Raw genomic sequence first — 72,089 nt, 5'->3', positions numbered from 1 at the left:
ATAAAAAAATAATTTGACAGGAAAACACTGAATGCAAATATACGAAAACTTCCAAAAATTTCCAAATTAATTTTGTTGAACCCAATATTTTATTGACATGGAATATCCCTAAAACATTGCTGAATCAAAATTGCATTAATAAAGAAATTTCTATAGTCGGAAGTAACCTCATTAAAATCCTTAATTGTTCAATACAATTGGATGAATACACTCTTTCAAATTCAATGTTAGATTATACACAGAGTGTTTACACTAATTAATAATGTAACAAAATTAAAACCATTGTCTTATATTCAAACAAAAGAGATAATAGAATCACATACAAAATATTATAATGTATTTCAAACTATTACTTTAACAACCTTTGTAATCATTATTATAAGCATTTTATTGTATTTATGGTATAAATTTAAGAGCATACCAAGAAAACTTATTGTTTGTGCATAGCCGAAGTAGACACTTCCGAGTCACACCGCGGGACAAGGGGGTAATGAGCACTTGTCGCTGGCACGGGGACGCTATGATGGCAGGACGATCGCGTCGCGGCAATGGTAACGATGGTTACTGCGATGCCGGACCACAGGCGATGCTGAACTCCGCTGAGGGTGAGCTAACGTGGGTCAGCTGCTAGTGGAGATAGTGTATTACGAGCCCTATTCCCAGAGGTAGGAAGTAGAACCGCGGAGTTATGAGATGCGTTGATAACTGATTTATTCTTCATTTGGTACATGTTTATATACTACTTGGACCACGGAAGTTTAGTGTAATGATTAGTGAAGTAGGCTATATTCTAAAGTAGGTTAGGGAATTATGATTATGGTAGCAGTTTGCGTAGTTGACTTTGCGTAGTTGGCTGTCACTTCAAAATGTGCTGACTGCATTGGGGGGTCAGTGTGCCGTTGAGCCGGTGAGACAGTGAGTTAGTGAGACATATAATATGCTGATCAGCAATTCTCATATGCAGTGGGTGCTACTGAGCGCCTGGTACTATTCAAAACTTGGCTACTGCTTGATTTGTTGGGTGTGGTCATGTTGAGTACCTTTGGGTACGAACACTTATTGTAAAATATATAAAACCAAAGGAAGAAACACCAAAAAGTACAGAAATTGTAAACAACCTACCCAACCAAATTAACATAGAAGAAAATATTATGTTATACCCAAGATTATCGACCTGAGGCCAAATTCAACGGATGGGGGAGTGACATATCCATAGTACCACATACTCCTATGTCCTCCTATACTCCTACATGTCCACACACCCACACCTACATGCACACATTATGCAGTCACCCTAGAGATATGCAAGTAGCAAAGCGAGATTAAAATGCGCCACCTACCGGCGGTATACAGACTTAAGCGTTATGGGCGTTAGAGTGGGCGTGGCAAATTTTTTTTTGGACCAATCGATAGGTATTGACGAGACCAATACATTTAAGTTTTTTATCTAGCATAAAAATTGTGGGCGTCACAGGTTTTCACGGTTTGTGGGCGTTAGAGTGGGCGTGGCATATTCGCGTGACAAACTTGCGCTGCGTATAAGGCTACGGAATCTAAATCTGAAATCCCAATTCTCTATCTTTGATAGTTTCCGAGATATCCACGTTCATATCTACGACTTTTTTGTGGGCGGTTTATGGGCGTTAGGGTGGGCGTGGCAAACTTTTTTTGGGGTCAATCGATAGGTATTGATGAGGACATTACATTTCAGTTAAAATTTTTATTCTAGCATCAAAACTGTAGGAGCCACAGTTTTGGGCGGTTTGTGGGCGTTAGAGTGGGCGTGGCACTCTACTGAAACAAACGTGCGCTGCGTAAGAAGCTCAGGAATCTTCACGCCAAATCCCAATAGCCTAGCTCGAATAGTTTCCGAGATCTCAGCGTTCATCCGGACAGACAGACGGACAGACGGACAGACGGACATGGCTAGATCGACTCGGCTAGTGATCCTGATCAAGAATATATATACTTTATGGGGTCGGAAACGCTTCCTTCTGCCTGTTACATACTTTCCGACGAATCTAGTATACCCTTTTACTCTACGAGTAACGGGTATAATTACCGGCAAACCAGAGGAAATTTCCATGAAACAAAAAACCAAACTTTATAGACTAAACAATTAAATCGAGCCGCTGTTCAGACTATCGGCACGTTCCCACGAATCAGGATACTCAGATTTCGGGACCCAAGTCTGGAGTCCAAAGTCTAAATTTAAAGAATCACTCAATTGCAATAAGTCCCACTCACAGAAAGCTCTAAAGCTTAAAACCGAGGTATGGTCGTAAGTGAAGTAGGAGTTAGAGAATGAGTTCAGTTTGAGACTTATCAACAGTAGGTTCGGTTCTTCCAAAATATTGTAACCAGTGTAAAAGTAAAATTAAATAAAGATTTTTTTTTAATACACTTATGGTGCAGATCTTTAATTATATATATATTAAGTCCTTGTCCTTTGCCACGCTATTTATATTGTATTATTCTTCATTATAATTATTATTGTAACATGCATTGGTTACCAATGGTCATTTCCCCGCGTCTCCTGGTTGTCTGTCTCTTCGCATCTTCTGCATGTGACCTGCGTTGGTGATGCCGCCTTAGTCTTCGAGAACTTGTTCCCCTGTGCGAAAGCTTCCCATTCTTTTTCGGGTTCTTCGTACTCATCTACTAAGATCATTAGCTTATCCAGGTCCGACACATTGTAAGCTCTTAGGAAGATCCGAAGACTTAAGGTGCAGTTCTCTTTAATGATCCTTAATGTCTCTTTCGTAGAATAGCTAAGTGGCCTCACCATCGTCTGCATGTCGATCATGTAGTCCTTGAACGACTCGCTGAAGCCTGGTGAAGAAATCTCTCGGTGTTAAAGCTTACAATGAACTTCACCCAGGTTCTCCTTCGCTTGTTGTTGGCGATAAACCACTTCAAAGCTCTTCATTTAAGCAATTCCGGCATCGCTCGGAGGATCATATCTAAGTCCAAGCCGTACGTGTTGGCGGACCATTCTACCTGCTCCAGAAACTCAAATGGTTTTTCCGCCCCGTCGAACGTGAACGACCATTCGCGGAGCTGTTTAGCGACCTTTGGCTGGGTATCGAGGTCAGCGCTGCTGTTTTTTATCTTGGCTTGACTCTCTCCTGTGGGCCTCTTTTTTCAAGCTGTCAATGCTCAGGATTGCCACTATGTTGTCTCTTTTAGCGTTCTTTAACGTGATGCTTGGGCAGGCTCTGTCGTAATACGTTGCTTCCAGCTCGGCCCAGATGTCGACGAGTTGTGGGTCGTTCTTCGATTTTGAGTAGTATTCCGACAGTGCCTTCCTCATGTTGTCTAGCCTGCCCTCCAGGGCGACATTAAGCCCCTGTGCGACATGGGCGATGTCCTCCTTCTTAGGCTGTAAATCCACTTCTTTCCCATTTTAATTGTGTTGCTCTCACTGTTGGGATAATCACGTAGGGCGCCAGATGTAACGAACTAATTTTGTTGGTCTGTTCGCTAAGAGATTCGTGCGGCTAGCTCAGAAGATTGTGTGTTCGTCCCACCAAATTTATATGACGTGACTGCCCCGTAGATCAGTGAGAAAACACAGGGTTCGAATGGTAACAGTGGGTTTTATTCTCGTGTTATTAATAAAGCGGGTGTGTGGCTGGGCTCGCCTCGGTTCCACAGGCTGCTGATGTTCCTTGCTCCAGCCTTGCTCTTCAGGCAACGCCTTTCAATGCAATACCTGTCCCGTGCTCTGTCCCGGAAGGTCACGATATATTCTTGCGCAGATCGTGCTGACAATCAAGGCTAAAGGCAGGAAGCTACCTAGCCGTCCGCGACGTTCCTGCGCTCCGCAATAAGCTCCGCGCGGCGATGGTGACGTGTCTGCCGGTGATGTCTGCTGGCGTCGCTGCCGATGTGGTCTGCGCTGTTTCTTGCGGGTCCTTGGGCGACCACCGTTCCGGGACTTGCTGAACCGCTGGGCTTCTCCAGGACAAAGCCCCTTGAATGTATCAAAGGGTCGATCGCTCGCCCTTCCTGTCTGGAAGTTTGGCGTTCTGGCACTCGGGATTTTGGGCAGTTGCTGGTGGGGGGACTTCGCCGTTAATCGCAGGGCTCTCCAGGACAACGCCTCTTGAAAACGCAACTGGATCAACCGTTCGTTCTTCGCGCCAGGTCCTGCTTGGTCGGGCAAGGTACGCTGGGTCGTAGACAACTCTCCCCCACGAGCTCTCGGTTCCTCGTCGCAGGTCTCTTCCGCTTGACTCTGACAGACCAGCCGGGCTGTTCGCCAGGGTGTGGTCGTGACAAAGTTGGAAGCCAAACGCCTTGACTTAGCCGTGTGATGCTTTCCGGAGATTCCTGATGTCCCAATCCTAGTAGGCTTCCCACGGCGCTGCTTCTGACGACTTGCCTTGTTGTGGCTCCCTTGTAGTTTACTTTTTTGACTGACTGTTCACTTGATCACTGATCCAACTGCCAGCGCTCTGTGGGAATCTCTCCACTCGGGGTCCAAAGTCCGTGACTCGTTTGACCCACTTGTCATTTACGAACAGCTTCCAACCGAGGTTCTGCCCACTATTGCCGTCCCGCTGGTTCCCGTGATGCATGTGGCACGCCTGTGTGCCGCTCCGCTGCCGAGATGTGGTCCGGTGTCATTCCGTTATCCGTTATGCAAGCAGCAAAGCGAGATTAAAATAACGCCTACGGGCGTTAGAGTGGCCGTGGCAAATTTTTTTGGATCAATCAATAGGTATTGACAAGGCCAATACATTTCACTTAAAATTTTTTATCTCGCATAAAAATTGTGGGCGCCACAGGTTTGGACGTTTCGTGCGCGCTAGCGTTTGTTCGCGTGATAAACTTGCGCTGCGTACAAGGCTACGGAATCTAAATCTGAGATCCCAATTCTCTTTCTTTATAGTTTCCGAGATATCCGCTTTCATACTCACGATTTTTTGAAGTTTGTGGGCGGCTTGTGGACTTTAAAGTGGACGTGGCCAACTTTTGTTGATCAATCGATAGCTATTGATGAGAACAATACATTTCAGTTAGAATTGTTATTCTAGCATTAAAACTGTAGGAGCCTCAGATTTGATCGGCTTGTGGTCGTTAGAGTGGGCGTAACACTAGCGCTGCGCAGGAAGCTTACGAATCTGCATGCCAGGTTTCAATAGTCTAGCTCTTATAGTTTCCGAGATCTCAGCGTTCATACGGACAGACGGACATGGGTAGATCGACTCTACTAGCGATCCTGATCAAGAATGTATATACTTGATGGGGTCGGAAACGCTTCCTTCTGCCTGTCACATACTTTCCGACGACGGTGCAGACGGTGCACCGTACCCAGCTGGTCACACAAGGCAGAAACACGCATCGCACCAATAGTTAACAAGAAAAAAAGTCGGGCAATTCTGGAATGAAAGAGAAGTAAATGCCGTCTAAACCAAAAGTGCAACTCACCACGGGCGGAAAAGCCCTGTTGCAAACGAAGGCCAAACGCTATTAAGATTAAGGCAGGTAGGACCTCAGGAAAAAAAATAAAAAAGAAAGACAAATCAACCAAAACCTGTACAGGCAGATCCAATTTTTCCAATTCACCATTGCCTTGGGAAGGGGGCGCCTCGATTTGAAGGCGGTTGATTTTCACTGGACGGTAGTGGCGATCGATGGGCGCAAGAAATACTGGAAATATCGGCCAAAGGTGAAAATATCGCAACTAGCAGGTGTCAACGCTGCACCGTCGGTATCGACAGTCGATGAAGAAGCGAACGGAGGAACCATTGAAAGGAGTAGGACGAAGCAATGAGCAGCGAGCTGGGGATCGATAGCCGATGAGTATCGATGTCCCAGTAGAAACATGTGAAACATGCTACGAGGAGGACGACCAGCGCTGTAGAAACTCAATGGAGTTAAAAGCTTCGGGGAAGCATCGAGGGAGCAACGAGGGAGCGCCGGGGGAATCGGCAGGAGCATCGCAAGGACTCAAAGGCTAGGATATGCAAAAAAAAACCGGAGACTAGGAACGAGCTTTTAAATGTTATGAGTTAAATATCTCCCCACAATTCTAATCAGCAGCAGCAACAGATGGACGGCCGCTTACGCTTCGCGTAGTAACGGCGCGGCGAGGAAGACAAGAAACAGAGCAGAGGACATCGGCAGCGACGCCAGCAGACATCACCGGCAGCTACATCACCATCGCCGCGCGGAGCTTATTGGGGAGCGCAGGAACGTCGTGGACGCCAAGCATTGGGGTGAGGCCGGGTGGAACGTTCGTCTCCTGGTGTTAGGCTTGACTGTCAGCGCGATCTGAGCAAGAACATAGCGGGACCGTCCGGGTCAGAGCAAGTGACAGGTATTGCCTCGAAAGGCGTTGCCTGGAGAGCAAGGCTTTTTCACCCTAGTTTGAGAACGCTGTACCTAAGCCCGCAAGACAGAACTGACAGCCAGTCCAGGGGGCAGCGCGTCGGCAAGCGAGGAGTGGCGGGTCCCTACGAGCATCCCGTGACTTAGGAGCAAGCGGTCGTCAAGTCAACTCGTCGACAACCCAGGATGAGGAACATCAGCAGCCTGTGGAACCAGCGCGAGGAGATACCGAGGCGAGCCCAGCCACACACCCACTGTTACCATTCGAACCCTGTGTTTTCTCACGTCGTATAAATTTGGTGGGTCGAACACACAATCTTCTGAGCTAGCCGCACAAATCTCGTAGCGAGCAGACCAACAAACCCCATAAAGTATATACATTCTTGATCAGCATCACTAGCCGAGTCGACTTAGCCATGTCCGTCTGTCCGTATGAACGCTGAGATCTCGGAGAGAGCTAGGCTAATAGGATTTGGCATGCAGATTCCTGAGCTTCTTGCGCTGCGCAAGTTTTTTTCAGGGAGGTGCCACGCCCACTCTGACGCCCACTCTGACGCCCACATACCTCCCAAAGTTGGGGCTCCTACCGTTTTGATGCTAGAATAAAAATTACTTAAATTACTTCCTAAAGTTCCCCTCAAGCCAGTTAGGAATGCAGTTAAAATGGATTGAGATGCGACCCTCTTCCTTACTCTTACTGCGATCTGCTCATCAACATCACTTCCTCAACGCCATTACAAAATTCGTGTATAATATATGGTTCCCCGTCATAATAAGGCATAAAACGTCTAACGTCAGGGATTCTCATAGAATTGAATAATTCCGTGGGGCTAGTAATAAAATTAGGGACAGGTGTAGGGAAGCTATTGCTTGAATTCATACTTGTAGAGGGTGTTACTATCGATCGTACTAATTATGAACTATAAGGCCGTCACTGATCGTTGTTAACGGGTGTTTTATTGCTACTTCTAGTCCGAACTCTGCTACTAGGTATGTGTAAATGTTAAGGTACTTAGTAAAGAACGATTATGTGTACTTCTTAGTTTTCGAATTGTTTTTGTGATGTGTTGTTACGTACGCCCTCCACATAAAATGATTAACATAGAGAAACAACGACGAATCTTTAGCCAGGGGGAGGGGTGCATGTGACTAACCAGACTCATACTGGTAAAGGCAGAAGAAAAAGCAATTCGGCAATTCACGGGTGTCGCGTGGCCAGAACAACGGCCAGTATCGACTTATTGGTAACCATACTCCGGTAGCTGGCAAAGGGCAACAGCCGGCCAAGATAGCAGATATCAAGAAACAGTAATTCTAGGTGGGAACACCTAGTTTATCCGATCCATACCCGCAGCCAAGTAAAAGCTCTAGTCTGGTATTAAAGACCTTAGACAAATAGAGAAAGGGAGAGAATCCATTTGGGTGTCTTGCTGACGGAAGCCGGCAGCTTCGAGGGAAGGCGACTTTCCCTGGGGCAGTCGTCCGTGGAGTCTTCTGCCACCAGGACCAGCCACCATATCCAACAGTCTTTGAGGAGAACACAATTGCAGCTCGAAATAATCTTGTGTCGAACCAGCGCCGCTATTGTCATCAAAGAACGTGGAGAAGATCAACAATAAGGACGACATCCGACATACTGCGATGTTTTTGGACGCAGTATCCGTGATCTCCATGCTCCTGAAATTTGTTCAGCTGTAGGAACCATCCGTTCAGAGCGTAGCGACCAATAGCATACGTCGGAGAAAGTAGTGATGCAATATAAATGTGTTAATCGAGCCAACCAAAGCTAAAGTGAACTCATGCATAATCAAGGACCAATATGCTCAAATAATACAATTGGAATACAAGTGAAAATCAAGCATTCAAACATGCATTGAAATATATTTAAACCAACCGAATCAATAGACAAAGTGCGAATCATGATAAACAATTAGAGAGGACGAATCTCTCCACTAGCCGTTGAAGAAGTCGCATGCCTCTGGCATAATATATATATATTTTGTGTTTAAGTGAATTGGTATACTTAAGAACAGCCGTATTTTGGTGCACGTATATTTATAAATATATATCCAATATAATATTTTCCCAAAGCACAGGATCCGGAGCGTCGATATCTCATCGCCCAGGATTTAAAGTGTGGGTAAGTTTTTCGGGACACGGTTCCTTTCTTATAAACATACATATATAAATATTCGTGCAGTATCCTACAGTTTTATAGACTACTATAAACTTTTTCAGCGGCGAGTTGTTATATGAATATTTGCAAGAGCCCTCTGAGCGACGTTTGTAGTCGTGAATAGTCAGTATTTTGCTGATGTGTGCACCTTCATAGGTGATAAATTCGATACTCTTTAATTGTCAATTAAATTAGATTAATCAACAGACGCAGATATATATTACCTAATAAATTTATAATGTGAAAAAGAATTGGAAACCATGGTGTGCTAGAGCTCTAACAAAGGGGGTGTGGTGACGCGAGGAGTGGAGTAGGTCAAGAACAATGATATAACTTTCGACGGACAACCTTGACAATAGGGGATCGTATTGCGAGGCCCGCGACGATCCATTGGCACACGAATGTGTGAAGGGGAGGGAATATGGCCAAAACACAGCCCGATCGTATTACGATCAAGCGACAGCTAAGCTTGTGGGGCAGTGTGGACTGACGACTGACGAACTTTATGACTAATATTATTTTCCAGGCACTTTTAATATTTATTCTCCTTATGTTGGAGAGGAGAGAGGCTTACCAAGATCCCACGACCCGAATACGACGTAGCTTATGCCGGCAAATGGTGCCAGAATATCGGACACCTCTCCCTCGGCCCAAGTCCCTGTCAGGACTCGGGCACTAATATGCCCACGTAACAAAGTCTTGCTTAAAATTTGTATACTTATGTGATTTTTAGATTTTTGTGTGTGCATTTTTCGGCGGAGTGTATAATATGTAATATACGTCTTGGGGCGTTGGTTTAATTTTTCTCACTAGTGACTTTCCCCAGGTATCTCAACATGCGGTTGTTTATAACCTGTGGAGCTAAAATGTTTAGTATATTCAACTCAGAAAAATAAATGGATAAGTACTGCTTGCACAACATTTAGTAAGCAACAGTATTTATAAAGTTGTAAATCCGACATTTGCCATGAATTTTCGGTAGCTGATCAGAAAAACATGACATGGGATTTCATGATCACTTCCTTACAGTGAAATTAATGGCAAAAATATTAAATTTCATTGTTCTGAAATTATTAATATTTCCTTCTTTTCATTTTTTTAAAATATTACTTTTATTAATAACTCGGAAAAGCACGCCATGGGATTTTAGAATTTATCTCACTTGCAACACAGGCCTATTACTTTTAATTTCCCTTTTACATTTTTTTTCCTTTCTTTCTTTTTCTTGTGTATGATAACTGGGGTTAAATGTTTTGCAATGAGTTCTGAAAAACGCGCCATAGGATTTCAGAATTATTCTACTTTTACACAGTCATTTTTTTTTAATAATTTATTGCTATTTTATTTATTTTTTTACAAACAAAATTTGTTAATGGAACTGGCGGCTCAAACTCTCGCAAAACTTGAATACCGTTTTCTAAAAAAAACACGTCATGGGATTTCAAAATTTCATTTACTACTCGCAAAGTTTAAGTTCGCTTTACTTTTTTATTTCAAGAAAGGAAAGCATTTCGCTTTCAAAGTTATATACACTAGAAAAATATAATAAAAATTATACACCTGTGTTGATGTGTTGTGTATTGTGTCGGTGTTTCAGAAATGTGTACTGAGCTTAACATCTTTTGACAAGTTTTCGACAGAACGTCATAAGGAAGGGGCCAAACGACATTGATGCAATCTTTAACGAGTTTCCAATATTGAAGCAGTCTCTCGCGCACACTTTTGTAAGCAAATATGATGGTTTGGGCGTATTTCGCGATGTCCTAGTAAATGCTTGTAATGTCTTTTGGAAATGTTTGTGATGTTCGCAGAAGAATTGTGCTGTTCTATTTAATTGTATATATAAGACTTTAACATTTAATTTGAATATTGAAGATTAACCTAGATGTCAAATCGATTCACCAAGATAAAGCTTTCAAACTTACATGTTTATGGGAACAATCCTTTGTTAGGCCTAATGCCTACTACGATATAGTAGTGAAAGACAGCTTCTTCGGAGTTGCACCGCATCGTTGAAAGAAAGTAAGTAAACGAAAAGTTAAATATTTCATAAAAAGCTAATATTTTGTATCTTATCTTTAAGATTCGAAACACTGCATACTGTTTATGTTGCTGCACTACTCCATTAAACCCACAGGATGGAGCGTATTGATAGAAAACAATAAGAAATTCCCATGACGGCATACCATCCAAGACCATGTAAGCAGTAGTGTTCTCCATATTAAAACAAGGAAGAACGCTATAGTCGAGTACCTCGACTATCAGATATCCGTTACTCAGCTAAAGGGACCAAAGGGAAATGGAGATATGAAAGCAGCAAAGCGAGATTGAAATGGGCCACCTACCGGTGGTAGACAGATTTAAGCGTTATGGGCGTTAGAGTGGGCATGTCAACACATTTCAATTAAAATTTTGTATCTAGCATGAAAATTGTGGGCGCCACAGGATTGGGCGGTTTGTGGGCGCTAGAACAGGCGTTGCATATTCGCGTAAGAAACTTGCGCTGCGTACAAGGCTACGGAATCTAAATCAATTCTCCATTTTTGGTAGTTTCCGAGATATCCGCGTTCATATGAACGATTTTTTTGAAGTTTGTGGGCGTTAAAGTGGGCATGGAAAACTTTTTTATGGGTCAATCGATATTTATTGATAAGAATATATATATATTGATAAGAACAATTAATTTCAGTTAAAATTTTTACTCTAGCATCAAAGCTTTAGGAGCCACTGTTTTGGGCGGTTTGTGGGCGTTAGAGTAGGCGTGGCACGCTGCTGAAATAAACTGGCGCTGCCTAAGAAGTTTAGGAATCTGCACGCCAAATCTCAATAGCCTAGCTCTAGCTCTTATAGTTTCAGAGATTTCAGAGTTCATTCCGACAGTCAGACAGACTCGACTCGGATAATGATTCTTATCAAGAATATTGGACGTTGATGCACTATGGTCAGTACAAACAAGTGGCCCTACGACACCAAGCAAAGCTTGTTACGCGCGGAGCCCATCACCGTTTTGGGCGAGTAAACATAATCGCGGACAAAGAAAAAGACAATGTAACAATAGACAATTAAAAATACAGGTCAATATACGAATAGACAAAATACATCAAGTAAAACTAATTAGTTACTAGGGAGGATAGTATTATTGATTTAAAGATAGGAAGTGAGTCAGTAGTAGATATTAGATGATATAGTCTATTATAATCATTGCAAAGTACTCTAAAAGGTTCATGCATTGCGTAATTAGAGATACAGTGATTTAATACTAAAGGAATATAGTTTCTAGTGAATCTATTTGGCACATTAAAATGCAGGCGACCCAGTAACTCGGGACTCTCTACATCACCATGAATAAGATTTCTAATAAACGTAATACCAAGCATAGTTCTACGGTTAGCTAACGATGGTAAGTTAATTAGAAGTAGTCTACTAGAGTAGGATGGTAGTATTAGGCTTGTATCCCAGTTAAGTCTCCGTAAGGCAAATATTAAGAAGTTTTTTTGCACAGACTCAATCCGGTCTATATGCACCCCATATTGGGGACTCCAAACAGGAGCGCAGTACTCAAGAATTGGTCGGACTAATGAAATAAACAAGGTCTTTGTGACATAGGGATCATCGAATTCCTTCGACCACCTTTTGATAAATGCAAGCACGCCCCTGGCTTTATTTACCATAGTAGTAATGTGATCGGAAAATTTAAGTCTAGGATCCATGTAGACTCCAAGGTCGTCGGCATGCGTTATCCTATCTAACGCACAACCACTCAAAGTATACGTTGAGTAGTGGGGGCTGACACGAAAAAAGGTCATTAGTTTACACTTAGAACCATTTAAATTCAATTCATTATCCATGCACCATGTTTGAAATGCATTTAGATCCGATTGTAAAGCTAAACTTTGTGCGGGGTCATTATATTGCAGGCACAACTTAACGTCATCTGCGTACATAAGAACCCGTGACTTCGTTAAGACTAATGGAAGGTCATTTATAAATAATGTAAACAGGAGCGGACCGAGATGACTTCCTTGTGGTACACCGGAAGTAACTGGGATTAGGGATGACAAAGAGTTTTTAAAAATGACCCTTTGAGTCCTATCATTCAAATAACTTAAAATCCACCTAAGAAGATCACCTGAAAACCCTAAAAGGTCCAATTTCCGGACTAAAATCGGGTGACTTACAGAATCAAACGCCTTACTAAAATCAGTGTAGACCACATCAGTCTGACAATTCTTTCTAAAACCTCCTATAACAAATGAAGTAAACTCCAAAAGGTTGGTTGTCGTTGACCTACGTTTTATAAATCCGTGTTGACAAGAGGAAATAAGGGACCTACAACTGTGTTGTAAATGAGGCGTAATAATGTTCTCAAAGAGCTTCGGTATAGCTGATAGCTTTGAAATACCTCTGTAATTACATGCGTTCAATTTACTCCCTTTTTTATGAAGCGGGATAACAAACGATTCCTTCCATCTGTGTGGGAAATCGGATGTTTCTAAAGACAAAGTAAACAGTTTGTGCAATGGTCTACACAAAGTCTCAGCGCAATACCTAAGCACACATCCAGGGACTCCGTCAGGACCCAGAGAGTAGACTGGTTTGACCCTTTGCAATTCTAAAAGAAGTGAGCTTTTACTTATAACAGGACAACAAATAAAGTTTGATTTAGGAATGACATATGGGTAAGACTGATCTGGAGGACTTGATGTTGAATAGGTGGTTTGAAAAAACTGTGCAAAAAGATCGGCTATGGCTTGATCAGTGCTAGCAGCCGAATTTTCAAATTTAAGTGATGATGGGTAACTAGAAGATTTACGCTTTGTGTTAACAAAATTATAAAACTGTTTTGGATCCAGTGTAAACTGGGTCTTGCAACGAGCTAAATAGTTTTTATAACACTGGGCGTTAAGCACGGTGAAATCAGTCCGAGCACTTAAGTATCGGGAAAAGGCAGCTTGTGAACCTGAAGCTCTAAACTTTTTGTAGAGTCTAGACTTTACATTTTTAAGTCGTGCCAGCTCTTTGTTAAACCACGGAGGTTGGTTTGAAATTTTAGGATAATACGTAGGAACGCATGTATCAAAAACTTCGTTTAATATGTTATAAAATATAATACCCGCTTCATTTATATTAGTACTTAAGTACAGATTGGACTAATCCGAGCAAGCTATAAGGCTATTAATGAGTGCAAAGTTCGCTTTACGAAAGCAGGGGATGCGTTTAGCTATTTTTTCAGATACTTCATACACTTTTGTACCCGTGTCAATAGTCAGCTCTAGCGTTGGGTGATAAGGGTCTTCTGGTAAAGTAATTGCAGAGGTTCTAGCTATGCAGACACAATCTGGACTGGAAACAAAGCATAGATCCAGTAATCGTCCTAAGAAATTTAATACATGATTTACTTGAGACAATGAAATATCAAGCAAACCGTCAAGAAAATCATGCTGCGTTGAAGGTAACAATATATTTGAGGTTTCGACGGTGGACCATGTCGCCCTAGGTATATTAAAGTCACCTAAAACTATTAACTGATCCCTATCTGATAGTTTACTTGAAATAAAATGGATAGCGGACAGATGATTCGCATATGTCGGGAATTCCGATGATGGCGGAATATATGAACATGTTATGTATATAGAAATACCCGGAAGGGATAGTTTTATACACAGAAATTCAATGTCATTTATTTCGTCGGACGTTATTACTTCAGACGTTAATTCTGAGTCAACTGCAATTAAAACTCCACCTCCACGTCGGGACGGACGATCAAGCCTGTAAGTTGTGTACTTACTTGGAAAAACTTCGGAACTTAGAACTTCCGGTTTTAACCAGGTTTCAGTAAAAACAATAACATGGGAAGACAAGGAATAACTATCAGTATACAATTTGGTCAACTTACTTTGTAAACCTCTTGTATTCTGATAATAAAGCTGAAGAAAAGAATCTAGTTCTTTGAGATAGATGAGGATGTAGATGTGGATGGCTCTTTAAAGGGATTTCCAACTTCCTTTGAACGAATTTTCTTTTTTTTAGCTTCGTACTCTTTAACAAAAATGCCAACAGGCCAAAAATTGGCTGAGCACATAGTTGCAAAATGAGCACAGGGAACACCGATCTTAAAAGATGATACTTCCCTAGCATATGGAAAATTAAATCGTTCAACCTTTAGATCATCAATCTGAACTTTGTTACGGATATAGGCCGTAATGTCCAGCGATGAAAGGTCAGGATTTAGCCTAGAAACAAAAATTTGTTTCCGCTGCGGTACACAGGTGACTGTTTTAGGTACCACGCATGTGACAGGTTTAGGTACTACGGCATTTACGGCTGCACTACCAGTTTCATTCGGTACTCCGGACGTTAAGTCAACATGCGGCGTTGGAATTATTAAAGTACTGTTTATAGCAGATTTTTCGGGCGTCTCATGCGGCAAAATCTCGCGTCCTTTGCATTCGGAAACCGAATCTTTTTTAGCTTTCGACCTCAGTACCATTTGTGCGGCGGCTGAGATCGACTGCTGTGTTGCAGACCCCGGATCGCCAGAGAGAGTTACACTAGCGGCTACCGTGGGTTGTCTATCGACCGCGATCTTTTTACGCTTAGGTGAATCGGGCTCAGATAGCATACGGCTAGTGAGCTGCGACTCAAGCGCCACAAGCAGATCCGTATTTTTACGGCTGTTCCGGATTAATTCCGTAACAGTGCTTTTTGTAAGCCGCCTTATAGAGAGTGCCTGGGTTTCATAGGCAATGCATTCATCACAATAGTAGCGCAAGCCACTTCTCATGTCGATTGCATCGCGTACCAGGCCCGAATAGCCAAGGCATTTTGCATGAAAAATATTCTCACACGAATGGCACGGAATGCTCTGTTGTCCAGCCGAAATTAACGACTTGCATTTCTTTAAATTGCAGACAGCCATTATCGCGATATTCCGAACCACAGTGCCAAGAGAATAAAGCTACGCAAGTAAAAGAGAGAGTTAGAGAGCGGGAGAGAATAAGCGGGAGTAAGTAAGCTGGGGGAGCGTAAGTTTTAGATGTTCCAAAAACAAAGTTATAAGCGGGAGTGCGGGAGAGAGGGTAACTACCTTTTAGACACTTACCGCTCCAGACAGCGTTTGGAAGAAAAGAAGAAGGCAATTAGAAAAAAACTATAACAACAAACACTGCACAGAGATTAGACGTGCAAACAAATTTTGTTAATTTAAACACAAAACAATCACTATGCACTCGCGAAGCGAACGGATGTTGTTAGGGACATAAAAAGTTATATAGACGTATGAAAATATGAGTTAAACCCCGATGGTTTATGGACAAAAAGAACAAAAATTCGGAGCGCAAGACAAAAACACGACCGTTCACTGAAAGTTCTCTAAAGAATATATATACTTTATGAGGTCGAAAACGCTTCCTTCTTTCTTAACGATACCAACAGTTCACAAGCTCTTCTAATTTCAAAAGACATGTTACGCGACATAAATTCATACAATTCTCTAAACCAAAACTGAAAATATAAAATATATATCAGTTATTCAATGAAGAGGACAAAATTTTCGAGGCAGTTTCGTCTTCGTTACATAACTTACGACACCCGTCAAGGGAACAATGAAGTAGCTTTTCAGATCTTGAGAGAAGGCTAATATCAATATTTCAAAATATAATGTTAGAGTTCCACAGACTCACCTGCTTCCGCACATGAATGCACCCCCCGGGAACTCCAGAAGGCATCTTGGCTGACATCGAGATTTCTCGAGAACCAAGCGGCCCCAAGAAACACTCTCTTGAGTGTTTCTAGATGGCGGGTAAATATTGTTGTTGCATTCCCCACGCTTTGTGCCGCATTACGCTCAGCTGGCCTGAGCAGTGTTGCACAACGTCAACATATCCAGCTGATCAATGGGCAAGCTGGCAAAAGCTCCCTGCCATGATAGGCCGAGACCCTACATATAGATGTCGTGTTGGTGCGGCACCCAGAGTAGGAATGTACTGCCTACATTTGTGCGTTGCTGCTAGCTGACGACTGCTACCTGCTACGGGATACCTGCACTTGTCGATCGGCGCTCAGCAGAAGCATACATCTAAGGGCTGCAACTCGAACTCCTTGGCAAGGATTTCGGGACGGAACGAGTGACATCACTTCTGCGCGGCAGAGGTCTTCCTGGTGCAAAGGTCAAGGAGCAGACTGATTGCCAACGCGAAACACCGTGAAACGGGGTTCTGGCGACCGAGTAGAGGCGGTCTAACCTCCGTCGGAAAGTCGTGGGGAAATCCGCGACCACCGCGGTGGCAGTCACGACATCTGGCAGCAGGTATAAAATGCAAGCAACCTGGCAGTAGGTTTAAAATGCAAACAACCTGGCAGTAGGTATAAAATGCAATAAATGAAAGGAATGTCGACAAAAAACGAAACTACTCCAGGAGGCAACCACATAAGTGAAAATCCACCCGTGGGAACCCCCACGGCCAGAGAACGGACTCTGGAGGCTCTAAATCTCATTCCCAACAACAAACCTGGCGATACGGTGGCGAACTTGGCCGTCTCGATAGTGAATACAGGTGAGTTCCAAAGTAAACAGGACTTTTTTAATCTAGCGCCCTCTAGTGGCGCCATCTATATGTCAACTGGTGCGTTAGAATCTGCTATCGTTTATCGACTTCCAGTAAAAATTTCATGACATTTCATCTATTGGAAGTGAGGTTATTGCGTTTTAAGTGTCAGTATGTTTTTGTCATCGGTGCGAAAATGAGCTTCGAACAAAGAGCGAACATTAAATTTTTTTTAAAATTGGAAAACTTTTACCGAAACGTTTCAATTGATGCCTATCCCGTAGCAGAGTGCACGAGTGGTTTTAACGTTTTCAAAGTGGTCGTGAGGACATAAATGACGATGAAATGGTGGGCCAACCAAAATCCGTGATCACCGAAAATTCCATCGAAACTGTGCGTGAATTCATAAAAAATCAGCCAACGACAATGCTGATATATTTTTATGATTCCAAGGGTATTGTCCACAAAGAATATGTTCCACCCAGCCAAAACGTTAATGCGGTATTCTACCTTTGAAGCGTTTGGTGCGCCGTATTCTACGTGTTCGGCCCGAATATCGCGAAGATGGAAGTTTGCGTTTGTTGCACGATAATGCGCCGTCTCATCGATCGACGCTTGTGTCCGACTATTTGAACAAAAATCACACCGTGCGACTTCATCCTTTTTGGAAAAATGCATTTGCCGATGAAAGGAAAGCGTTTTGCCGACGTAGAGGCCATTCAAAAGGCTTGCACCGGCATACCGGCGGCCATACCGGGCAACGAGCTAAGTCACTCGTTCAACATGCTTTTGTACCGTGCAAAACGCTGTATTAAAGCAGAAGGAGACTATTTTGAATAAAATAGATTGATTTTGCCGAAAAAACTATTTGTTCTGTCTCTTTTTTAAAAGTCCTGTTTACTTTGCAACTCACCTTGTATTATTAAAAACAAGATGTTCATTTATATTTTACATACATATAGTAAGAAAATAACTTTATAGAGTTACGTTATTTTTCAAAAGGAGGGAGATGAAGTATGCATGTATCAGTGTAGCGAGTACCTACTGTACCGACACCAACATTGTGTTACAGTGTACTTAAACAAATTCAAAGTGCCGTCCGCTAAACTTTTACGGCCAGCGAAAATATGAATTCGCCTCTGAGCCCAACTTATGGGAAGTGCTGGTGTCAGCATATTCCCATGGCCTGAGTGCAGACACATACAATGCATGCATATACAAGTTTCTCTCTCTCGCGCTCTCCATGCTACCAGCATATACTTCGATATATACATGACGGCCGCTGCCAATGTTTGCAGGCAGCGCAACCGCAAATCATCGCAACCGCAAATCATCGCAACCTTTAAAAGGAAAAGGCTGAACCGCAGCTGAAGGAGCTAGGACAAGCCGTACAGGCTGTTAGGCGCACAGCAAAGTGGGAACTCCTAATCCTTCTAAAAAAGGTCTCTGACCCTTAATCCGCGGAGCTCCAGACCACAAAGAAGGCTGTCCTGGGCAGTAATTTTGAGATCAGAGCGCTGAGACAATGCTGATCAAGGTAAAAGACATCGACGAGATCACCGATAAAACGGACATTCTATGTGCGGTTCAGTCACAGTTCGATGTGGAACTGCCAGAATCCGCGGTGGTAAGTCTAAGGGCGGCATACTGAGTCACCCAAAACGTCGTACCCGATATAATGAGACGGTTCATGGAGAAGGGTAAGATTAGGCTGTAATGGACTTGGTGTAGAGTCCGCACAAAGATAACACCTATGGAGTTTAACCTGTCACAGGGCAAGACGCGCATACCAACGCTCAAGAGGAAGGCCCGAATTTGAGGCACTTCTGATATATTTAAGGGAAAGAAGGCGAGCCCTGGAAAAACTAAAAGAGAGCCAACGCAGGTGCTTCAACAATATATGCGAAAAAATAGGCTCCAACCCATGGGGCTTCGCTTATAAACTCGTCGCAAAACGGCTTCGGGTATTTAGTAGGCCATCACCGACATGCCCAGTTAGCCTAAAAAGGATAGTGTAAACACTATTTCCAGATCAAAAGAGTATGGCGCGAACCTCACAGACCGTGGACACAGCGAACATAAAGCTCACAAGTGCCGAAGGAGTCCTCCGGGTACTGAAGACAATACTGGACGACAAGGCACCGGGACAGTTGGTATCCCGAATATAGTTCTTAAAATTGCCATAAATGCAAACACAAAAGAATAAGTTGACATGTATAACGCATGCTTACTAGAAGGTGTGTTCCCTAGTCGCTGGAAAACACAGCGGCTGGTACTCATACCAAAGGGGGAAAAGCCGACGGAAGAGCCGGTTGCAGGGGCTATCTACCATCGACGCCGTCGGTAAACTGTGCGAAATCGCAGACAAAGCCATTGAGGGGAATGGGCGGTTGTACAGCACTACGCAGTAGCAGAGCTACTTCGAAAGCCGCCTGATCCCGTACGAAATTGATTCCCGTGTAGTATGCCTTATATTGAATATCTACTGTACCAAGAGTACTTGAATTAAACACACTGTACAGTGTGAAAGTGCAAGTATCAGCATTCTGTTGCACACGCCGGCCGCTCAGCCAAAGTCAAGTACATACATATACCTCCGCGCTCCAGACAAACTGAGCAATGCTATATACTTAAGAATGTATAGGCCGTCTCTCCGCTGCCGCTGTTGGCAGCGCCGCTATGAGACTTAGACCTCCTTAGCTCCTAAGTAAATTAAGTTTGTGAAGAAACTCTTTTGAGCTCAGAGCGGCAACTACGGCTGCTCTGCTCCGAATACAATACAAATAAAAATCATCCAAATGGGTATCTAACCTAAATGAATTGGACTTATATTATTTGGGCTTTATGGAAAATCCTACACGTTTAAACATATTACATGGCGACCGTGACGATGGTCCTGGAGGACCTAGGACAGCAAAACTGCAGGAGAGGAACTTAAAGACGATTTCATTTCACCGTGACGCTGGTCCTGGAGGACCTAGAAAGGAAGAACTGGAGGACAGAAATTGATGAATTTCATTAGCAGCAGACAAAAAAAATAATATCGCAGTGAGTAGAGTGTGATGTGTGCAAAACGCAGTGGTGTGGTAAAGAGACTAAAAGCCAGAAGGGCTGAATTACTGAAGATACTAAATAGCGGAAGTAAATTAAATTGAAACGATTCGGTCAAATTACATGCCGAACTCGAAAATATAAAAACTTTAATAAGTGAAAGAAAAAATCAAGCCACAGCCACAAACACGCACACCTACTCTGCAATTAAAAGTCTTGCTAAAAGTAATGTAAAACAAGGAAGAACGCTATAGTCGAGTACCTTGACTATCAGTTACCCGTTAATCAGCTAAATAGAGATATGCAAGTAGCAAATCGAGATTAAAATGCGCCACCTACCGGCGGTATACAGATTTAAGCGTTATGGGCGTTAGAGTGGGCGTGGCAAATTTTTGGACCAATCGATAGGTATTGTGGAGACCAATACATTTCAGTTAGAATTTTTTATCTAGCATAAAATTTGTGGGCGTACAGGTTTTCGCGGTTTGTGGGCGTTAGAGTAAGAAACTTGCGCTGCGTATAAGGCTACGGAATCTAAATCTGAAATCCCAATTCTCTATCTTTGATAGTTTCCGAGATATCCACGTTCATATCTACGACTTTTTTGTGGGCGGTTTATGGGCGTTAGGGTGGGCGTGGCAAACTTTTTTTGGGGTCAATCGATAGGTATTGATGAGGACATTACATTTCAGTTAAAATTTTTATTCTAGCATCAAAACTGTAGGAGCCACAGTTTTGGGCAGTTTGTGGGCGTTAGAGTGGGCGTGGCACTCTACTGAAACAAACTTGCGCTGCGTAAGAAGCTCAGGAATCTGCACGCCAAATCTCAATAGCCTAGCTCCCATAGTTTCCGAGATCTCAGCGTTCATCCGGACGGGCAGACAGACGGACAGACGGACATGGCTAGATCGACTCGGCTAGTGATCCTGATCAAGAATATATATACTTTATGGGGTCGGAAACGCTTCCTTCTGCCTGTTACATACTTTCCGACGAATCTAGTATACCCTTTTACTCTACGAGTAACGGGTATAACAACGTCAAAGGCGAACCTGTACAAGTGTTGTCAGCAAAACTGATGAGCCTACAACAACGCAATAAAACTGCCAACCAGTACACACAAGAACTTGAGCAGATGACGAAATCTTTAGAAGGTGCATTTATAACAGATGGGTTATCCCTAGAGTTAGCCAAAAGTTATTCCACTCGGCATGCAGTGAAAGCAATGACTAAAAATTGCACAATCGATAAGGTAAAAACTATCATGCAAGCTGGTACCTTCAATACAATGAATGAGGCCATATCAAAATTTGAAAACAGTTGCACTGAAGCAACCGGACAGCCAAACACTGTCCTGTATTACAAAGATTTACCGCAGCGCGGTGGAAATCGCGGACGAAATAATAATAGAGGTAATAATCGAGGTAATTATAACAATACCAGATATTATCAGAATAACGGATATAATCAAAACAATGGTTATAACAGAAATAACAATAACCAAAATAACAATTATTACAGAAACAACAACCGTGGTGGAAACACCAGCGGCGGAAAAAGCCGTGAGGGAAACAACAACAACCACGATAACAATGTTAGAGTAGCACAAACAAATTCGGGAAACTCCCAACCACCTTTAGATACACGACAGTAAACAACATCAAAATTCACACTCTAAATCTCAGTCAAAATACATTTGTCACTTTCATGAACGTAGCAACAGGAAAAGAATTAGTTCTCTTACTAGTCACAGGTGCGAAAATATACTTATTGAAGGAAAATTCCGATAATTTTCAAAACATTCAAGATAATTACATCATAAACATACAGGGTATAAGTCACGAAGTTACCAAATCAAAAGGCTTAACTTCTATTGAAATTCAAACTTTTAAGTACATAATTCAACATGACTTCCATATCGTAAATATGCAATTCGCTATTCCATGTGATGGAATACTAGAATTCGATTTTATCAAAAGATACAACTGACAATTAGACTTCAAGCCGTCTGAAGACTGGCTTATAATAAGACCAAATAATAGTCGGTCCGCCAAAAACGAAAAGGTCCTCTTCTCCATACGAAAGCTCTCTTTGAAGAACTCGTCGTTGTTTTCCGGTATATCCTTGTCCCAAAATATCCCGTATCGCATCTGTTTAATATAAATCGCATTCCTTAATAGTATTTTAATACAATTTAAGAGCACGTACCAGCATCCACACACCTCGTGTCATTTGCTCTTTTGCAGAAAAAATGCTTTCGTACAGATCCAATTCGTCGTCATTCCACTCCTCTGAATTGGCTGCCAACCTAAGATTTTGCTGTTGTAAAACAGCCAAAATAGTTGGTAAATGTTTCATTTTGGTCTGGCTAAATCCACTTTCACAATTTTTGCTTGTGTTTTTATTAGCCACAGCTGATTTGACTGTTGTTGTCGGATGGTAGATGGTAGATTTGCCCTGTGGGAATCGGAGTTTCACATTTGTCAAAAATCCGAACCGTTTCGAACGGGTGGACTCTATGGGAAGGGTGTATCAGACCATATATTTATGGTAGACACTTCACTGTCAAAACAGACCTCAGAGCACTTACCTACTTAATTTCAATGGTAAATCACAGTTCCAAACTAACACGAATGAGACTTGAATTGGGGGAATATAATTTTACGGTAGAGTATCTAAAGGGTAAAGATAACTATGTAGCCGATGCGCTCTCTAGAATAACCATCACAGACTTAAAAAATATACAAACAAGCAACACAATTCTGAAAGTCACTACCAGAAACCAAAGTAGACAAAAATCCTTCGCAAGAAAAGATCAAATAGATGTGCATAGGCAATCTATAGAAAAAGCTTCAAAGCCCAACGTATATGAAGTCATTAACAATGATGAAGTACGTAAAGTAGTGACCTTGCTTGTAAATAATAAAATGTGTTTATTTAAGCACAGAAAGAAAATTACAGCAAGATATGATTTGTATACTAATGGAACCATTGACTTAGGTCAATTCTTTCAAAGGCTTGAAAAGCAGGCCGGTATTCACAAAGTCAGCCAACTCAAAGTGGCACCGTGGGAAAATATCTTTGAACATGTTTCAATTGATAATTTTAAAATTATGGGCAATAATATATTGAAATCATTGAGAGCAGCGCTACTCAACCCGGTGACCGTAATCAAAAGTTATAAAGAAAAAGAAGCTATATTGTCTACATTCCATGTTGATCCAATACAAGGTGGTCATACAGGCATTACAAAAACCTTGGCTAAGGTCCAGAGACACTACTACTTGAAAAATATGTCAAAAGACATAAAAGAGTACATAAAAAAATGTCCTAAATGGCCATACATAATTTAAGAGCATATAAAATAACCATATCTAAAAAAATTATACACAAAAAAAAAATAGAAAAACAAATTAAAAACAAAAAAAAAATTTAATCTTATTGCTATAAATAATATAATTTTCTCAAAATTTGCTCAAAGAAAATAACTCCATTATAATACGTTATTTTTCAAAAGGAGGGAGATGTAGTATGCACTTATATTGAATATCTACTGTACCAAGAGTACTTGAATCAAACACACTGTAACACTTTGTTACAGTGTTTACATAAACAAAGGCTCGGTCAAAAACCTAAGTGGCCGAAACATGAGTCGATCGGCGGCGACACAGAAAGTGCAAGTCTCAGCATTCTGTTGCACACGCCGGCCGCTCAGCCAAAGTCAAGTACATACATATACCTCCGCGCTCCAGACAAACTGAGCAATGCTATATACTTAAGAATGTATAGGCCGTCTCTCCGCTGCCGCTGTTGGCAGCGCCGCTATGAGACTTAGACCTCCTTAGCTCCTAAGTAAATTAAGTTTGTGAAGAAACTCTTTTGAGCTCAGAGCGGCAACTACGGCTGCTCTGCTCCGAATACAATACAAATAAAAATCATCCAAATGGATATCTAACCTAAATGAATTGGACTTACATTATTTGGGCTTTATGGAAAATCCTACACGTTTAAACATATTACACCCGGCAATCGACCCACAGGGTCAGCGGAGTCCGCCAAGGATCATTCATAGGCCTAGGTGGATTTTCATTTAAGATGGGATCCTTAGGATCACGAAGACCGAGGGGGCACGACTCATTGGCTTCGCGGATGACGTAGCCTTAGTAGTTACGGCCAAGAAACTCCCAGATGCTGAAAGAATTTGAAACTCGACTCCAAGGGACTCGCCTTGGCAGCGCACAAGACTGAGCCTAAAATAGGCAAGGCAGGTAGGACCACGGCCGCAATTTCGCGAATTATGGCAAGCACTCGGGGCCGAGGCAACCAGTACGTAGATTACTGGTTAGCGTTGTCACATCGACGCTGATGTACGCTGCTCCTATATGGGCTCGAGCCAGAAAATATGAAAGTTATATGTAAGATGGCGGATCCGTACAGAGATTGTGTGCCCTTCGGGTATGCTGTGCGTTCCGCACGGTATCCCATGACGCAGCGTTGCTAATGTAGGGAGTCATACCGATTGACCTGCTAGCAGTGGAATTAGCTGATATCCGCGCAGGCAGCACAGGGATCGCAACTGCTGAATCCCTACGGAAAAGGTGCAGAGAACTTACCATTGCTAAGTGGAAAGAGAAATGGGTAAGTAGTAGCAAAGGACGATGGACGTATAAGCTTATCCCAGAACTGCAGAGATGGCTGGGACGGTAGAATGGACATGTGACTTTTACTTAAAGCAACTGCTGACAGGACATGGATACTTTAAATACTACCTGAATAGGTTTAACCATGAACGTTTTCCGCACTGCCCACTCAGCGAGTCGGATAATAAACACGCAGAACACATGTTTTGTTTGTCCGAGATTCGAAAATGAACGAAGAGATCTGAGCATAAGGGTTGGGAGGACGCCAGCCGCTTGTAACCTGGTGGACATTATGCTTGAATCAGAAGTAAATTGGTCTGCGAAGTTGGTTTCGAAAAAGACTGCGAAATTCCAATTGGATAGAATCCTAGAGAGCCCTAATGGCCTATTGGGGGGAGGAAGACGGTGATGAAGGCAGTAATCAAATGTATAAGATGCTTTCGAATGAAGCCTTGAGTAGTGGAGCTTATAGTGACGGATTTTGCAAAGGAACGTCTTGATGGATCTCTTGCATTCGAAGTCACAGGCATTGAATTTTGTGGGCCATTTCTATACAAGTCAGAGGGGCAAGCCTGTAAAATTCTTTGGGAACCGGCTGTGAAGATCGCTAAGCATCATTTCTACCGCGCTGTTGGCACTGCTGTATTAGCCTTTGAGGACATTTCAGCGGTTGATAATTCTCGACCATTAGTCTCGACTTCAGAAAACCCCGCTGATCTGGATGTATTAACCCCAGCACATTTTTTGAATGGTGGTCCGTTTCACTCTTTCGTCGAGCCGGATGTGACCAGTCTTAACTACAATCGCTTGGATGGAGGCAGCAGCGCTCCAAGAGGCGCACCCCAAAAGCTGGCCTGGTTGTCGATGACTTAGTCTGGACAACGACGAAACTTGGCTCCCATAAAGTGGCTCCCCGCCAGAGTGATTGCGCTTCTGTTCGGTGGAGATGGCATTGCTCGAGTTGCCGTTCTAAAGACAGCATCAGGAGTGACAAAGCGAGCAGTAAACAAGTTGCTTTCGTTACCCCTTAAGGATGATGTTGAAACACAGGCTTTCAACGGGCGGAGTATGTCGGGTCACGCAGCCGCAGCAGCTAATTAACTTCTGAATAAAGTATCTTATATTAATTGCATCGCGAAAGGCATCACTCTCTACCTAGCTCTCTCATTTTTGTGAACATGCATTCTTGGGCCCAGCTGGCTGACCCTTTGTAAAATGAGTACGAGTTTTGATCTCGACATTAAACGCACTCTCGCCTCGCCTGCTATACTCTTTCGCTAATAAATTGTTAGCAAGCATAAATCAACCCGAAATAAAAAAAAATAAAAAAGCTTAAAAGTTCAACAGACTTCAAAAATCTTAATTTTGAACGCTGACATCTCGGAAACTATCAAAGATACAGAATTGGGACTTCAGATTTGGATTCCTTAGCTTTGTACGCAGCTTATTACGCCAACACGTCCTTCCCACACTGACCCCCACGAACAGTGCCCCCTTTTTTTAAGCTTTAAAAAAGTTGTAACTGTTATGTATTACACTCGTCAATACCTAACGATTAATAAAAAAAAAATTTGCCACGACTACTTTAGTACCCACAAACCACCCAAAACTGAAATGTATTTGTCACGCAATACCTATGGATTGACCCAAAAAAAGTTTTTCACGCCCACTCTGACGCCCGCAAACCGCCTAGCACTGTGTCACAGTTTTCATGCTTGAATAAAAATTTTACTAAAATGTATCGATTGACCTACAAAAAGTTTCCACACGTCAACGACCATAACGGTTATATATGTCTTTCCCCGACATAACCATATATGGAGATCGCGGGTAGGCGCATTAATCCACTATCTCGGAAACTATACAAGATAGAGTTAGGATACAGATTTAGATTCCTTAGTTTTGTACCCAGCGCAATTTCTAACAAACTACAAATACTTCAAAAACCGTAATTTGAAACGCTGATATCTAGGAAACTGTCACTGTGGACGGCAGTTCACTTAGTGACTTAGCGCACCTGGAGAATGTGTGGGGGCGATACTATATAGGCAAAGAATATAAAGTGTGCAGTGATGTTCCGATCATAATGAGTTATACACCAATCGAAAGGTAATGCAAAAGGCGGTGATTGCTTTCATTTAGTTTTATTTTATGTTGTTTGTTTTCAAATTTACCTCCAAATTTTAATAGTATAGATAAAATAAAACCGCTATATAATGTAGATGACTACGCTAAAGAATCTAAGTTTAGACTAGAACAGATTTTGGATTTAGATTTTGGTTTAAAAATAGGAGATCAGGTTTTATTGAAAAATGAAACAGGGCATAGGCTAGACTTCAAATATACTGTACCTTATAATACTGTACCTTAAGATTCAACTTAAGATTTTTCTGTTGTAAAACAGCCAAAATAGTTGGTAAATGTTTAATTTTGGTCTGGCTAAATCCACTTTCACAATTTTTGCTTGTGTTTTTATTAGCCACAGCTGATTTGACAGCTGTTGTCGGATGGTAGATGGTAGATGTGCCCTGTGGGAATCGGAGTTTCACATTTGTCAAAAATCCCAACCGTTTCGAACGGGTGGACTCTATGGGAAGGGTGTATCAGACCATATATTTATGGTAGACACTTCACTGTCAAAACAGACCACAGAGCACTTACCTACTTAATTTCAGTGGTAAATCCCAGTTCCAAACTAACACGAATGAGACTTGAATTGGAGGAATATAATTTTACGGTAGAGTATCTAAAAGGTAAAGATAACTATGTAGCCGATGCGCTCTCTAGAATAACCATCACAGACTTAAAAAATATACAAACAAGGAACACAATTCTGAAAGTCACTACCAGAAACCAAAGTAGACAAAAATCCTGCGGAAGAAAAGATCAAATAGAAGTGCATAGGCAATCTAAAGAAAAAGCTTCAAAGCCTAACGTATATGAAGTCATTAATAATGATGAAGTACGTAAAGTAGTGACCTTGCTTGTAAATAATAAAATGTGTTTATTTATGCACGGAAAGAAAATTACAGCAAGATATGATTTGTATACTAATGGAACCATTGACTTAGGTCAATTTTTTCAAAGGCTTGAAAAGCAGGCCGGAATTCACAAAGTCAGCCAACTCAAAGTGGCACCGTGGGAAAATATCTTTGAACATGTTTCAATTGATAATTTTAAAATGATGCGCAATAATATATTGAAATCATTGAGAGCAGCGCTACTCAACCCGGTGACCGTAATCAAAAGTTATAAAGAAAAAGAAGCTATATTGTCTACATTCCATGTTGATACAATACAAGGTGGTCATACAGGCATTACAAAAACCTTGGCTAAGGTCCAGAGACACTACTACTTGAAAAATATGTCAAAAGACATAAAAGAGTACATAAAAAAATGTCCTAAATGGCCATACATAATTTAAGAGCATATAAAATAACCATATCTAAAAAAATTATACACAAAAAAAAATAGAAAAACAAATTAAAAACAAAAAAAAATTTAATCTTATTGCTATAAATAATATAATTTTCTCACAAATTTGCTCAAAGAAAATAACTCCATTATATTACGTTATTTTTGAAAAGGAGGGAGATGTAGTATGCACTTATATTGAATATCTACTGTACCAAGAGTACTTGAATCAAACACACTGTAACACTTTGTTACAGTGTTTACATAAACAAAGGCTCGGTCAAAAACCTAAGTGGCCGAAACATGAGTCGATCGGCGGCGTACACAGAAAGTGCAAGTCTCAGCTTTCTGTTGCACACGCCGGCCGCTCAGCCAAAGTCAAGTACATACATATACCTCCGCGCTCCAGACAAAGTGAGCAATGCTATATACTTAAGAATATATAGGCCGTCTCTCCGCTGCCGCTGTTGGCAGCGCCGCTATGAGACTTAGACCTCCTTAGCTCCTAAGTAAATTAAGTTTGTGAAGAAACTCTTTTGAGCTCAGAGCGGCAACAACGGCTGCTCTGCTCCGAATACAATACAAATAAAAATCATCCAAATGGATATCTAACCTAAATGAATTGGACTTACATTATTTGGGCTTTATGGAAAATTCTACACGTTTAAACATATTACGACCCACAGGGTCAGCGGAGTCCGCCAAGGATCATTCATAGGCCTAGGTGGATTTTCATTTAAGATGTGATCCTTAGGATCACGAAGACCGAGGGGGCACGACTCATTGGCTTCGCGGATGACGTAGCCGTAGTAGTTACGGCCAAGAAACTCCCAGATGCTGAAAGAATTTGAAACTCGACTCCAAGGGTTGGGAGGACGCCAGCCGCTTGTAACCTGGTGGACATTATGCTTGAATCAGAAGTAAATTGGTCTGCGATATGCAACATGGCCACGACAGTACTGAATAATTTGGTTTCGAAAAAGACTGCGAAATTCCAATTGGATAGAATCCTAGAGAGCCCTAATGGCCTATTGGGGGGAGGAAGACGGTGATGAAGGCAGTAATCAAATGTATAAGATGCTTTCGAATGAAGCCTTGAGTAGTGGAGCTTATAATGACGGATTTTGCAAAGGAACGTCTTGATGGATCTCTTGCATTCGAAGTACAGGCATTGAATTTTGTGGGCCATTTCTATACAAGTCAGAGGGGCAAGCCTGTAAAATTCTACGTTTGTGTCTTCATTTGTTTCATTTGGAGTTGATCAAGGATCTCTTTACGGTCGCCACACAGCTACCATCACAAGTTCGCCTTCCATTAGTGTGAGTGTAACAAACACGAAGGATGGGCAGAACACTTCCCTATGCTCACTTAATAGGCCGCTGCCGACCGGCATGTCATGGACTTTTGCCAAGCGGAGACTATTAGTGTTTCATTCCTCCTAGGTCGACACACTTTGCCGATCTTTGGGAACCGGCTGTGAAGATCGCTAAGCATCATTTCTACCGCGCTGTTGGCACTGCTGTATTAGTCTTTGAGGACATTTCAGCGGTTGATAATTCTCGACCATTAGTCTCGACTTCAGAAAACCCCGCTGATCTGGATGTATTAACCCCAGCACATTTTTTGAATGGTGGTCCGTTTCACTCTTTCGTCGAGCCGGATGTGACCAGTCTTAACTACAATCGCTTGGATGGAGGCAGCAGCGCTCCAAGAGGCGCACCCCAAAAGCTGACCTGGTTGTCGATGACTTAGTCTGGACAACGACGAAACTTGGCTCCCATAAAGTGGCTCCCCGCCAGAGTGATTGCGCTTCTGTTCGGTGGAGATGGCATTGCTCGAGTTGCCGTTCTAAAGACAGCATCAGGAGTGACAAAGCGAGCAGTAAACAAGTTGCTTTTGTTACCCCTTAAGAATGATGTTGAAACACAGGCTTTCAACGGGCGGAGTATGTCGGGTCACGCAGCCGCAGCAGCTAATTAACTTCTGAATAAGGTATCTTATATTAATTGCATCGCGAAAGGCATCTCTCTCTACCTAGCTCTCATTTTTGTGAACATGCATTCTTGGGCCCAGCTGGCTGACCCTTTGTAAAATGAGTACGAATTTTGATCTCGACATTAAACGCACTCTCGCCTCGCCTGCTATACTCTTTCGGTAATAAATTGTTAGCAAGCATGAATCAACCCGAAATAAAAAAAATAAAAAAGCTTAAAAGTTCAACAGACTTCATAAAATCTTAATTTTGAACGCTGACATCTCGGAAACTATCAAAGATACAGAATTGGGACATCAGATTTGGATTCCTTAGCTTTGTACGCAGCTTATTACGCCAACACGTCCTTCCCACACTGACCCCCACGAACAGTGCCCCCTTTTTTTAAGCTTTAAAAAAGTTGTAACTGTTATGTATTACACTCGTCAATACCTATCGATTAATAAAAAAAAAATTTGCCACTACTACTTTAGTACCCACAAACCACCCAAAACTGAAATGTATTTGTCACGCAATACCTATGGATTGACCCAAAAAAGTTTTTCACGCCCACTCTGACGCCCGCAAACCGCCTAGCACTGTGTCACAGTTTTCATGATTGAATAAAAATTTTACTAAAATGTATCGATTGACCTACAAAAAGTTTCCACACGTCAACGACCATAACGGTTATATATGTCTTCCCCCGACATAACCATATATGGAGATCGCGGGTAGGCGCATTAATCCACTATCTCGGAAACTATACAAGATAGAGTTAGGATACAGATTTAGATTCCTTAGTTTTGTACCCAGCGCAATTTCTAACAAACTACAAATACTTCAACAACCGTAATTTGAAACGCTGATATCTAGGAAACTGTCACTGTGGACGGCAGTTCACTTAGTGACTTAGCGCACCAGGAGAATGTGTGAGGGCGATATTATATAGGCAAAGAATATAAAGTGTGCAGTGATGTTCCGATCATAATGAGTTATACACCAATCAAAAGGTAATGCAAAAACCAAAAATGTTGTTTACCAAGACTTTACATTCCTTCCACACTACTTATCCTGTTCTAGTCCTTGGACTATGGTTTTAGGCGGCGCCGGTGGTGGTCCCCGCACAGGCGGTGATTGCTTTCATTTAGTTTTATTTTATGTTGTTTGTTTTCAAATTTACCTCAACATTTTAATAGTATAGATAAAATAAAACCGCTATATAATGTAGATGACTAAGCTAAAGAATCTAAGTTTAGACTAGAACAAGCATTTAAGAGAACTATATTAAAGTTAGAATCTCCCAAAAAAAAAAACAAAAAATTAGATATGACAAAAATACGTTAGATTTTGGTTTAAAAATAGGAGATCAGGTTTTATTTAAAAATGAAACAGGGCATAGGCTAGACTTCAAATATACTGTACCTTATAATACTGTACCTTAAGATTCAACTTAAGATTTTTCTGTTGTAAAACATCCAAAATAGTTGGTAAATGTTTAATTTTGGTCTGGCTAAATCCACTTTCACAATTTTTGCTTGTGTTTTTATTAGCCACAGGGAAGGGTGTATCAGACCATATATTTATGGTAGACACTTCACTGTCAAAACAAACCACAGAGCACTTACCTACTTAATTTCAATGGTAAATCCCAGTTCCAAAACTAACACGAATGAGACTTGAATTGGAGGAATATAATTTTACGGTAGAGTATCTAAAGGGTAAAGATAACTATGTAGCCAATGCGCTCTCTAGAATAACCATCACAGACTTAAAAAATATACAAACAAGCAACACAATTCTGAAAGTCACTACCAGAAACCAAAGGCAATCTATCGAAAAAGCTTCAAAGACCAACGTATATGAAGTCATTAATAATGATGAAGAACGTAAAGTAGTGACCTTGCATGTAAATAATAAAATGTGTTTATTTAAGCACGGAAAGAAAATTACAGGAAGATATGATGTTAGCGATTTGTATACTAATGGAACCATTGACTTAGGTCAATTCTTTCAAAGGAGTAGCCATTAAAAGCGGTTGCGGAGGTTTTTTAGGCGATTTTAAATGTATTTTGTATGAGTTGTTTTTAATTGCAAGCGTATGTGTGTGTTTGGTATTCCACGGAACCCTCCCGTTTTAATGCATTTCAAATATTGTGACCCCTCGTTATCTTCTGAGAATGAGCAGGAGAAAGTGAACGTGCGTACCCACGAACCCGAATCTCACCCCCTACCCTCGAGTCCTTGCTCATGACTGCTTGTGCGCGAAGGTGTGAAATTTTAATTTTGTGAGTTTTGTTCAAAATGTGCAGTTTTTTATTCCCACCACTCGACTGAAAAAGGCAAAAAACGACGATGACCTCCGTTACCGTAAATAGTATACCCCCTCACTAAAAAAAAAAAAAAAATTGGTATCATTGGAAAGCATTTTTCAAGCCCTTTCCAATGGTATAATTTTCTCTGTTCTAAAATAAAAACTGCACATTTTGAACAAAACTCACAAAATTAAAATTTCACACCTTCGCCCACAAGCAGTCATGAGCAAGGACAAGGACAAACTTGCGCTGCGTAAGAAGCAATAGAATAAGTTAGCCGCGCACTTTGCTCTCTCTGAGCGCCGGCAGTGCTTTTTTCTTTGCCGCTAAGTTCGGCCGGCAACTACCCTGCAGTACCATTCAGCGCTTATTGAGCACTCAATCACTGCAAATAGCTCATCACTCAGCGCTCAATGAGCGCACAATTTGTATGGAGCTATGTGCTGAAATTAACATAGGCATGTCCTAGGGTTCATCAGTGCTCAAAAAATAGCACTCATTGAGCGCTTTTTTGAGCACCCTCCTGAGCGCTCGATTGAGCAGCTGAAAAAGCACACGTTCAGCACATGTTGAGCGCTCGATTGAGCAGCTGAAAAAGCGCACGTTCAGCACATGTTGAGCGCTCGATTGAGCAGCGATAAAAGCACACATTCAGCACACGTTGAGCGCTCATTCAAGCAGCGAAAAAGCGCACTTTCAGCGCACGTTGAGCGCTTAGCAGCAAAAAAAATTTCAGTTGTAATTTTTATTTTTATTTGTTTATTTTAAAAATTGAGCTCGGGGGTTTCCGGTGTTATCGGGGTCGCTGGCACCTCCTCCTCAGCATCTGGTTTTTAACGCACCGCATTGCCTTCTGCAGCGCCTTTTCGGGAGGCTCCGAGGGATCGACCAGGGCGATTGCATCTAGTATTAGAAAAAAATTAGTTTTAAAAATAAAACAAGACGAGAATAAAAACGAGTGACCGAAAGTAATCGTTATTTGTAAGATTTATTTATAATAAAAGAAATGTTATCTTTGGCATTCAATGTAAAAATCCCAGAAGTCTTTTAAAAATTAAAGTTACAAACAATAGTTACTTTCAGCCTCAATAAAAACTTACTTAATAAGTAAGTTGTGGGACAGAACAAGTTCCTCGGATAATATGCTTAAGATGGAACGATTTAGCCTTCCATTTTTTTTATAGATTTACCTTCAGCCTTGTCTAAAAATATAAGAAAATGCAAAAAATATCGAGAAGAAATTAGCAAACTTTTGTTTTCGGTCACTTGATTTATTTTATTTTGTTGTAAAAAATTATTACGAAAAATAAACCACACATTATTTATGTATTTTATATTATTTATTAAAACATTTATTTATTTTGCAGTTGCGGAAAAAAAATAACACTTTTCCAGGAACTGAAAATTGGAGATGTTTGAGATTTTTATTTAAATACGTACACAAAAGTAAGAATTATTGTTAAATGTTATTAATATTCATTTTTATCGAATTTTAACCACAAATATAAGTTTTAAAAACAAACATCTCTTATTTTTTGTCCCTAGAAACTTTGCACTCAATAAGATTTTTAAATTCTTTCACAGATTTGTTTATTATATGCACCATTTGTTGCTTTTCACGTCAAAAATTAATATTTTTCACAGCTATTTTTTTTCCGCCACGTGTTATTTTGGGAATCTTGTATTTCCCTTATTTTTAATATAGATTATCTTGTTTTTTACTCTCACTGTTTTCAATATTATTAGTCTGCGACAGACTTACCTGGGAATCGTTTCTTTTTCACTTTTAAGGCACTAATTTAATTTAATTTAGTAAATTGCTGGTATGTTTGCTTCAACTTCTAACTCCTTCACTAAAGTAAACGCAAGTGAAAAGACGAAAAAAGGCGCGTGCCTTCCAGAAAAACAACAAGCAACAACAACAACGGTTCCGCTAAGCCGTTGTTGTTTTTTTTGCATGTCCCGTTTGGTCTATGCATCTTGCACATAAAAGCAGGGTATTTATAGACATATTCGACTATGCAAATCGGTTTATAAAAATATATTTTTAAAACTTTACATATTATTAAATTATATTAATAAATATATAAATTTGTTTAAGAAATACAAATATTTTAAAACAGAAACCTATTATTTTAAATCGTTATTTTAACATTTACGAACAAATGTCGCATTATTCAAAAGGCAAGGGTGCACAAAGGTCTATATATTTTAGTTGCTGGGCCTCCTTCCCTTCACGCGCACTTTTTCGTCTGAGACTTGACGAGAGAGGGAGAGCCCAAAATTACTTTTTTGTGCGTTCTCTTTGCGGACCCGACTGAGAGCGCGTCGCTTTGCCGCCGTTGCGCTCAGCTCTGCCGGCATCGCTGGCTTCTCTGCCGACGTCGCAGTCGGCTTCGTGATGATTGGGCGCTTAACTCAATTTTGGAACTGCAGGGTTGATTTAGCATTTTTAGTTTCTCACACGCACATTCATTCTTACGGCAATGAAAAGTACGTGCATCTGTCCATACATACATAAGTGTGTATGAGAAGCGACTTTGCAGGACGGCGTAGAAATAAAAATTAATTTTTAAATGCAATTATGTTATGTTACTTGTTAAATTTGTTTTCACGCCGGCGCAGCCTCTACAGATACGCACGCTTACATACGTACGTATGTATGTATGTACACACATAGTTGCACGTGTTTTTCTTGTCGTAGGGCAGTCGTATAGTAAAAGCCACTCAGAAAACCGCACACGATTTTATTTTTTTCCACTTATTATGTTCTTATAACACTTTATACGTATACACATTATATATGAAGTTTACTTATTTGTTTTTTTTCAACTTGGAGAAACACTACACTGACCATGCACGTCCGACCTGCATCAAAATAAAATTCAAGTGGCAAAAAATCCACTAAAACGCATCCTAGTGCAAGCGAGACAACATGTTCGAATTAGCCCAATTCGAATTTCGAATATATCCTTTTCGCTTCCACTCACGTGATTGATGTCGCCATATTGCTACATCCTCTCTTTTTCGATGTCAAGAAATTTCCGAAAAGAGAGAAATCGACAATTTGACATTTTTTGGTATCAATTTGACATTATTTGATGGTAAAAATGATATGTGTCTAAAAAACACAAATTTACCATGCGCATATCAAATTGATCCTGGCTCGGTTTATTTTCTGTGTACTTCGGTTTGCGGTTCTTGCAAAAAAAAATCGACCCGGGAAAGACATAATATGGGTGCAGTGTGATAATTGCAAAACCTGGTACCATTTCTCTTGTGTGCGTAAAGAAAGCGCAAATAACCTTAAAGGCTGGGCCTGCCCTCCATGCGGTGATACCGACATCGTGAAGACCATCCCGCCTTGCAAGGATTGCAAAAAGAGCCGAAAATGAGCCCCAGCAGCGCTCAATAATTAGCTCGACAAATACTACCAGCTGAGTGGCCCACCCTTATAAGCGCCTTTGAAAACAGAACTTCTGCTGCCGGCTTTTCAAATGTCGAAAACATGCTTAGACTTCAAAAATGTCTTAAGGGAAAAGCGTACGATCTAGTCCGAGACAAGCTTTTGATGCCAACCATGGTCGTTCAGATCAAATTCTGGATCGCCTAATTGAGAAAGCTAAACGAATTTCGGAAAACAAGGACAGGCTGGATTCACTTATCGACTACGCCCTTACTGTTCGCAACATTTGTACTACCATGGAGGTGTAGTATGTTCACATATTGAATGCACACTGTACTCAGTGTTTCGCATTAATATTATTACATATACATTGTAGCACTTGGCCACAATAAGTAAGCCAAAAATACAAGTACCGAACAGTTCTTCAAGTGCCGGTAATATGATCGCCGTTTAGTGCACTGGGACTGGGCTGGGACTGGACAGTGCTGAGTCTGCATATTTGACATGCACGACCGCTCTGTCACCAAGTGAAAATAAGACCTCCCCTCCGCCGCGGCGACTCTTCGCCAGCGGCTACTAATACATACATCTATACATAAGCATTGAACGCTGATTTGCCGGCGTCTCTGGTGACTAGAGATGGAGTTATGGCTAAACGCGGGGGCGTGAAGCATAAAATAAACAAAAGAATAGCGCACGTAAAGTGACTATTATTTAAGAAACAGCCACCACCACCTGGGCAACTGCCCAAAAACTACAAGATGATCTTGATTTTTTAAAATCAAGTATCAATGATTTTAAAAAATCAAGTATCGAGCAAAAAAAAGCTACTTTCACTCAGCCATAAAAGTTATAAATTCAAAAATAACACCTCCTCTCCCGAAGCCTCTCCCCAAAAGAGAGAAAACGTGCCCGAAGGACTGCCCTGGACCGCTGAAAAGCCCCCACTGCGAAATGACCTGCGGAGAAAAACCGAAACAAAAAACATGTGCGACGACCGGCACCGGTACCGCCTGAGCCCAGAGGCCCCGGACAGCAGCAGCGGAAACTACAAGTGTGGGGGTCAAGCCAAAACCCCTACGCCATCGATGGAACATCAGCGTGCCAACCCCGGCGACGCCCAGCTGATGCAATAGAGGGTCTGAAGAAAAGCGGATTTAAATAAAACTAATGATCAAAACAAATTTAAGTTAATATATGTCATTATAATTCAATTTTGTAAAATGTATCGGAACCCTTTCTGCCCAATAGCAGTATAGCACGCAAATCTTTACAAACAAATAGGCAGATAACTGTAGTTTTTTTTTTTTCAATAAAAAAAAAAAATAAAAATAAAACTAAAAAAAATTAAACAAAAAAAAGAAAGACCTAAAAATAGGTAAAAAAAAAAAGTAAATTAGACACAAGTAATGAAATTAGTTATGTGAACACAATGGGTATGATCGATACGAAAACAGTGGACTCCACTGCAAACGTGATTAATAAAATAGAATCGACAAATATCGATCCCCATTTAACAAATATATTATTATTGATAATTGTCATAATTTTGTGCGTGTTGAACTAATAAGCTTTTTTATTAGTTGTTGCTAAATTAAAATACGAATTTCAGGTTGCTTTAGGCTTGTTAACAATTTATTAGCGAGAGAGAGTACAGCAGGCGAGACGAGAATGCGTTTTATGTCGAGATCAGAATTCGTACTGATTTACAAAGGGACAGCCAGCCGAAAGCTGGGCCGAAAAATGCAAGTACACAAAAGACGAGAGAGCTAGATAAAGAGAGCTACCTTTCGCGATGCCATTAATATAAGAGATCGAATTAAGAAGTTAGTTGGCTGCTGCGGCTGCGTGACCCGACATACTCCCCCCGTTGGAAGCCTGGGCTTCAACATTATCCTTAAGGGGTAGCAGACACAGCTTGTTTACTGCTCGCTTTGTCACTCCTGATGCTGTCTTCAGAACGGCAACTCGAGCAACCCCATCTCCACCGAAGAGAAGCTCGATCACTCTGGCGAGGGGCCACTTCATGGGAGGCAAGTTTTCGTCCTTAACCAGAACTAAGTCATCGACAACCAGGCCAGGTTTTGGGGTGCGCCACTTGGAGCGCTGTTGTAGCAGTGTTAGGTATTCTTCCTTCCATCGGGACCAAAAGATCTGCTGCAAGTAAGCCACGCGTTGCCATCCATCCAAGCGATTGAAGTTAAGACTGGTCACATCCGGCTCGACGAAAGAAGAAGGCGGACCACCATTCAAAAAATGTGCTGGGGTTAATACATCCAGATCAGCTGGGTTTTCTGAAATCGAGACTAATGGTCGAGAATTAACAACCGCCGAAATGTGACACACCAGGTTCCGCAACTCCTCAAAGGCTAAAACAGCAGTGCCAACAGCGCGGTAGAAATGATGCTTAGCGATCTTTACAGCCGCTTCCCAAAGACCGCCAAAGTGAGGCGACCTAGGAGGAATGAAACACCAATCAATAGCCTCAGCTAGGCAAAAGTCCAATGTAGCTCTCTGATGATCACTGCTGAGGAAAAGACGCCTTAGTTCGAGCAGCTCATTGCGAGCTCCAACAAAGTTGGTTGCATTATCAGACCAAATCTGCCGCGGCCTTCTTCTAGTGCATATAAATCGTTTGAGGCCATGTAGAAACGATACCGTAGAGAGATCCTTGACCAACTCCAGATGAATAGCCTTCGTGGCGAAGCAAATGAAGACACAAACGTAGCATTTTACTGGAGGCTTGCTTCGCACCTCTGACTTGTAGAGAAATGGCCCGCAAAAGTCAATGCCAGTGACTTCGAATGCATGAGATCCATCAAGTCGTTCCTTTGGAAGATCCGCCATTATATGCTCCACTACTCGAGGCTTCATTCGAAAGCATCTAATGCACTTGTTTACCGCCTTCATTACCGTCTTTCTCCCCCCAATAGGCCAATATTGGGATCGAATTATGCCAAGTAATGCCCGTGGCCCAGTGTGCAGATTGCGTTCATGAAAGTGAGTAATAATGGCAATAGTGACCGAATGACTCCGTGGTAATATAATTGGATGACGCCCATTAAAATCCAGAGAAGAATTCTTCAGCCGGCCATCCACTCTAAGAAGCCCAAATTGGTCAATGAATGGCGAAAGAGATGCGAGCGAGCTGGAGGAGTGCACCATTCCCTTTGACTGCAATGATTTGATGTCATCCCATAAATGTGAGCGCTGGACAAGACGAAGCAACAGCAACAGAACAACAACTCCATCCAAAACAGCCGACACATTGGAGCACCACTTTCTAAGCTTAAATTTTCCCTTGGCTAGAAGTTTTGATGCCTGATCCATAATGATGACTGCCTCTTCCTTGGACTTGGCTCCAGATATCAAATCATCCACATAAAAATCGCGACGAATGACCTCAGCCCCAAGCGGAAACGCTGTATGCTCGTCTGCTGCCAACTGATGCATAGCTCGCACAGCCAGAAATGATGCTGGCTTCATGCCATAAGTAACGGTGTCTAGCTTAAACACCCGCAATTGATCCTGGGGGGAGTCCCTCCACAAAATGCATTGCAAATGGCTGTCCTCAGGCTGAACCCTAACACAACGGTACATTTTGCAAATGTCTCCTGTGATTGCTACTGGGTGTGAACGAAACCGTAGAAGAATCTGGAACAGCTTAGGCTGAATAACAGGGCCTGCCATAAGAACATCGTTGAGAGAATAGCCTGAGGAACTGGCCGCCGATCCATCAAAAACTACGCGAAGCTTTGTAGTGGAGCTATCTTTCTTTATGACGCAATGATGAGACAAGAAATATCGGCACAACCCGATGTCAGCGGCAGAAACTGATGACATATGTCCTAGATCGAGATATTCTTTTATGAATGCTGCATATTGAGCCTTCAAAGATGGCTGACGATTCAACTTTCTCTCTAGGGACAATAATCTTCGATAAGCTTGCTGGTAGGACTCTCCCAAAAGATCTAGATTAAACTTGGCAGGCAGCCGAACAGAATAATCACCAGCTGGCAAACGATTGACGTGTCTTACGAAATGTGCTTCACAGTCCAATTCTTCCTTAGTAGCGCGTATAATTGGCTCGGCGCAGCTTTCCACTTCCCAAAATCGTCGAAGAAGATCATCTAACCGATCGAAACTATTCTCTCTACTAGCGAGAAGTTCATCTTGAGACGACATTAAAACCGAGCCATTGGAAAGGCCATAGCCTCCAGAAACAACCCAACCCAGACGCGTCTTTTGAATTAGGGGTAATCCAGGTGGGAGCTTGATTTGGCCAACGCACAACATCTCGAAAAAGAGGCTGGCTCCGATGAAAAGATCCACCCGCTGGGGAGCATAAAACCTTGGGTCAGCTAACTGTATATTTTTGGGTATGTTCCAGCTGCCAATGTCGACGTTGAAGCTAGGCTGTCGCTCTGTTATGTTCGGAGCAATCACCGCGGTAATGTTGGCCGAGTATTCGGAAGTTCGGGAGTGAATCGTAATATTGACCGAGTGACCGTCCGTCACAAAACTGGAATCTCCAACTCCAGTTACAGATGCTGAGGATTTTACTTTCTTTACTTGAAGCTGATTTGCGAATCGGGACGTTATTAGATGCAGTTGAGAGCCCGAATCGAGTAGAGCTCGACAGGGAACGAAAACCCCAGAACGGTTTTTTACTAAAATGCTAGCCGTTGCTAAGAGCACAATATCATTACTAAATTCCTGTGCAATAAGAGCAGTCGAAGTGGAAGGCAGTGCAGAGGGTGAAGCAGAAGGAAGTGCTTCTTGAAGCTGTGCTCCTTCTTGTGAAGGAAAAGAAGGTGAGTTTCCCAGATGAAGCAGGGTGTGGTGCTTAGATCCGCATGAACGACAACTACTAGAGTTGCATTGCCGAACTTGATGACCAACCTTAAGACAATTTATGCAAAGACCGAGCCGCTTCGCTTCTTGAAACCTATTCGCAGGAGACAGGATTTTAAAATTCTGACAATAAGAAATGGAATGCCCTGTATCATTACAGAATATACAAATCCAGGGGTTAGCGTTCGAGGCAACAAATGCTGATCTACGCGCATTGGGTATTCTGTTACTTCCCACCTGATTGCCCGGCGTATAGTTTGCCATGGCGAAATCCATAGTCTCCAACGTCCTGCATCGCTGCTCCAGAAATGATACCATTGACTCCCACGTAGGAATTAAATTGACGAAGGCAGGGTCCTCTAATCGCTCTTCCCACTTTGCCTGACTTGCCGGATCCAACCTTTGGAACAGAACTTGGACGATGATGCATCCTGCGATTTGTTCTGTCGTGCCCAGTCCCTTGAGAGCACGAATATGAGCATTGAATTTATCGGACAGATCCCGAAGTGTCGAGACGGAAACACTCTGCACCGCCTTTAGTCCCAGGATCTCAATAATGTGTGCCTGAAAAACCAAACGTCGATTATCAAATCTATTTTTCAGCAAATCTAAAGCAATTGCGTAGTTGCCATCCGAAATTTCCAATGAGCGAATAGTTTCCAACGCTGCGTCCCTCAGGCATGATCGTAGATGCTGCAGCTTTTCTACGTTGGTGAGGTCCGGATGACTATCTATGATCGTGGTAAACATAGAATAAAAGTCAGACCAATTTGCATAACCTCCAGCGAATTTTGGAAGCTCCAGTGGGGGCAGCAATGCTGCCCTATTTCGAGGCTGACGCTGCTGGGGGCCGAAAACTCCCGGAGTGATGCCGTCAGCAAAAGTTGAATGCGAAAGAAGCTGTGAGGTGCGCTTTGAAATTTCGGATCGAACCGATGACTTCAGAGTTACGAGAATGTCATCAAATTTCTCACTTAAATCACTTTCAATTTCCTCTAAATCCAACTCTTCGAGCTCACCGAGCACCTTTTTAAATGACTCTTGAAGCTCATCAATCAACTCTAACCTCACATGAAGACCGGATTCGTCGCATGAAGTTAACGCCGCACTTGATAGGGAATCCACTAAGCGCTCCACTCTATTAAATAAAGCCGTTGCCTTGCGCTTTAAAAATATTGCCCTGTTTGCATCAGCGGTAACATCTCCAAAAGCTCCCGTAGGCATGGCTACAACAACAACAGAAGACGAAATGCCCGAAATTCGGCTCCAGCGGGAAGATGAGCGCAAAGCAAACGAGGGAATAACAGCCCGTTACTTGGCTATGTACGCTTCTATGTATAGCTGATTTTGCGCCTTATGTGTAAATTTCCGCAATCACCAACTGCTATTTATTTATAGCGCTCACTGCATTTAAGGCCTTATGATTGTTGCTACGCCAATGCACCGCAGAAACAAGAATGAAAAAAGTCAATAAATAGACTTATATGATTTGCACTTAGTATTATTTATGCACAAATCACGTCGGGGTCACCAATGTTGAACTAATAAGCTTTTTTATTAGTTGTTGCTAAATTAAAATACGAATTTCAGGTTGCTTTAGGCTTGTTAACAATTTATTAGCGAGAGAGAGTACAGCAGGCGAGACGAGAATGCGTTTTATGTCGAGATCAGAATTCGTACTGATTTACAAAGGGACAGCCAGCCGAAAGCTGGGCCGAAAAATGCAAGTACACAAAAGACGAGAGAGCTAGATAAAGAGAGCTACCTTTCGCGATGCCATTAATATAAGAGATCGAATTAAGAAGTTAGTTGGCTGCTGCGGCTGCGTGACCCGACAGTGCGGATATATACTATTACACAATAGGTGTATAACAAAAAGGGCCATAAGCCAAGCAAACGATCTAGATAAGATCTAAATGCACACGCACAACACCATGATAATTATAATAAAAATATATATTCCAAAATCTTGAAATAAATATACATAAATTGAAAACAAAACTTTTTCAAAATAATGGTCTAAGTAATGAGAAATGAATTAATTGTCCAAGAAACATAATTTCTAAACAAAAAAATTAATTAAATAAAAAATAAAGATAATAAATAAAAATTTAAAAAAAAACATGATCGTAAAGAACACAAAAAAAAGATAACTAGATTTTGAGAATAGAGAAAAGGGTATTTTTTGATAAACCAAAAGATAACAGAGCCCCTGTAATTTCTTATGCAAATAGATGGATAGGTACGAATGGAAAAATAGGTGAACAATAAAACGAAACGTCGCTAAAAATATTTTTAATAATGCCGACAAATAAAGCGATAAACCTTTAGAAAGGACCCCGAATTTTCTGAGCGAGTGCAAGCCATACTTCAATTGCACAAGTCACCAATGTCAATCAATGAACTCAAAAATGAAAACATTGAAAGATATAACCTACAATTTTCACCATTGATCCATTGCACTGCAACACAAAAAGGAATTATTCTGAGTACAGTACCAAATTGTAAAGTTTTTTCGGAAGTAAATAAAGATCCGTTTCTTGGTAACGTAATAGTGATAAAAGCAGCATGGAATGGATTGAAATAAAGGATAGGCTGACAGAAGTAAAAAATACGATTGACAAGTCCTTTAAATGCCTAAATCAAAACAGAAATATACAAGAAGGCACCATAAACAAACACGCTAAAATACTAGTAGAATGCTTGATTGAAGCACGAACGCTAGTACATAATAACAGAGAAACACTAAACCAGCCACACTGGTCATATGCCACAAAATTATTCCTACGGATAAGATCCAATCTTATTTCTGTCAAAGAAAAATACGATTTGCATATATCTATCCCCACTGTTCTTAATACCCCAGTGACGGCTGAACCTAGTCAACAACTAGAGTCAGATACCGATACTACTGAAAAAATAGATTCAGAAGAAAAAGAAGAAAATATTGACGAGAAAAATATAAATGATTTAACAATACCTGCCGTAAACACATTACCTGAGGCAGAAGAAGAAAATTGGTTAGAACCTGAATCTAATTGTAGTACTGTTGAGGATAAACAAGTCATAATACCTTAGCAAGAAAAAATGGCTATCACACCAATTGAATTCCTAAAATTAGCCTCATCACTCATACCAGAGTTTGATGGTAAGGCAGAAAATTTGAAAAGTTTCTTAGATTCCTTAACTTTGGTAAACTCCCTGAAGGAATCCCATGAAGCTTTAGAAGTTAATCTGATCAAGACTAAGCTAAAAGGCCATGCACGAAACTTAATAGACAATGAGAATTCAATCTCAGAAATAATAGAGAAACTAAAAAATAAAGTTAAAGGAGAATCAGTAGATGCCATTTCGGCAAAAATATTGAATCTCCAACAGAGACAGAAAACAGCCAATCAATACGTTCAAGAAGTAGAGAAATTGGCAAAGGCACTAGGAGGAGCCAACATAAATGACGGACTTTCATCAGAATTAGCCACTCAGTAAAGCAAAACACATGCCGTCAAAGCAATGACCAAAAATTGTACAATCGATAAGATAAAACTTATCATGGAGGCTGGCACATTCAACACATTGGATGATGCCATGTCCAAATTCGTAAACAGTTGTACAGATGCAACAGGCCAATCAAACACGGTCCTGTTTTACAATAGAAGTAACCCTGGAAATTACCGCGGAAGAGGTAGTTTCCGCTCTTATAACAACAATAATAGTAGCCGTGGTTACTTTAACAATAATAGAGGACGAGGCCAAAATAGAGGAAGTTATAGAGGAAATAACCACCAAAATATGGGTTATTACTATAACAATAATAATAACAATAATATTAGGGTAGCCCAAAACGTTTCGGGAAACTCCCAACAACCTTTAGATACCGAGCAATAGGGACCACAAAAATTCACACAATCATTCTCGGCTAAAATATATTTGTAACTTTCAAAAATGTCGCAACCGGAAAAGAAGTTGTATTTTTAGTAGACACTGGTGCGGACATATCTATACTCAAAGAAAATTCATATGTTTTTCCAAACATTCAATCCGACTGTGTAATAAACATACAAGGAATCAGTCAAGAAATTACAAAATCTATAGGACAAATATCCATTGAGATACAGACTTCTAAATATATAATCCCACATAATTTTCATATTGTAAATTTACAATTCGCCATTCCCTGTGATGGAATATTAGGAATCGACTTTATCAAAAAATACAACTGTCAGTTAGACTTCAAGCAATCCGAAGATTGGCTTATAATTAGACCAAATAACTTAAAATTCCCAATTTATGTTCCGATAACATACAGTTCTGGCAATAACTCCATAATTCTGCCAGCAAGATCCCAAGTTGTCCGAAAAATGAAAATAGATTCAATTGAAGACAGTGTGTTGATTCCAAACCAAGAAATTGAGCATGATAGCAAATACCATAGCATCCCCTGAAAATGCATTCATTAGACTACTTAACACAACAAGTACAGATAAAGTAGTTAGCATTAATAAATTAAATTATGAATCACTTTCGATCTACGACGTAGTTCAATCAAGCAAAGAAAATTGAGAAAAGTTTGTATTATCTCCACTTTTCAAAAATTTTCCTCCACAATTCCGGATACAACTGTCAACCCTATGCACACAATATAGCGATGTATTCGGATTGGAAACCGAATCGTTAAGTACAAATAATTTTTATAAACAAAAGCTGAGATTGAAGGATGAAGAACCGGTTTATATCAAATACCACAGAAGTCCTCACAGTCAAAAAGACGAAATTCAAGCCCAGGTACAAAAATTAATAAAAGATAAAATTGTGGAACCATCTGTATCTGCATATAACAGCCCACTCCTATTAGTTCCGAAAAAGTCCATCTCGGGCTCAGATATAAAGAAATCTCGATTAGTAATTGACTATCGTCAGATCAATAAAAAATTATTGTCTGCTAAGTTCCCACTAACCAGAATTGATGACATTTTGGACCAACTAGGTAGAACAAAATATTTTTCATGTCTCCACTTAATGTCAGGTTTTCACCAAATCGAGCTGGAAAAAAGCTCCAGAGATAGGACGTCCTTCTCGACCATTCTGCTTAAAAATAGCGCCAAACTCTTTTCAGAGGATGATGACTATAGCATTCTCTGGACTAGATCCTTCTCAAGCATTTTTTTACATGGATGATCTAATAGTCATTGGTTGTTCCGAAAAACATATGCTTAAAAACTTATCTGATGTTTTTGAGAAATGTAGGAAATGCAACCTAAAGTTACATCCTGAAAAATGCCCGACGACAAAAATACGACGTGATAAAAAATTATCCAGTCCCACACGATGCGGACAGCGCTAGAGGATTTGTTGAATTCTGCAATTATTAAAGACGTTTTTTTAAAAACTTTGCCGACTATTCTCGTCACATAACTAAGTTATGCAAAAAAAAATGTAAAATTTGAATGGACAGCTGACTGCCAGCATGCGTTCGAACATCTTAAATCGGCTTTAATAGAACCAACATTGTTACATACCCAGATTTCAGTAAAGAATTTTACATAATTACAGATGCTACTAAGCAAGCTTGTGGAGCAGCTTTAACGCAAAACAAAAATGGACTTCAACTCCCAGTTGCATACGCATCAAGATCGTTTACAAAGGGTGAAAGTAACAAAAGTACAAAGGAACAAGAACTTACAGCAATTCATTGGGCAAAAACCACACTTCAGACCATACAATATATTTATGGTAGACTCTTCACTGTCAAAACAGATCACAGACCACTTACGTACCTATTTTCCATGACAAATCCGAGTTCCAAACCCACGCGAATAATTAGAAGAGATCGACATCACTGTAGAGGATCTAAAGGGTAAAGATAATTACGTAGCAGATGCGTTATCGAGAATAACCATCAAAGAGCTAAAAGACATTACCAGAAATATAAATAAAGTCACTACAAGATATCAAAGTAGACATAAATCCGCGCAGAAGAAAAAGAAATAGAGTTGCCTAGGCAATCTATAGAAAAAGCTTCAAAGCCCTACGTATACGGAGTCATCAATAATGACGAAGTACTAAAGTAGTGACCTTGCACATAAATAATATGACCTGTTTCTTCAAACATGGAAAACAAATTACTGCAAAATATAACGTTAGCGATTTATTTACCAATGGAATTCTTGACTTAGGTCAGTTCTTCCAAAGGCTTGAAATGCAAGCCGTTATATATAAAATCAGCCAACTTAAAGTGGCACCGTGGGAAAATATCTTTGAACAAGTTTCAAAAGATGATTTTAAAAAAATGGCCAATTAGACATTGAAATCATTGAGCGTAGCGCTACTCAACCCGGTGACCGTAATATATAATGATAAAGAAAAAGAAGCTATACTGTCTACATTTCATAACGATCCAGTACAAGGAGGTCACACTGGCATAACTAAAACCTTGGCCAAGGTCAAAAGATATTATTATTGGAAAGATATGACCCGATATATTACTAAGTACATAAGAAAATGTCTAAAATGCAAGAAATCAAAAGTGACAATACATACAAAGACTCCTATGACAATCACAGATATTCCAATAAATGCTTTCGACAGAGCGATAGTAGTCACAATTGGTCCGCTACCAAAATCAGATAATGGTAACGAATATGCAGTCACACTTATATGTGATCTAACAAAATATTTAGTTGCCATTCCAATTGCCAATAAAAGTGCAAACACTGACGCAAAAGCTATTTTCGAATCTTTTATGTTAAGGTACGGTCCAATAAAGACGTTCATTTCGGACATGGGAACCAAATATAAAAATTCAATCATAAATGAATTGTGCAAATATTTAAAAATTAAAAATATAACTTCTACAGCACACCACCACCAGACAGTTGGAACAGTAGAAAGAAGTCACAGAACATTTAAAGAATACATACGCTCATACATATCGATTGATAAAAATGATTGGGACGTATGGTTAAAATATTTCGTATACTGTTTCAACACTACACCCTCAATGGCACATGATTACTGTCTATATGAGTTAGTTTTTGGCGAAACATCGAATTAGCAAAAAAAATTTTATACCATAAAAAGCATAGAGCCTATATATAACATAGATGATTTTGCTAGAGAGAGTAAATATAGATTAGAAATAGCACATAAAAGAGCTAGAATTATGATAGAGGAAAATAAAAGGAAAAACAACGAATTTTATGACCTTACGACTAACGACATAGATATATCTATAGGAGATAAAGTTTTATTGAAAATGAAACAGGACATAAGCTAGATTCTAAATATACTGGACCATATACGGTAGAAAGTATAGAAGAGAACGAAAATATAATAATTTCAAACAATAAAAATAAGAAGCAAACAGTACAAAAAGATAGACTAATCAGTTCATTACTCTTACAAATATTTCCAGTATGGCCATATATAGCAGTAAAAACATAATAACACAAAAAAAACACTAAAAATTAAAACGCATAAATTTATATATATTTTCTTATATACAAATCAATATACTAATAAAATAACTATAATTTCGTTATTTTTCTAAAGGAGGGAGATGTAGTATGTTCACATATTGAATGCACTCTGTACTCAATGTTTCGCATTAATATTATTACATGTACATTGTAGCACTTGGCCACAATAAGTAAGCCACAAATACAAGTACCAAACAGTTCTCAACTACACTGTCAGTAGCTGTACGAAGAATTGTAACAGCCTTAAGAATTCATTGAATAAAGAGAACTCTAAGCAAAAGGTTGACGTGCAAATCTAAATTGAAACAACATATTCAAATTGGGATAATAACTAATATAGAGGCATGCAAACTAGATGCACATCTGAACAACCCTTTGCTTGTTCGTGAGTTGGCTGACAAACTTCCAAATCAATATAAGATGAACTGGGCATTGCACCCAAAAGATGAATCCATAGCAAATGTAAAAGCATTTAGCGATTGGTTGTATAAGATCGCATAAGCATCCTCCACAGTCATTTCAACCTCACATTCAAGGACGTATAATGTACATACTCATACCATCTACAATGATGTACATCCGCAACATGCGGAAACGGAAGAGTACCCACACAATTCCTACCGATCCGAGAACTCAGCTGGTTTCGTATGCCAAAGCGCAGAGCATCAAGTCGCTCAATGTGAACAATTCAAAAACGCACTTACGAAGGAAGGCAAAAAGATGTTCGCGACAACAGGCTCTGTTTCAAGTGTCTGAAAGTTCATGGCCGTAGATGTTTTTTTACAAATGCATGCCGTGTTGTAGGATGTGAATCAAGGCATCATCCCTTTCTTCACAGAGGCAAGCCCAAAGTTTTCACGTCTTACCAAGTCAAATCAGCAGAAGTTGAACAATATTTTCGTATCCTGCCAATACATATCCAAGGTGACAATACTGAAGTTGACACCTTTGCTTTGCATTAGTGACACCCCCGAACCGATCTGTAAGCAGTGGGCCAATCAAACCACCAGAAGAGAGAGCAATTCGGTACGCTGCAATATTCGAGTTGCCGGGGCAGGCGCCACTGTGAAAATCCTAGGCTTGCCAAAACAGACGGTCAACGTACATGAATTGCGCATCAAGTTTTCACGTCTAGATGGAATACCCCTACAATCTTTTTCGAATGCCGAACCAATGATTCTTATTGGAACCAACAACTGGAAGCTCGCTGTTCCACGAAGGATCAGAGAAGGAAAATGGAATGATCCCATTGCGTCCAAGTGTATTCTAGGCTGGGGACTGCAAGGCTCCACAAGCTCCAACACTGCCTTTTCCATGCACCACTGCCAGTGCACCTGGGGCGAGATTGAAAAGAGCATTAAAGAGAGTTTTTGCGTTGAAACTGTTACTCCGCAGACGTTTCGTTCCGTGGATGACGAGAAGGCCCTGGAAACATTGGATAAAACTTGTTCAAAGAATGAAGGACATTATCAAGTAGGACTTCTTTGGCGCGAGAATAATCCAACTCTTCCGGAAAGCTACAACAACGCAATGAAACGGCTAAACTGTCTAAAGGCTAAGATAAACCGAGAACCGGAACTTTTTGGCAAAATTGAGATGCAAATAAATAATATACTCGAAAAAGAGTATGCATCCGAACTGTCCAGTGCCGAACTTGTTGAACAGCCTGATCGCGTGTGGTACCTTCCAATATTTATAACCCACAATCCAAATAAGCCTCAAAAGGTCCGTCTCGTCTGGGATGCGGCTGCTAAATCTCACGGGAGGTCACTCAACGATTTCATGTATACCGGTCCCGATTTACTACATCCACTTACCAAAGTATAAAAGACGTTTCGAGTTGGTAAAATAGCTGTTTGTGGCGACATTGCTGAAATGTTCCACCAAATTGGAATCCTCGAATCAGATGCGCAACGTTTTGTATGGTACAACAAGGAAACGCAGGCAATCAGAACCTTTGAAATGAGATCCATGACATTCGGAATATCCTGTGCGCCATGCATTGCTCATTATGTTCGCGACAAGAACGCGGAGGAATACAAGCTGCAAAGCCCTCGTGCGTTCGAAGCCATTACCAATTACATAGATAGCCTAGGCGACGAAACTGAAGCAATCGAGGTTACGTTAAAGGTCCGAGACATACACGCGGCTGGAAGTTTCAATATAAGGAACTGAGCTTCTAATTCACACGAAGTACTAAAACATTTACACGGTGATTCCCTCGATCTTCAACCGCCAAAGGAACTCGGAGATCCAGAAAAAGTCCTCGGTATGTTTTGGGAACCAGCAACTGATATGTTTTCAGATTTGCACGAATGAAAAGAAACGTCCTGTCGGAAGAAGCCTTGCCAACCAAACGCGAGGTACTGCAAGTGTTGATGTCCATATTTGATCCATTGGGATTCTTGTCCTGCTACACTATTGGCCTCAAAATGCTTCTTCAGGAAATTTGGCGCACAGGCATAGGCTGGGACGACAACTTACCAGGACCTCAGCTGAGTTTTTGGACGAAATGGAAAGACTTGCTACCCCAAGCTACAACTATTCAAGTACCGCGTCATTACTCGCCCTTACTTCGTATGGCATATTTTATTGAACTGCATACTTTCGTGGACGCCTGGGAGAACGTATATGCCGCCGTGTGTTACTTTGGGATAGGAAAAGGAGATGACATCACTGTCTCACTGATCGCAGCAAAAAGTAAAGTGGCTCCCCACAAGCCACTTTCCATACCCCGCATGGAACTACTTGCTGCTGTAATCGGTGCACTCTGTCCTACAAAGTGCGGAGCACTCGCAACATAAGCGTGAACACACTTATTTTACCGACCCTCGCAATTTTTACGCTTTCGTGATGCATCGCTTAGGAGAAATTCTGGAGATCACAAAGCTTAAAGTAGTAGACATGGCGACGCAGTTTATCAGGAAACCAAACTCACAGGAATGGATTAACGGCCCACTATTTCTTCAACAGTCAAAGGACCAGTGGCCAAAACAGCCCACTATATGCCCTTCTAACAAAGTCGGCCATGATGAGATTCGAAAAACGGTCTTGATAATCAGAAAGGAAAGCATAGTAGTGGTACCATTATACGTTGAGCGCTTTTCTGATTGGAAGCGCTTATACCGGGCAACGGCAACCTTTCTGTTATACTTGGACATACATCGAGAAAGATGCAAAGCTGATAAAATCCAAAAAATGCCTACGCTCGAACAACTGACGTCGGCCAAAAACCTACTCTTCAAGAATGCACAACAAGACCATTTCAAATCGGAACTCGAGACTCTTCAATCCAACGGATTCATAAGTAAGCCTAGCGTATTGATTGAACTGAATATTTACATAGATAGTGACGGAATAATGCGTACTCAAAGCCGTTCAGACACTATAAATTAAAGGCGAGACCAAATAGTCTTGCCAAAGCGCCACCACATCACTCAACTTATAGTAAAGGAATTTCGCGAAACAAACCATCACACGCTTCACGAGGGAACAATTAATCTAATCCGCAGCGTAAATTTTATTCCCCAGTTACGTGATGTTTACAAATCCGTACGGAAAGCGTGTCAAAGATGCAAAAATAATACGGCGATCCCGGAACCACCTCAGATGGCACCACTATCGCCAGCTAGAGTCGCTAGCTTTGAGATGCCCCTTACATACACTGGAGTGGATTTCTTCGGTCCAATTTTCGTTAACGTAGGCCGACACAAAGAAAAACGTTGGGGTGCTATTTTTACATGCCTCACTCTGCGCGCAGTTCATATAGAGATAGCCCGCAGCCTTGACACTAGCTCTTGCATAATGTGCCTGTCAAACTTTATGTCGAGACCCGGGACGCCCAAGGAAATAAGAAAAATTTTCCTACAATGGAACAAACTTCTAAGCAACTGAAAAAATTGTCAAAGAGAAGCTAAAATATGTTGAGTTTGATAAGCTTGTTATAAAATATGACAAAGTTAAATGGCGCTTCAATCCACCTGCCGCACCACATATGGGCGGTGCATGGGAACGTTTAATTCGATCGATTAAAGGGGTACTCAAATCATTTTCCCCGAACGCCAATTACAACGACGAAAGTCTTAAAAATGCTCTTATATGTGCGGAATACGTAATAAACTCCCGCCCACCGACCTTCGTTTCCTTGAAGGCAAGAGACTATGACGCACTTACTCCCAACCATTTATTGCCAGAATCCGCAGACGGCTTCAAGCCTCCACTGACAAGCAAGTCAAGCCCAAGACAACGTTGGCGCCAGGCAAACGAACTAGCCGATCTTTTCTGGAGGAGGTGGTGAAGGAATACATCCCAATAATCACCAAGCGATCTAAATGGTTTCCCAAACGACATCCTCTGGCAGTTGGCGACGTCGTAATCGTAGTGGACGAAAATCTACCCAGGAACCTGTGGCCCAAAGGACAAATTACAGAGGTCGCCACAGCCATGGTGCATGATGGTGCATTTTGTACCGCGTCTGCGCTCCGACCAGAGTCTGAAGTATGCTAGCACTATTCAAGAGTACTTTGATCTAAAGCAGATAAAAGAGGTAAAAGGTAGTGAGGAAGAACACACTAGGATCAACGCTTAAAGGCAACTCTCAATCTCTGCGTGCACCGTTCCACATCATGCTGTGATCAAAGACGACAGTTTAACTACAAAGATGCGCGTCGTATACGACGCTTCGTGCAAAACGTCTAACGGGAGGTCCGCCCTACAAAACGATCTTGGAGGAGTTATACTCAACTGGCGTCTCCATCGGTATGTCTTCGTGGCCGATATAACGAAAATGTATCGCTGCATAGATATGCATGAAGAAGATGCCCAGTATCAGCGAATTTTCTGGCGCGATGAAAAGGGACTCATCAAGGAATATTTGTTGACTACAGGAACGTTTGGCACTGCCTCGGCACCCTTCACAGCGATTCGAGTCATACATCAGATTGCGTCCGACGAGCGCGAACGCTATCCTCTGGCCGTGCATGTCCTTAAAAAAGAAATCTATGTGGACGATGTTCAAACAGGACACGAGACCATCGACGGAGCTCTAAAAATTCGCAATGATGTCATCGCAGCTCTGCAATCAGCAGGCATGGAGCTCAAGAAGTGGGCATCCAACCATCCAGATATCTTAGAAAGCATCCCAACTACAGATCTCTCTAACAGTAGCATTTTTGAGATAGACAATAAGGACTCCATTAAAACTTTAGGGTTGTATTGGCATCCAAACAAAGATGGTTTTGGTTTTAATCTTAAGTTTTCTCTCAATCCTATATTCACCAAACGTTCTATACTATCCACAGTAGCACGCTTATTCGATCCGTTGGGATACCTGGCACCAGTGATCATCGCTGCGAAAATCCTGTTGAAGGAAGTTTGGAGTTTTCGTATCGAGGATGAGCCCCCCGCATCATTAGATTGGGACGACCCATTGCCAGATCAACTCGCCGAGCGGTGGCGACAGCTCATTCAAGAGCTCCCCGACATTGAAGAGATACACATCCCTCGGTGGTTAGGCTTCGATTTAAGGCATGTCTCGACGTTGCAACTACACATGTTTTGTGATGGATCATCCATGGCGTATGCAGCATGCGCTTATCTTCGAGCTAGTTGTACGGATGGTTCCGTGCAGGTTAACTTATTAGCCGCCCGCAGTCGAGTCACACCTGTTAAGCCGCTAACAATTCCGAGAGTTGAGTTATCCGGAGCCCTGCTGTGTACACAATTAGCCGATTGGATTGTCAATCAACTTCAAGCATCACATCACACCATATACGTACACTACTGGTCGGATGCAATGATAGTGCTGTATTGGATCAGCGGTGACCCTAGGCGTTGGAAGACATTTGTGTCGAATAGAATTGGAGCAATCCTGGAGGCAAGCTCGCCATCGCAGTGGAGACATGTTCTTACGCAAGAAAACCCAGCAGATTGTGCTACACGCGGACTCACCCCTTCCCAGCTGAAACACCACACGCTTTGGTGGAACGGACCACATTGGCTGCATCTTTCAGAGGAGCATTGGCCTGTCAATCCAGTTCAGTCCCCAAAATCAGAACTTATTTCAGGAGAGCAATCCTTAAAGCACATCGGAGCCCACATTTGTATAGAAGTGCAACAATTTATCGAATCATATTCCTCCTATAATAAACTCTTATTCATTACAGCCTACGTCAAACGAATAATTTAGAATACTCGTCACAAAAAAGCGGATAGACTCACCGGCCCCTATTCAGGTATCTGAATTTCAACAGGCTTTGTTCGCACTGGTGCGGATGGTTCAACAAGAAGTATATTCGGAAGAATTATCAAGACTACGATCCAACAAATTTCTATCCAAACACAACAAACTCAGCCAGCTATCACCGTTTCTCGACGATGAGGGGCTCATGAGAGTTAAAGGCAGACTCAAGAATGCTTTGCAGCTCTCCATGTCTCAACGCACACCAATAATCCTTCCAAAGGCTCACCACTTGACGATTTTGGTTATAAGGAACGCTCATCACAACACCTTACATGGCGGTGTGCAACTAACTTTATCTACAATTCATCAAGTTTTCTGGATCGTCAACGGTAAACAGGCAGTAAAAAGGATTCTGCGACAGTGCGTAACCTGTTTCAAACACCGGCCGTCACCATCAAGCCAATCCGTCCAAACGGGCGTTCGAAGCAACTGGAGTTGATTACACTGGTGCGATTGAAATAAAGTCATCCAGATTCAGAGGTCACACTTGCTATAAAGCATACATTGCAGTTTTCATTTGCTTAGCGAGCAAAGCGATTCATTTGGAAGCAGTCACGGGAATATCGGCACAGCATTTTCTGTGGGCGCTGCAGCGCTTTATCGGACGTAGGGGTTTTTGTCAACATCTATACAGCGACTGTGGAACCAACTTTATCTCATCCGACAAGTCTCTAAAGCTGTGGAGCAATGAATTCTATAAAGGAATTGAAGAGACAGTAGTTCCTGAACTTACTCGTCGAAACATTCAGTGGCATTTCAATCCTCCACATAGTCCAAACTTTGGAGGACTCTGGGAATCCAACGTAAAAGCTGTTAAAACCCATCTTTATCGATCGTTTAATGGGATTCGAATGACGTACGAGCAGCTGTCTACCATTCTTGTCCAGATAGAAGCGTGCTTGAACTCTCGGCCATTATGCCCCTTAACGTCTGACTTAAATGACTTGCAAGCTCTCACCCCTGCACATTTTTTAATCGGGGATTCGATGATGTCACTCCCTGAGCCGAGTCTTAAGGATTCTTCATTAAACACAGAGTTCCTGAATGGTCAAAGGATGTTTCGCCTCTTTTGGAGGAAATGGAGTGCAGATTGGCTATCTCATCTGTAGGCGCGCCCCAAGTGGCTCCACGAAACTGACAATCTTCAGCGTAACGACATGATCATAATCAAGGATGATCGAACTGGTCCTTCTGACTGGAAATTAGGGCGAATCATCGACTTACATCCTGGGGCCGATGGGCTCGTTCGAGTAGCTACAATTAAGACCTCAACGGGTATTTACAAGAGGTCTGTGTCAAAGATTTGTCGTTTGCCCTTGCCAAGATTTACTGAAGAGTCTATCCCAAGTACACAACCCATGCACCTTTGAATATACCCGCATTCACTCCATAACACACTTCAATCTTTTCAGAGTTAAGCATGGTCTAAGGCTTTGAATACTGGGTACAGTATTGGGGGCGGCATGAACGGGTGTTTCTGTCGATTAGGAGAAGCTGGACAGCTGTTTTCTGGCGACTCTGAGAAGCAGTGGACAACAGCAGTTTTAACAGCGAATGTTAGATTTCTGCTGCTAGTGTTAGCAGCACTACACTACGAAGAAGACATAAGGAGAAGCTGGTCGCGTTTATAACCGAGCTTTTATATTTCCTAATTTGTAAATCAAAGTTAGCAATAAGTCAAAGATTGAAAGTATACAAATGAATACAACTGGTGAAGCTCAACATATTTCTGAGTTTTTATTACAAAGTGTGTGAAAGACCCCCAGAGTAGACTTCTGCTCAACTTTGACGATCGGGTGCGAATCGTCGTCGTTACCGCCCCAGTACATTTTGAAACGTTTATTAATTTACATAAGTTCATCGGTTGGATACGACACCAATCAAGACATATCGCCGACAATCGAGCGACCATACGTACGATTTTATCTTCATTTTGTAATTTGATTTAACTAATAAAAACATCGGAATATAAAGCAGTGCTGTTAGAAGCTTTCATTAATGGGTCGGCTGTAACAAATTGTTTGCAGTTTTTTTAGGTCCATAGCCTTTATCCAACACATTTCCTCTAGTCAAATTACTGTTATTAAATTCATAATTATTACTATTGTTATTATCTTCTAGCTCTGCAAAAGTTTTGTCCCTTCTTCCTCACTCTTTTCTTTCTCCATTTTCTCATCTTCTATATCTTCCTCTATATATAGTTATATTTCGAATGGACTGCAGATCTTTCTCATTAGTTGTAAAGTATCAGTTAAAGTACCAAGAGAACAGTCAGTCAAGCAGGTAATCTACGAGGGAGCCACAACCAAGCGAGTCGTCGGAAGCAGCGCCGTGGGAAGCACACAAGGGGCACGCCACCTCGAAACGTTCGGGATTGGGACATCAGGAATCTCCGAATTGAGACACAAGTGGCTGAGTTCCGGAAGGCATCACACGGCTAAGTCAAGGCGTTTGTTTTCCAACTTTGTCACGACCACACCCTGGCGAGTCGCCCGGCGGGTCTGTCAGAGCAAAGGAGTCCTAAGTCGAAGAACCGTAACCTTGGGGAGGAAAGTTGTCTGAGACCCAGCGTACCTTGCCCGACCAAGCAGGACCTGGCGTGACGGACAAGCGGTGGATCGATTTGCGGTTTCAAGAGGCGTTCGCCTGGAGAGCCCTGCGATTACCGGCGAAGTTCCCGAACAGCAACCGGCCAACTCCCCGAGGGCCAGAACACCGAGCTACTGGTCAGGAGACAGCGCAGAGGACATCGGCAGCGACGCCAGAAGACATCTCCGGCAGCCACGTTACCATCGCTGTGCGGAGCTCAAGCATTAGGGTGAAGCCGGGTGGAACGTTCGCCTGCGCTAGGCGTAAAGCGAAGTGAACTGCTTCCTGGCGGTAGCCTTGACTGTCAGCGCGATCTGAGCAAGAACCTAGCGGTACCGTCCGGGACAGAGCAAGGGACAGGTATTGCCTCGAAAGGCTTTGGCCTGGAGAGCAAAGCTTGTTCACCCTAGTCTGAGAACGGTGACGCTTCCCTAAGCCCACAAGGCCGAATTCTCTGCGAGTCTAAGGCGCGTCAAGCGACCCAGAGGCAGTGTGTCGGCAAGCGAGCAGAGGCGGCCACTACGAGCGTCCCGAGACACAGGAGCCAGCGGGAGATACCGAAGCGAGCCCAGCCACACACCCGCTGTACTATTACCACGAGAATAAATCCCACTGTTACCATTTGAACCCTTTGTTTTCTCACTGATCTACGGGGCAGTCACGTCATATAAATTTGGTGGGACGAACACACAATCTTCTGAGCTAGCCGCACGAATCAGTTTGTTAAACCACACCAAATTTTTTCTTGGCTTTCGTTATATTTGTAACAAAGTACGCTGAGGCTTTTTCAGCAAGACTGCTATCTGGTGCCTTGACACGCGACCAGGCTTAGTCAATTAATATGGAGTCTGCCCTATGTCGTTCACTAAACGCAGAGAGTATATGTGAGAATATGTAATATCGTGCTCTTTGCAAGCTTCATCCAATGGGTTTATTCCTTAAACACCGCGTTCCAACCGTTTCTGTAAAACAAAAATTATATCCCGGAATATGGGTTTCAAACGGAAATGTATTGATTAGCTTATCGACTAGACCACCACCGTTTTTACAATTAAAAATCCGACTGACGCGATTATAAAAACGTTTCCCCATTTTATTGATGTTTAACCATCAAAGATTTCTCATTGAATAAGGTACATTAGATTGAAAGATGCGTTAAATAAGTCAAAAGCAAAAAATTTTAATAGAAATATTACCGATAAAAACGAGAAAAATCAACCACCACGACATAGTGCTCTCTTACCGAACACAATAAGAGCTTTAAATGTTGGGCCTTCGAATTTAATAGAGAGTCCAAATGGATTAAAATTCGAATAAATTATATACTTTCAAAAAGTTTATATCAACCTAAACATGAGTACTTGGAGAAATTAATGAAACCGATTAAAGGAATGGGATTTCATGCTTTCTCCCATAATAACGGTGTACTAGACCCCAGTGAAGCCAAAAACAATTCTATTATGACATTCGATGACGTAGATTGTGAAAAACAAGATAAAATAAGATCTCGTTTCTGTATGGGTCGACATAAAAATATCGACTCTTTTTATTTATGTGAAACATTTAGTCATATACCGAAGCATCTGATTCGTGACAATGTCTAGATTACTTCCATTATCCTTGAATGGAAATAGTTCCATTATAAATACAAACTTTTTTCCATCTATCAAATTGAATGGTCGAAATGAGTGCGCTCTTATCGATTTTAACAAGTATAATTCGAGTCCAAGTATTGATGAAAAAAACAACCTCTTCCACATCGGTGACAAGGTTATTACAATAACTGGATCTGTACTACTACTAACTATAACCACATCCTACAAAAACCTATCGATCAGAACAGACCGTGAACATATTAAAAAACAAGGAAGAACGCTATAGTCGAGTACCTCGACTATCAGATACCCGTTACTCAGCTAAATAGAGATATGCAAGTAGCAAAGCGAGATTAAAATGCGCCACCTACCGGCGGTATACAGATTTAAGCGTTTTGGGCGTTAGAGTGGGCGTGGCAAATTTTTTTTGGACCAATCGATAGGTATTGACGAGACCAATACATTTCAGTTAAAATTTTTTATTCAGCATAAAAATTGTGGGCATCACAGGTTTTCGCGGTTTGTGGGCGTTAGAGTGGGCGTGGCATATTCGCGTGACAAACTTGCGCTGCGTATAAGGCTACGGAATCTAAATCTGAAATCCCAATTCTCTATCTTTGATAGTTTCCGAGATATCCACGTTCATAATTACGATTTTTTGAAGTTTGTGGGCGGTTTATGGGCGTTAGGGTGGGCGTGGCAAACTTTTTTTTGGGTCAATCGATAGGTATTGATAAGAACATTACATTTCAGTTAAAATGTTTAGTCTACCATCAAAACTGTAGGAGCCACAGTTTTGGGCGGATTGTGGGCGTTAGAGTGGGCGTGGCACTGTACTGAAACAAACTTGCGCTGCGTAAGAAGCTCAGGAATCTGCACGCCAAATCTCAATAGCCTAGCTCCCATAGTTTCCGAGATCTCAGCGTTCATCCGGACAGACAGACGGACAGACGGACAGACGGACAGACGGACATGGCTAGATCGACTCGGCTAGTGATCCTGATCAAGAATATATATACTTTATGGGGTCGGAAACGCTTCCTTCTGCCTGTTACATACTTTCCGACGAATCTAGTATACCCTTTTACTCTACGAGTAACGGGTATAATAATTCAATTCGTTTGGATTGTAATATAATCAGCGGTTCTTATGTATATAATACACCGAATCATACGTTACATGAGTTTGGTATTAATGTTTCGCCTAGGTATAAAATGACAGTGACACCAAATAACATAATTTAGTTACCAATCAACTGTGGCGAAATAAGCACACTATCTATACGCATAGTTGATCAAAACGGTGATTTGGTGAATTTACGTGGTGAAAATGTATCGATTCGCATGCAAATTAATTATTTCACTTGCTAATAATTTAAAAAAAATTTATTTTAATTTTTTATTCACTAAGTTACAACTTTACAACTTTTCCATAATACCGACTTTCATTCTACTCTTCACATTTATTATTCTGCTGAACCGATATTCTCGGATCCAAAAACGGACTGCCTGGCCAAGAGCCGATTATATGATAAACAATCATCGATTTAAGAGAATTGGGGAACTCATTAAGAGTTGGACAATGGTTTGACTCAAGAGAGTCGGGAAATCGGATGATCAAATTCTCTGCTCAATTGCTAAACGGAGTACGCTGCAGTTTTGGGGCTCGCCGGGTGGAGGAATTGGGGGACCTAATTGGGATTCTGTGGGAACGCTGAGTAAGGGGATCCCAGCTAAGAATTGTTTATAAGAAATTGTTTACGACTTGGGTAAGGCGGCTGGGCGCTCGAGCTGGAAAGCGTTCTCAGCTAAGAATTGTATATGAAGAGTTTGTTTTTGTACCGACTCAATACGGTCAATATGCACTTGATATTGTGGACTCCAAACCGAAGAACAATATTCCAAAATAGGACGGACAAGGGAGGTAAATAATAATTTGGTTGTATAAGGGTCATCAAATTCTTTTGACCAACGCTTTATAAACCCAAGAACACTCATGGCCTTGCTGACAGTGGACATTATGTGGCAGTCAAATTTAAGTTTTGGGTCCAGAAGAACGCCTAAGTCATTAACTGAATATATACGGTCGAGTGGCGTATTTTGAAGAGAGTAACTAACAAAAGTAGTAGTACCCCTATAAAAAGTCATAACGTTGCATTTAAGGCAGTTCAAATTTAAAAGGTTATACTCACACCATCCCTGAAAACAATCAATATCTGACTGTAAGTTGAAACCCGACGCTATATCATTATGTGATAAACAAAGCTTAACATCATCAGCATACATTAGTACACGAGAGTGTGTTATGATAGGGGGAAGATCGTTAATAAACAAAGTAAACAGCAAAGGGCCCAAATGAATACCCTGAGGCACTCCAGATGTCACATAGATCAGTTTTGAGGCAGCATTCTTGAATATAACCCTCTGAGTCCTACCATTCAAATAACTTGAAATCCAAGTTAATAGATTACATGGAAACCCAAGCTGATTTAATTTGAATAAGAGAAGAGAGTGGTTGACAGAGTCAAAGGCCTTACTAAAATCAGTGTATATAACGTCAGTCTGCATTTTATTCTTAAATCCATTTATTACAATAGATGACAATTCCAGAAGGTTGGTGGTGGTCGATCTTCGCTTAACAAAACCATGCTGACACGGTGATATTAGCGAGGAACATAAATGTTGCAAATGAGAAGTAATAATACGTTCAAATGCTTTAGGAATTGCCGACAATTTAGAAATACCTCTGTAATTCTGGGCATCCGCCTTCGCACCCTTTTTGTGAAGTGGAATGATAAAAGAGTCCTTCCAGATAGTAGGAAAAACTGACGATGAAATAGACAAATTAAAAAGTTTAAGAATCGGTTTACATATGGTTGACGCACAAAACTTAAGCACACACCCGGGGAGTCCATCAGGACCGGGAGAATAAGTTGGCGTTGTTTTTTCTAAGTCTCTTACGAGAGAAATTTCCGTAATTTCAGGGGTAAAGATACAATTTGCCTTGTTTAAGGGATTAGGATAGTTAGAATTTGACCAAGCAGCCGAACTATAAGTAGTTTGGAAAAACACGGCAAATAAATCAGCAATTTCAGAATCCGTCGATGCCTCCATTGAGTTAAAACGTACCGATGAAGGCAATGCTGACGACTTACGCTTGGCATTGACAAAGTTATAAAACTGCTTCGGATCATTTGAAAATTCAAATTTACATCGACTTAAATACATAGAATAGCAATGACTATTGAGAACATTAAAATCCGATCGAGCCACCACATATTTCGAAAAATCAGATGGCTTACCCGATTTCTTATACTTTTTATAAGTGTTTGTCTTAAGGTTTTTAAGTCTTTGAAGCGCATTGGTAAACCAAGGTGGCCTGTTTGTCTTTGAAGGAAACCTATCAGGAACGCATTCATTAAAAAAAGTATGTAACACTATATAGAAGTGTTCAGTGGCACTTTCAATATCCATACAATTGTACAATTCTGTCCAATTATATTGAGAAATCATGTCGTTAAGTTTTTTATAGTTACATTTTCGGAAACATCTCACTTTAGTTTGAGAAACTAAAGGAGAGAGGGTATCAACGCATGGGAGGCAGATTGTCAATTCCATTGTTGGATGATATCGGTCTTCAGGTACGTCAATTCTAGATACCGTGACTTCAGACGGGTCTGAAACAAACACAAGATCTAGTTGTCTATTTAATGAATTCCGTATAAAGCTTACTTGCTGTAACGATAATTCTAAAAGACCATCAACAAAATCATGGGCGGATAGAGGTACAGCGACTAGTGAGTCAGTAGGAGGAGACCAAGAAATATCAGGGAGATTAAAGTCACCCAAAACAATCAAAACATTAGAAAAATGTTGAAAGATACTGTTTCGATTGATTGAACATCTTTCTATGATAATAATAATAATTTTATTCTAAAGGAAATTAGAATTGTAATTGAAAAAGATCCAAACTTGAAAAATAGTTATTTAATAGAACCACCATATGATTTTACTTTGCTGAATACAAAATCTCAACAGACTGCAATTCGGTTAACCAATACACATCACGACATTTTTGGAACGATGGAGAAAACAATTTTGCACAAACTCGAAAGTATCTAAGGACAATTACAAGCGGAAAACAAATTATTTGTAAAGGTGTGGAAAAAAACGATTTCTACAGACATTTTTTGGGAGTCGTTAGCTCATTAGCAATGCACACATTATTTTGACATTTTTTAAAAGTAGCTCCAAAACAATAAAATAATTTGTATACCACATTTTAAAGTTGAGACTACATGTGTAAGGACCTACAAGAAAACAATTTTAACAAAATTCAACTTCATGAGGGAATTGACCAATTTATTCAACAATTTAAAGGACAGATAGTCAGCATTTTCAATACCTTCTAAACACAAATAATATGTTCAGGAATCGAGGTGGACATGATCTCAAAACTACGAATTATGGTAAACACTTTACATTTTGGAATCCAGAAATGACGTCGGAAATGTCTCCTGCTTCTTTATGCAAATCCCCGAGATCAAAGCAGAAAATATATTTCTATATATAAGAAAAATGTTTGCAATACAATAATAAATGATTAAATATACAAAATAAACTTCTGACTTTTTATTTCGAGTTAAAATTACAGGTACGGAGAATAGATACTGTTTCCTTGACTGAGATATGTCGGCTTCTTGCGAGTTGTTGCGCGGTCGTGATTTCAACCCCTATTATGGGAACGTATTAGAGCTAGAAGTCAGCCGTGAGGTCATTGGCGTGAGGACTACGATCTTGTCAATGAGCGTTTGCCTTCAGACTTGTCCATGTGTCCCTTTTATTGCGCTCGTCAATGAGCGTGCGCCTTCGGATTTATGCATGTGTCCCTTTTATTGAGGTCAGGTAATGTACAGGTGCGCATGTTCGGGTTGCTCTTGCTTGAATCCCTTTTATGACATGTTTTGTGGAAAGGAGAGAATCTTTGACAATTTATTAGTTAAACGTTATATGGCGGAAACAAAAATGTGTGTTTAAAAATATTCCGCATCTGAGAATCATTAACTTGTGAGACTTTTTTTATTGGTGTGCTTTTGATTTCTAAATTAGTTTTACAATCATAGGAAACATTATTCCCCAACCCGATCGGACATGTTCCTCTAAGATAACCATCTTTGAATACTTTCTCACGTGCACAGCAACACCTATAGGTTAAGATAGGTAGGAGTGGTTGGAGATTAGATCCTAATCCCCACACTTAGGCCACATTTGGCCCTTCGTGATACCACATGATCTCTGATTAGATCCTTTTCATTAGCTCATGGGTCATTTGCTTTCGCGAAGTATTTTGTTCTTTTTAGGAAACATAAGAGTTTTTGGATGCTTACGCCCTGAATGGCCGCAAGGTTCGGAAGTGTGTAGCTACCTAGGGTTTGAAAGCGCTTTAGGTTATGCGCTCGGCAAAACATAGGAGTTGTTCGATGCTCTCCTCTTCGTCTATCGGTTTGCAGCTTCGGCAGAAGTCGTGGTAACTGAGTCCCAGCCTGAGCGCATGAGTCCCTATAAGACAGTGGCACGTGAGGGCATTTATGAGAGTGGAGATGTCCTCCTTGCTACATTGTAGGAGAGTTTTTGTTCTTTTCGAGTTGTAGTTTGGCCATGTGAGTCTAGAATTGTGGCATGTTGAGATTGAGTTCCAACGGTTGTTGGAAAGTGTATACAATCTCTGCCTGAGATGGAGCTTACAGGTAGCCAAGGGCATACCCACCGTGTCCTTATCGCGAAGGATATCGGCGGTTGTCCCCTGTCTTGCTAGTTCGTCTGCTATGCAGTTGCCCTCAATATTTCGGTGTCCAGGCACCCAGATGAGGTTAATTCTCAGATTGAGTGGCCATCTCGTTAAGAGATTTGCGGCATTCAGAGATTGTTTTTGAGTTCGTTGTGTAGGAAACGAGGGCCCTGAGGGCTGCTTGACTGACCGAGAAGATGAAAATATCTATGTCATGATGTACTGACATGTCCAGGTGGGTCATGGCTTTCTGAATTGCCATGACTTCCGCTTGGAAAACACTACAGTGGTCTGGTAGGCGGAATAAGACTTTTATGTCTAGTTCGGGGGAGAAGACACCCCAACCTGTGTGGGAGTTAAGCTTGGAGCCTTCTGTGTATATGCTTACAGCGTTTTCGAATTGGTGTGGGAGGTTGTCCCAGTTAAAGTATAAAGATCTTGAACCTTCTTTCGAAGGTAACTATGGGTGGAATGTAGTCTGTACTGCGCAATAAGGATGAATGTTTTGATAGGATATTGGAGTGACCCGTAGAGCCTGTTGCCCATGCCGCTGCCCGCCTCTTCTAGACGTGATAGCGGTTTGCTGACCACTAAACCCCATGAAAGAGGTTAGAGTTCGACCCTTGGTGGGGTTCATCTGCTGACATTCCTGGTCGAGTGGGCTGATCCCATAGTGAAGTACACTACTCTGCTGGTTAGCATGGTGTGTATAAGTCCCACTATGGGCCGCTCAATGCCAAGTTCAGTCAGAGCACCAGTAATCGCCGTTGGGGTGACGTTGTTAAAGGCTCCTTTTATGTCTAGAAACGCTGCCAGAGAGTATTCCTTATTGTGGAAATCTCTCTCTATACTGGACACTAGAGAGTGGAGGGCGGTATCTGTTGATCTGCCCTTACGATACGCGTTCTGTGCGCCTGATATGGGTGTCAATTAGCCTTTCCAGGGTCTTCAGCAAGAAGGAAGAGAGACTAATCGGGCGGAAGTCCTTTGGGTTGGAAGTTTCGGGTTGAACCTGGTCAGCAGGCTTAGTATAGCCTCTGGATCCGAGGGTTCCGAAGGCAGCCACACCCTCGCTCTCGGTCGAGACGGGATGTCTGCGGCCTCGCAAACTGCCAGCTTGGCCCCGGGGTAGACCTCGCCGACCTTATTAGCGGCAGCCTTGTAAAGTGCTGCCGACCTCTCGTCTTCACAGGCGATCAACTTAACGTTGCCCTGGTACCACCCTGCATCTGTGCAATCGGGTGGCGGACCTGGGTTCTGGTCCAGCACTTTTAAGGCCACTGACGCAAGGGCCCGTCTAACCAGACCCCATTGGTTCCTTGGGATCCTTTCGCTTTCATCGCTCTGGTCAATGACTCCAATGATCTTCCGATCCTTTACTACTTCAGCAAAGGATCTCGACCATGTGCCGCGGTTGGTTACTCTGGTCTTCTTGCTCGCTGGTTGAGCTGTCTCCATCGACCTTTCTCGCTTGTCGCTGTTGCTGGTGGTCATAGCGATATCAAAGTCTGGGACTACCGCCTTTGCCCAGGCTATGTCCTCTTGGATTTTTAGGTAGTCCAATTTTGACGCTTGATCCTCTCGTATCGGGTTGGTGGCCAGCCGTTTGAGGATCCGAAAAGCTTTCTTGCGTTCAAGAGGTCCTGCCTGGTTAGGTGGTACCCTCTTGAACTCCTTTGCCCTGGTACTCTCCACGAGACCGGCTTTGGCGATCCCCTTTAGGCTGGACTAGCCACACCTACGCTTGTGGCCGGCTGCCTTGTTCGCTGGCCTTGGTAGGGGTCGACGTCACAGGGACTAGGGTAATCGGAGCCGTGATCTCGCTCTTCTTATCGTCGTTGGTTACGACTTCCGACTTTTTAAGAGTGTAGGGCTCTTTTTTCTTGTTCATATCTTTATACCCGTTACTCGTAGAGTAAAAGGGTATACTAGATTCGTCGGAAAGTATGTAACAGGCAGAAGGAAGCGTTTCCGACCCCATAAAGTATATATTTTCTTGATCAGGATCACTAGCCGAGTCGATCTAGCCATGTCCGTCTGTCCGTCTGTCCGTCTGTCTGTCCGGATGAACGCTGAGATCTCGGAAACTATGAGAGCTTTCAGTCTACTGAAACAAACTTGCGCTGCGTAAGAAGATCAGGAATCTGTACGCCAAATCTCAATAGCCTTATTGAGATTTGGCGTACAGATTCCTGATCTTCTTACGCAGCGCAAGTTTGTTTCAGTAGACTGGCACGCCCACTCTAACGCCCACAAACCGCCCAAAAAAATTTTAACTGAAATTTATTGGTCTCATCAATACCTATCGATTGACCTAGAAGAAGTTTGCCACTTAAAAGCCCACAAACCGCGAAAACCTGTGACGCCCACAATTTGCATGCTAGATAAAAAATTTTAACTGAAATGTATTGGTGTCGTCAATACCTAGCGATTGATCCAAAAATAAATTTGCCACGCCCACTCTAACGCCCTAACGCTTAAATCTGTCTACCGCCGGTAGGTGGCGCATTTTAATCTCGCTTTGCTGCTTGCATATCTCCATTTCCCTTTGAGTAACGGGTATCTGATAGTCGAGGTACTCGACTATAGCGTTCTTCCTTGTTTTTATTTTTGTTATTTGTTAAATTCTCCATATTTATTTCTACGAGCTGCGGAGAAGGGACAGGTCCACCCGGGCAGAGATCCGCTGTACCCGGGTAAGGCTGACTAGAACAGGCGGTCGCCACTTGCCTGAGCTCACCGTTTGAGACTGAGTTTTTTGATAACTCCCAGCCAGATTGACTCTCGGCACGGTTCGAATGACACCTTAGTCCAGCCCGTGGGGAGATTAGTTGTGTGGGTAGGTAAGAGGTAGGTTTAAAGAGTGTGGGAAGGGGGTACGCGTGAGCTATTTGTCGAAGGCGGCAGCACAAGCGCGACGTCGGTACTGCTACGGCGCAGATACCCGCTGACTGTCCGGGGCTACTTATTTACTCTTCGTGTTGGGGGCTTGGCGGTAGCCGGTTATTCCGCATATTCGTAGCTACCCTGGAGAGCCAGGGCGCTCGCTATCCGCTACCTGCTACCCGCTCGGTAGCCTTCAGCTCGGCGCCCTCCAAGCCATCCCACTAGCTCTTTGGCCGAAGTAACACCTATGATACTGGGGATGTGGGGGCGATGGGGGGCAATTAAGTTTACTCTTTATAGACATGATCGTGACATTTTGATGTCTTCAAAGCCCATTAAAATTAGTTAATTTTTTGGGCCTTACCGGCTATTAAAGAAAATATATATTTCCAAACCTCTAAAAATGTATTTGGAAGGTCAAAATGGTAAAGTATCCAGAAAAGTGTCAAGTAAAACGATTCAGCAGTAAGAGCTCAAAGACAATTTAAGTGCAAGAACGCTACAGTCGAGTACCTCGACTATCAGATACCCGTTACTCAGCTAAGGGGACCGACGGGAAATGGAGAAATGCAAGCAGAAAAGCGAGATTGAAATGCGCCACCTATCCCCTATCCCAATATAGGATATGTGGGCGGTAGACAGATTTAAACGTTATGGACGTTAGAGTGGGCGTAGCTAACTTTTTTTGGATCATTCGGTAGGTCTTGTCGAGACTAATACATTTCAGTTAACATTTTTTTTAGGATGAAAATTGCGGACGCCACAGGTTTGGGCGGTTTGTGTGCGTTAGAGTGGGCGTGGCATATTCGCATAACAAACGTGCTGCGTAAATGGCTACGGAATCTAAATATGAGATCCTAATTCTCTATCTTTGATAGTTTCCGATATATCCGCGCTCAAACTTACGATGTTTTGAAGTTTGTTGGCGGTTTGTGGGCGTTAAAGTGGGCGTGACATATTCGCGTAACAAATTTTAACATACATACATACGAAATTTAAATATGAATCCCAACTCTCTATCTTTGATAGTTTCCGAGATAGCCGCGTTCATACCAATGACTTTTTGAAGTTTATGGGCGGTTTGTGGGCGTTAGAGTGGGCGTGGCATCTTGCTCTGCGCCAGAAGCTCAGAAATCCGCATGCCAAATCCCAGTATCCTAGCTCTTATAGTTTCCGAGATCTTATCGTTCATGCGGACAGGCAGACAGACGGACAGACGGACATGTCTAGATCGACTCGGCTAGTGATCCTTATCAAGAATATATATACTTTATGGGGTCGGAACGCTTCCTTCTGGCTGTTACATACTTTCCTACGAATCTTGAATAGGGTATATTACTCTACGAGTAACGTGTATAAAAAGGCACCGCCATATCTTTGTTCCTGTCAAATGGATTTATTTTTTTATAAATTCTATATAAATGGTATAAAAATATGAAATCGTTTCGAGACCATAAAGAAAACCTCAATACGTTTCAGAAAGAATCACTCATAAATTAAGTACCGTTGTGTCGGAATAATCACTTTTGGATTAAGACATTATATAATACAAAAAGTTAGTTGAAATAGGGTTCAAAAAGCTGGCTGTACGACCGCCAATTATTAGTAATTTGAACTTATCTAAAGCGGTTAAAGCCTGCTGTGAAAAGTCCAAGAAAACTCCAGAAAAAAAAAATATAATAATAACAATAATATTTTTAAATCCGGCTTAAAGGACTCCAGATCGGAACGGAGACTTAGGAAGAGATGGAGAGCAGAGGACAGTGCGAGCTCGAAGGTTTAGGCATCTGGATAAAACTGACGCTCGACTCCCCCTCCAGAAATTAAACGCCCTTATGGGCTTTTGTTCGCAGCAACACTGCCGCAATGACCAGATACTGTTAGCATTTTGTTTCAGATCCAATTTTTTTTTGAAAATATTAAAATCTATTGTCCATAGTAGCATTAAAGCATGCTTTTCCTTAAACGTAGTGTATACCATTGAAAAAATACAACCATTTTATTATAACTGTAGTACAAATATATTTTTGGTCGAGTAATAATATAATATTTCACAAAATGGATTCTGAAAGAAATATCAAACGATTGCGAAAACTGTTTGGCGTTTCTCGCACAATATTAAAACGGGCTGCCCGACGACCTAGTGTAAGCGACCAGGAACGTGAAGAGCAACAGCGAAGAAGATTTCAGTTGCTTCGAGAAATGCGCCAACAACGGATTTCAAGTCTTGGCGCCAACCAGCGGTATGTCCTAGAAATTTGTGCAGATTTGTCGGGACTAGATCCTGAGGAAATAGTAACTGGTATAGTGGACGAGAGCAAATACGTTGAAAATCTTAATGGTCTATTCGAGGAGAAAGGGCCAATGGCAGTAATGATTAGTAATGCATCAATGATAGGATACCCTACGGATTCCGGTCGCTATCAAGATAAGCTTAAATATACCGAAGTTCACCGCGCAATATGTTTGAAGTCGGATTCAGTTGATATGATTGGTAAATGGATTGTTGTATATCGACAAAACAACGAAAAATCAGTTGAAAACCGGTCGGTTAGTGATGAGGTGGCACTATTCATGATTAACGCAGAAGAGCGAAACTCTTGCCTAAACGTGGTAAAAACTTTTATGGATCACGTTTTAAAACCATCCATAGAGGCTGTAACGGAGTTTGGTTTGGCAGAAAAAGAGCAACTGCAAAAGTTTTTTCATATACTTAATATGTATAATACGTTTTTAAAGTCATCAGAAGCCACGGTTTCTTCGCGAGTAAACTTCGATGTTTCGCATGATCTGTTCAAAGGATTATTACTTGTTCGATGGCAGATTGAAGCTAGCTCGAAAATAGTTACACGAGTGCGGCTGGTTGAACGTTACTTTGAGCAATGGCTTCGGCAAATACAAGGAATACTTGTAGAGGGAAAGCAAATCCAGAGGGACACACCCGATGTAGGACCTTTGCAAATGTTGGTTAATTGGCGTCGAATGTTGGCCAGGTATACGACCATAACGGAATTCGTTACGTCCCGAGCGTTTAATAACCACAAGGATTGTTTGACATTGTCTCGATCCTCGAGACTTTTGAAAGTAAGTTAACTTTAAAAAATAATAATCTATAAGCCCTTCACGTTAGTCAAAAACGCACTTAATTGAAAAAACCTCAATGTCTGTCTGCTAAAATGTTAGGAACGGAAAGGAAAACATGTTTTAATATCTACACGCGTTACTCATAGAGCAAAAGGGTATACTAGATTCGTGGACAGTTATGTAACCGGTAAAATCAATCTTTCCGATCCCATAAAGTAAATATACTCTTGACCGCTGTGGCTATTTGTCATCTTAGTATTACAAAAATTTAAGGAAAATCAGATAAGTGAAATATTTATACCCGTTACTTGTAGAGTGAAAGGGTATACTAGATTCGTCGGAAAGTATGTAACAGACATAAGGAAGCGTTTCCCCATAAGGTATATATATTCTTGATCAGGGTCACTAGCCGAGTCGATCTAGCCGTGTCCGTCTGTCCGTCTGTCCGTCCGTCTGTCCGTCTGTCCGTATGAACGCTAAGATCTCGGAAACTATACAAGCTACAATACTGGGATTAGGCACGCAGATTCCTGAGATTTCTGCGCAGCGCAAGTTTGTTTCAGCAAACCGCCCAAAACTGTGGCTCCTACAGCTTTGATGCTAGAATAAAAATTTTAGCTGAAATGTATTGTTCTCATCAATACCTATCGATTTTCCAAAAAAAAGTTTGCCACGCCCACTCTAACGCCCACAAACCGCCCAAACCTATGGCGCCCACGATTTTCATGCTAGATACAAAATTTTAACTGAAATGTGTTGGTCACGGGAATACCTAACGATTGATCAAAAAAAAAAATTGCCACGCCCACTCTAACGTCCATAACTCTTAAGTCTGTATACCGTCGGTAGGTGGCGCATTTTAATCTCGCTTTGCTGCTTGCATATCTCCATTTACCTTTGGTCCCATTAGCTGAGTTACGGGTATCTGATAGTTGCGGTACTCGACTAAAGCGTTCTTCCTTATTTTTTTTGCAAAATACTTCGGTTGATATAATAAAACGGTGTAAAAGTTTAGAAATGATATATAGGTGGCTTTAAGTTAGATTGAAACTTTGTTGTGTTTCCACCAAAAACATTTTGGTATTTGTCGGATTATTGCTCGTAGAATAAAGGGGGTAAACTAGATTCGTCGGAAAGTATGTAACAGGCAGAAGGAAGCGTTTCCGACCCCATATATATATTCTTGATCAGGTTTACTAGCCGAGTCGATCTAGCCATGTCCGTCTGTCCGTCTGACCGTGTGTCCGTCTGTCCGTATGAACGCTGAGATCTCGGAAACTATAAGAGCTACAGTACTGGGATTAGGAATCCAGATTCCTGAGATTCTGTGCAGCGCAAGTTTCTTTCAGTAGAGTGCCACGCCCACTATAAGCAAGTTTATTACACGAATATGCCACACCCACTCTAACGCCCACAAACCGCCCAAACCCGTGGCACCCACAATTTTTATTCTAGGTACAAAATTTTAACTGAAATGTATTAGTCTCGTTAATATCTATCGGTTGATCCAAAAAAAATTTCATTCTAGATTAAACAAGGAAGAACGTCTATTGTCGAGTATTTCGACTATCAGATACCCGTTACTCAGCTAAGGGGACCAAAGGGAAATGGAGATATGCAAGCAGCAAAGTGAGGTTGAAATGCGCCACCTACCGGCGGTACATAGATTTAAGCGTTATGGTCGTTAGAGTGGATTAATCGATAGGTATTGACGAGACA

At 41.5% G+C, this 72,089-nt stretch overlaps 2 protein-coding genes and 1 long non-coding RNA gene across 4 annotated transcripts; 1 reads left to right on the top strand and 2 right to left on the bottom strand.

The window, feature by feature from the left end:
• Nucleotides 1-33,189: 33,189 nt before the first annotated feature.
• LOC139353673 (uncharacterized) lies at nt 33,190-34,492 on the bottom strand. Of its 2 annotated transcripts, none has more exons than XR_011604892.1 (3): nt 34,216-34,492; nt 33,554-33,655; nt 33,190-33,356 (listed from the first exon to the last, which is right to left on the bottom strand). It is a non-coding gene; the product is annotated as an uncharacterized lncRNA (long non-coding RNA). The 2 variants fall into 2 exon arrangements; XR_011604893.1 differs by lacking the exon at nt 34,216-34,492 and adding an exon at nt 33,894-33,912.
• A 16,011-nt stretch (nt 34,493-50,503) lies between these two features.
• LOC139353755 (uncharacterized) lies at nt 50,504-50,992 on the top strand. The gene has a single exon (XM_070998077.1). It carries the CDS (start codon nt 50,504-50,506, stop codon nt 50,990-50,992), a length of 489 nt encoding a protein of 162 aa, XP_070854178.1.
• A 14,300-nt stretch (nt 50,993-65,292) lies between these two features.
• LOC139353754 (uncharacterized) lies at nt 65,293-66,291 on the bottom strand. Its single transcript, XM_070998076.1, has 4 exons — nt 66,143-66,291; nt 65,823-66,081; nt 65,413-65,744; nt 65,293-65,314 (listed from the first exon to the last, which is right to left on the bottom strand). The coding sequence occupies exons 1-4, from the start codon at nt 66,289-66,291 to the stop codon at nt 65,293-65,295; spliced, it is 762 nt and encodes a 253-aa protein (XP_070854177.1).
• Nucleotides 66,292-72,089: the final 5,798 nt, after the last annotated feature.

This window comes from Drosophila suzukii, chromosome Y (genome assembly GCF_043229965.1).
Source record: "Drosophila suzukii chromosome Y, CBGP_Dsuzu_IsoJpt1.0, whole genome shotgun sequence".
NCBI classification, from domain to species: Eukaryota; Metazoa; Arthropoda; class Insecta; order Diptera; family Drosophilidae; genus Drosophila; species Drosophila suzukii.
The sequence above is the reverse complement of the archived record's forward strand: the minus strand, read 5'-3'. Positions and strand labels throughout refer to the sequence as shown.

Bases quoted from the DNA above. Each gene is read 5' to 3' on its own strand.
- LOC139353755 (XM_070998077.1), top strand. From the start codon at position 50,504: ATGAAAAGAAACGTCCTGTCGGAAGAAGCCTTGCCAACCAAACGCGAG.
- LOC139353754 (XM_070998076.1), bottom strand. From the start codon at position 66,291: ATGAACAAGAAAAAAGAGCCCTACACTCTTAAAAAGTCGGAAGTCGTA. The intron at 65,745-65,822 runs GTAACCAACCGC...GTCATTGACCAG, and splicing joins CAGCGAGCAAGAAGACCAGA to AGCGATGAAAGCGAAAGGAT. The intron at 65,315-65,412 runs GTTCAACCCGAA...CACCCATATCAG, and splicing joins ATACTAAGCCTGCTGACCAG to GCGCACAGAACGCGTATCGT.